The sequence below is a fragment of the Anomaloglossus baeobatrachus genome, chromosome 5 (assembly GCF_048569485.1).
Source record: "Anomaloglossus baeobatrachus isolate aAnoBae1 chromosome 5, aAnoBae1.hap1, whole genome shotgun sequence".
Lineage (NCBI taxonomy): Eukaryota > Metazoa > Chordata > Amphibia > Anura > Aromobatidae > Anomaloglossus > Anomaloglossus baeobatrachus.
This window is the reverse complement of record NC_134357.1, coordinates 368,970,812-369,042,900: the sequence shown is the minus strand read 5'-3', so window position 1 is coordinate 369,042,900 and position 72,089 is coordinate 368,970,812. Positions and strand designations below refer to the sequence as shown.

The 72,089-nt window shown below is 44.9% G+C and overlaps 2 long non-coding RNA genes across 2 annotated transcripts; one reads left to right on the top strand and one right to left on the bottom strand.

Moving 5' to 3' along the window:
- Nucleotides 1-20,894: 20,894 nt before the first annotated feature.
- Nucleotides 20,895-55,219, top strand: LOC142310126 (uncharacterized). Its single transcript, XR_012754088.1, has 3 exons — nt 20,895-20,975; nt 21,094-21,158; nt 54,892-55,219. It is a non-coding gene; the product is annotated as an uncharacterized LOC142310126 (long non-coding RNA).
- On the bottom strand, nt 31,054-31,915 carry LOC142310125 (uncharacterized). Its single transcript, XR_012754087.1, has 3 exons — nt 31,846-31,915; nt 31,356-31,404; nt 31,054-31,142 (listed from the first exon to the last, which is right to left on the bottom strand). It is a non-coding gene; the product is annotated as an uncharacterized LOC142310125 (long non-coding RNA).
- Nucleotides 55,220-72,089: the final 16,870 nt, after the last annotated feature.

Sequence of the window (72,089 nt, the reverse complement as noted above, 5' to 3'; positions counted from 1 at the left end):
CATGAAATAATTAAAAAACAAATGACGTGGGCTTCGCCCCATTTTTGTGTCCAGCCAGGTACAACTAGGCAGCTGGGGATTGGAATCCACAGCACAGGTTAGCCCGAGGTTTCTGGGCGCCTCTGCTGCGAATTGCAGTCCGCAGCCGCCCCAGAAAATGGCGCTCTCATAGAAGCGCCATCATCTGGCGCTGTATCCAACTCTTCCAACAGCCCTGGAGCCGGGTGGCTTGTTGGGTAATCATGAGTTAATACTGGCTTTGTTTTACTAGCCAGTATTAAGCCAGAGATTCTTAATGTCAGGCACGTTTGACCCGGCCATTAAGAATCTCAAATAAAGGGTGCACGGGTGCACGGGAAGCAGCGTGCAGCCTTCACTCCGTGAGAGATCAGTGCTGCTGGCGGTGACAGACGCGTTACCATAGCAACAGGGCTCCGATCATGTGATTCCCGGAGCCGCGGTTAGCGGTGACGTCACCGCTAACTGCGTTGCTATGGCAACGGTGATCTCCGTTAATGACCGGCTGTGTCAGCCGGTCCCTAACGGAATGGGGAGTCGACCGTGTGCTAGAGCATGACGCCGGTACACGGCGATACACAAATGTGCACCGTGTACCGGAGAGTGCAATGACAGGTCCTACATGACGCGTCATAGTCATGTGACCAGTCTGTGGCCAATGAGATAATAGCCACGTGACTGGTCACATAGCTATTTTGATGTCACGATAGGTCCTGCATCACTGCTGGCACTGCTGGTCACCGGGAGGATTCAGCGATCATCGGATGGAATAGCGGCAGGAGACAGAGTGCAAGAGGGATCGCGGGGACCGGTAAGTGTTATGGCAATGTTTATTAACTGTATGTGTACATTTATAATGCGTTTTTATGTGTTTGTGATTGCCTCCTATTATATCCTATTGGTTCGAGTTCGGTTCGTCGAACGTTCGGCGAACTGAACTCGAACGAGACCTCCATTCGACAAACCGAACTCGAGCCGAACCACGGCCAGTTCGCTCATCTCTAGTCACGACTCCCATGAAAGTGAACCTGACATACCTGTTGCCAGAAGGGTCCCTACAGAGAAGTGCCCGCAGTGTCCTGCTGCAGTGCTGTGGTGGGCGACTCAGTAACATTTAAGAGAAGTGCCCGTAATGACCCTATACTGTCAAAGTTACGTGAAGTTACCAGTAAAAGACCATTTTTCAAGAACTTGGACTCTGTGACAGACGTATGTGTGAGAAGATGTGGTGATTCACACTTTATCCTTTTCACTGTGAAGGTGGGTCTAAAGCCTCTGTTCATTTACATAGGGTACACATAAGTAATAAAACATATTTTTATATGTGGACATTACACAATATTACAACTTAGGGATGGGTAGGAAGGGGTTACTAGGACACACATCACACTGCTACTGGGTTAGAACTCATAAATTACCTGACAGGTTCCCTTTCAAGGAAATATATCAGCAGGTTTGTGCTACCTCATCTGACAGCAGCATGATGTAGGCATAGAGATTCTGAGTATAACAATGTATCACTTATATTACTGGATCCCTCTGGCAAACAAGACTTGTTGGCAAGCACCGCAGTCAGACGTTTTTTGTAGTTGATGATGAGGTTTGCACACATGTCAGGAGGAATTTTGGTCCACTCCTCTTTGCAGATCATCTCTAAATTTTTGAGGCTGTTGCTTAGCAACTCGGAGCTTCAGCTCCCTCCATAAGTTTTCTATGGGATTAAGGTCTGGAGACTGGCTAGGCCACTCCGTGACTTTAATGTGCTTCTTTTTGAGCCAATCCTTTGTTGCTTTGGCTGTATATTTTGGGTCATTGTTGAGCTGGAAGACCCAGCCAGGACTCATTTTTAATGTCCTGGTGGAGGGAAGGAGGTTGTCACTCAGGATTTTACGGTACATGGCACCATCCATTGTCCCATTGATGCAGTGAAGTAGTCCTGTGCCCTTAGCAGAGAAACACCCCAAAACATAATGTTTCCTTCTCCATTCTTGACAGTGAGGATGGTGTTCTTTGGGTGATAGGCAGCATTACTTTTCCTCCAAACACAACGAGTAGAGTTTAGGCTAAAGAGCTCAATTTTTGTCTAATTGTGGCGCCCTGGACTAGCCAGGTCGTCACAGGTACTACAACATACACCCCCACCCTGAGACAGGCACATCAGCCAGACACAAAATCCTTGTTGCCTCCCTCCAGGGGCTGATGTTCACACCAGGTGGGGTGGAGCCAGGCGGTTGGCCCCACCCACTGAGGAGTACACAGTCCTGGAGGTGGAAAAGGAAGTCAGATCAGTGAGTGCGGTGTAGAGTTCAGTTAGGGAAGTGGTAGGAGAGGAGCAAACTGACCATGTCCGGGTGTGTGGCCCGGGCACCAAGAGCAAGGTTGGCAGACGGTGGTGGCCGTCTGCAGGAGAGGCAGGTCAACGCGGAACCATAGGACCGGGGATGGGCGGTGGCCCGCCGGTACCTAACCGGGTTGCGAAGTGAAGCCAGCACACACAGGCAGGGCCTACAGACCCCGACCAGGTTTGGGGTCGCCATTAGAGGTCAAATCTGTTAGTGACCGGAACCCCAGGGGTTTCCTAACAGCCAAGACCCGATTGAAGGCAACCGTCCGACCAGCAAAAGGAAAATACAGCTACCGCCACAGCTAGAGTTCCAAGGGCCAGAGCCTGTGGGCAAAAGGGCTCCTCCGGCACATACACACGCTGGGGAGCGGGTTACCGGTGGGAATCCATCGGGACCGAACATACACAAGGTGCAGGGAAAGGCAGCCACCACTAACCGTCCCAGAGAAGCCACAGCAGCCGGCTGCGGGACCCGTCCATCCAGCCGTTTGGTTTACCAGAGACTTTGCGTACCTTTGTGGCTGAGTGAGTACTACCGTGCCGTCTGGCACTGCGCTGTGCAGTCCAAGCACCCATCCAACCCTGCCTCCCTGTCATCTTACCGGTCCCCGGGACCACCAACCCCTACCCACGGAGGGGGAAAACAACATCCCAGCTGCTCCCTGCCATCGCTCCCGGGATCCCCGTCACCAGCAGCGTTGGTGCCCAACCTCACCACAACCCGTGGGTGGCGTCACGGACCAAATCCCCAAACCAAACTACCCCCTCTCACTCACGGGCGAGGAGCGCCACTCGAGTCCCCAGATCTGGCCTGCTCGCTTGCCACTGGGGCTAGAGGTTCCGTTGCTGGTGTTGGGGATAGTAGCTCGGCATCCGTCGAGGGCGAGGGTGAGGGTGGCTGGGTGATCGTGGTGGCCGGGGGCAGACCGGATTCCGTGGCCGGGTAAGCCGGGTGAACCGGGACTGGGTAGTTGCTAACCCGCTCCACACGTGGGGCCTCCATCTCACGGGCCCGCACTGCCACAGTGAGGCTCCTCATTTCCTCCCTCCAGTGGTTCAGTATGTAGCAGAACTGCGTCCGCATCCTCCTTCAGAGCTGCTCAGTTTCTTCCTCGATCCAGGTCGCAGTCCCGGGAGCAGCACGCTCCGGTGACCAGTCCCTTGCTGCCGCCATTTGCCTCTGCGGGTTCCAGGAACTTTATGGGCAGAGTCCTGGCGTCCCTGCACCACATCCGTTGTTATATTCCGTTATGCCCCCTTGGTTTTCGGCAGCCAGCTCTCTAGCTTCCGGCTATGCTCTCTGGACGAGGGGCGGAGCTCCAGTTTCGCGATCTTTTGGTCGGGAAGATGCCATGGTTCGCGGTAAGGGGAGCACCGCCGCTGCCAATGGGAGTACCCGGGGGAGATAGAGTGGGGCAGCCAGATGACGTTCCCTCCACGGGTAGGGAAGGCCCCGGGACTCTGGATAGTGGAGGTGTAGGGAGTATGGTGCAGACTATGCGGCAGGCAGGGCGCAGGGGGGAGCAGCGTTCTCACTCAGGCCATGTGGATGTTGGTGCGACCATTAAGTAGACTCTGGCACAGGAGTAAACCAAGTCTCTGGGTGCCACTGCCACTCTGGGGAACTCGTACGGTAATCTGTTCCCTTTGGTATTGCTGATGGTCCTGGGCCCTACCTCCATGCACTTGTGTTTAGACGTTTCTGAGTGACCCCTCGGTCTGAAGCTGTCGGGATCCCGCTCTATGTAATTAAATAGAGGAGCTGTGCTCTCGATGGCTGACACTTGGGATTTCCGCATGAACTGGAAAGCCCTATCCTCCTCGTTTTGTTGGTGACTTCGATCTCTGAGCTCTTGGGGAAAGTTCATAAAGAGACTATCCTCCACAGGTTAATTATCAGGTTGAGGGAAGCTACTCCCTGATCTAGTGTCTAGTACCCCGCCATGCTTGATACCAGTCCGGTTACTAGATTTTCCAGTGCCGACCGTTCTCCAAAACTAAGTCTGACACTTTTTTCCAATACCCTGCGACCAGGTTTCCGACTCCTCTGGTCCCAGACCACCGTCTGCAACTTAGCCTAAGTCTCCCAGGGAGCTACAACTCCCCCAGCTCCTCACTCTCTGAGGGCTACTACTCAACTGACTATGTCCCACCCACCTGCCTGCCTGACCCCTGGCCAGGTGGCCCTTTTCCATCTAGACCACCTACTGGTGTGCCTGACAGGGTGTGGTGTGAGGTGTGACTAGGATTTGAATGCTGATGGAAGGAATACCAATAGTTAGGATTCCAAAACCATGGAGGGTGAGTTCTGCACCATAAGGAAAAAGGAGTGCAGTTCCCTGTGACACCATGATAAGGTCAGGGGCGTCACATAAACACAAACAAATCACATAAACTCCCTGAATACCCTTAATTGCTGAAGCCTCGCAGAGAAGGCAGATGGTAAAAGTGGGAAGGCAAACCACGCAGCTCAGCAACACAGTCTTAGAAATCTTATAGAGCAACAGTCATCGCAAATGTGTGACGCTGTTCCTTTAAGATTTTTAAGTGTAACTGCAAACTGACACAGCAGAGCCAGCAAGTCTTACTGTGTGTGTCTATAGCAGTCCTAACCAGAACAGTTAGGTGTTTTGGTACCAAAACATAAAGTGTAACGTGCATACGGTTCTGGGCCCAGCCTACTGTACCCGGGTACTGTGATGTATGATGTCCAGCTGCCATAAAAAGAGACTTGGAGATTCTCTCATGGTGAACCAATATAGCCAGCAACTTCATAATGGTAAATGTCAGGCACAGGATTCTGCTCACACGTGTCGCAGCCCTCCTTGCTAACATGAATCTCCCAATTAATTTGTGTTTCTGCGGCTGCTCCTTTCCGTTACACACAACTCTCGCTTTTCCTGAATTCACACACACCTCCTAAGGGTACTTTCACACCTCCGGTTTTTCTTCTGCGGCACAATCCGGCACTTTGCAGGAAAATCGCAACCGGTTTTTTTTGCTGCCGGTTGCGATTTTCCTGCATAGACTTTAATTAGTGCCGCATTGTGCCGCATGGCCTTGCGTTCCATCCGGTTTTTGCCGCATGCGGCAGATTTAGCCGATGCGGCGGCCGGATGGAACGTTGCCTGGCACGTTTTTTCGTGCGGCAAAAAAAAACCGCATCGCGCCGCATTCGGCCGATGCGGCGCATCTCTCAATGCATGCCTATGGCGGCCGGATGCGGCGCGATGCGGCAAATACCGCATCCGGCCGCCGCATGCGGTTTTTGCCACTGCGCATGCTCAGTAGCATGCCGCAAGCGGCAAAAACCGGGCGGGCCGCATGGGAAAAACTTATGCAAAGGATGCGGTGTTTTCACCGCATCCGTTGCATAGCTTGCACAGCCGGATTGAGCCGCAGGGCTCAAGCCGGATGTGTGAAAGTAGCCTTAGCCCTCAAAGTCCAGTGGAGAAGTCTGTTGAGATGGCGTTATGGTAACCAAACAGTTGAATGCAGATGCAAAACTGCAGCCTCTTGTGGCTGGTCAGTAAAAATGCATACAATGAACAGTAAATAAGCATTTTGCAGCAGTTTACAGTGGATAAAGGTTACTAATATACTCTCACCCTCTCACTGATGGTTCTTGTGATATATTCCTCTACTCATGACTCGAGTTTTGATGCTGGGATTCTGCACTGATGGGAGATATATGAATGTATTTCTTTACTGATGGTGGTTCTTATGATGAATTTCTGTACTGTTCGTGGTTCTGATGATGAATTTCTGTTCTGCTGGTGGCTCTAGTGATTTATTTATGTACTGATGAGGGTTGTGACGCTGTGTTACTGTACTGCTGGTGGTTCTAGTGATGTATTCTTGTGCTGTTATTGGTTCTGATCCTGTACAGCTGTAGCAATCAATAACTTGTAACTTTACATGATATATGGCTATGTTATTAGAGTGTTGTGCCATTTGACAAGTTAAGTGTTATTATATTATTATATTTTTATTAATTTTAGGTGCAATAAAAGTGTTTATAAAAGCTTATCATGAGTCTGCAGTCACTCTGTGCTACTCTATGTGACTGCAGACTTCTGAATTCTCACCGCGTGTGCACTGCATGCTGTCAGGATTCTCTGATGAGTGTGGGAGGTCGCAAAACCGTAAATATGCTATTTATATACATGTGGTCATGTGCCAACTAGACATGCGTGACCTCACTCAATGAAAATGAATTGAGCAAGGACAGACCCGTTAGTTGGAATTTGGCCAGATGTACCGTATATAAATTGCATACTTGTGCTCACATGACCGTCCACTTTTGCAACAAACTTCCTTGCCAAAGATTTATTAAGGGAAGTTTTATCAGGAGGGCTAGATTGAGGATAATAGAGGCCCCATCCAACGTCTGAGACAAATACCCTATTGTTTCGGCTCACCTGGTGAGGTGGATCCTCCAAATCCAATATCCGGATGGGCACACATGTTATTGCAGCACACAGGTGAGGCATGTGTGAAATGGATAGTGGAAATACTAGAGCATGCAGGTAGACAGAAGACTGGGAGGCAGGCAGTAAAAGAAATGGAGGTTGCAACGAACAGGACACATGAACACTAAAAGTCTTAATACCAAGACACCGATGTGTATCTTGGGGAGCCTTATATAGGACCAGACAGACAATCACATGGGAGCACGGCGGGCCATCTGCAATGCCCGACAGAGCACACAGAGTTCAGCAGACAGGGGTGAGGGGAGCAAATCTGGGACAGGTGTATAACACTCATCTCATACACTATATTTTAGATACAGCCAAACCAGAAGCTCCCTTTGATTTCATTGAAGTTCCACACATGCATGGTCATCTTGCCAGCTCAGTCCAGTTGCATAGGATTGTCAACTGCTATTTGCTGATCTTTAGTTTCCTAAAATGTATTGGTTTTAAATTCAAGCAGAGGCAATCTATATAAATAAAAAGGGCCACACATACAGTATGTAGCACCCAGGGATATGGGGTACTCGGTTCTGGGCAGAGTCTCTATTGGGAATGTCACAGTGGTGGCCATTACCCAGTTCCGTGCCCTGGGCACTTTTTTTAATGGGGATATTTACATGGGAGATTATGATAATGTTCACTTGTGACGCCACTTGCGGTGCTGCGGCTATATGTAGGGAGCCGCCGCTGCAAAGTGTCTCTACTGAGGCTGATGGTATTAGCAGCTAGTATGGTAGTCCCTCCGGTATTGCCCCAGCAGGTGTATGGTGCGGTGGGCATCGGAAGAAGGAGTCCAGACAGGTATTCAGTGCAACTGGTTTACTCACTTGGATGTTTACTGGTTGCCCGAGGCTGGCTGGTTTTGCATCTAGGTCCCATTGTCCCAGTGCCAGTCTGGTTTCTCTGGTACCTTCTTCCCCTGCATCTCTCTCTGGTAAGTGGGTTCCCGTGGCATGGAACACTGGGGGTCCTCAGTCTGTGGTGTGTCCACTTCTGTCCGCCTGACGGTAACGTGAACCCTGTGGGGTTGGAGTCTCTGGTCCTGTCCCCGGTTCTCTCTTTGGTTCCCTTTGCTGTGCAGGTGTTAACAGGTCGGCTTGAAGCTCTTGTACCCCGTCGGTGCGTAGTTCCGGGAGTACTCCACCGTAATCCACCGGCAACTACCTCTCCTGGGTACTAGGTTACCGTCAACCCGAGTCAAGACGTTGCTCAGTTACACCTTCTCCCTTTACCGTCATCTCTCGACTAACTACTCTCCACAGTCTGCCCCTCCCATCTGGTTAACTAGTGGACTGTAGTGGCTCCACCTCTAGGCGGCCATCCATTGTCCCACCCTAGCTAGGTACCATTGTATGGGGCATTGTTGTGGAAAACTGGGATTACCTCGGTTTTTGGTCTTACCGGCACTGGGGTTCTGGGTCCCTAAAGGGGAAGGCCCTGCATCCTGGTGGGGATGTAGAACCTTGTAGCACCCTGATGGCTTCAGGGCCAATACACATGTGAATACCACAATAGAGATGTGAAGTCTCCTTTACATTTGATTGACAAGTAGGCAAGTAGTTCCCTTAATGCCACAACTGGATCTAAAGTACCAATCTGTTAAGGAAAGGTGGGTGGTAAAGGCGCTCCCACTGTGATGGTGACTCAGGGCACAGTCACCATGTGTCTTCCACAAATTCTGTCGTTGTACATCAAGTACCCAACACTCCAGCTAACAGTGCAAACTAATATTTTTTATTCATTCCATTTATTAGTATTTGTTATTTGGTACTTTTGATGAATTAACAGACCACCAGGCTATGGATAATTTACACTACATACTCTTCTAAATCATACTGACGTACACTAATAATCGGATTTGTCTAATACCTTTATATTACAATGATATATTAAGATTGTTTTATTAAAACATATACATTATTATTCAGAATTAAATCATACTATGCAATTTAAATAATTTGCATAGCTGAATACTTGGAACTTGGAGATTTCTGAAGTGTATTGCACTTGCCAATTGAAGGCGGGAGCTTCCATCATAGTAATTAACAACCACTGTGTGAAAGCAGGACTCATTGTGATGGTTATTATATTATTCAGTACCTGTCACAATAATACCTGCATCCCCACTAGGTGCTTTTAATGATTTTAATATTAGTCACTGTCTCCTGTGGTACAAGTAATATATTGCTGAAATCCGAAAGCTGCAAATTCACGAAAAGAAATGCAAATGCAGGGCAAAGAAACATGCTTGCTGTGAAAACGCTTTCCCATAACACCTGCTTTCTGCACATGGGGCATCATAGCCAGAATTTTTCTATTCACGAGCTGCAGACGAAAGATCATGTTTTTTTGAACCACTTGATGTGAGCACAGGGAGGGATGAGTTTGTAAATCACAGTGGTTTTGAAATCAGACTCCTGAAACTGCTAATTAAAGGGAACCACTTATCTGATTCATGCTGCCTGCATCATGGGCAACACAAATTTAGACACTGCCTGTATTATTGCAGAAGTGTATGTGTCGCGGGTGGGGAGGACGCCGCCGGCGCGCTCGCTAACGCTCGGGTCCGGCGCTGCTGCGGCTGCTGCTCGGTGGCTCGAGCGGTGGGCCGGATCTGGGGACTCGGCGAGCGACGAGACATGGCGGCACTGATGAGACATGGCGACACTGACGAAACATGGCGTAACTGACGAGAGAGAGAGGGAAAAATACATACACATTATGTTTATTTACAATAAAAATACACACAGCCTTTAACACATCCAATTAGCCCCAAAAAATATCTGTGGATATTCCAGGTCTGCTACAACCTCTTGAAGAGAGGGAGTACCACTAGAGTTCCCAAGTCAGCCTGCTGCCATGACTAAGGTTAACTAAGGTCACTCCAGGGGCCTCCCCGTCCGCTGTCACACGGCCGGGAGAAAGTGATCATAGAAGCCCGACCTCAGATACCCTCACTGCTGGCACCGCTCTCACTTATGAAGTCTCACTGTAGATCGCGAGTACCGCGAGAGTTCCTGAGTTAGCCCGCAAACATCACTAAGGTTGCCTAAGGTCACTCAGGAATCTAACAGTGCCACTTACTGAAGTGCTGGTTTTACACACAAGAAAGCTTCCTCACTTCTCCTAACAGGCCAACATACCCGCCTGCACATTTCAGTGCATATCACTGCTCCTGGACTCCCGCAGCAGTGCCAACATGACTCCTCCAAAAAAATGCAAAAAACAACATGAAAACAATAAGGCTCGGGCACTAAGTCAACAACAACGCCGTGCTAATGAGACTCCTGAGCAAAAACGCCATCGTTTGGACAACAGCAATGCATATAAACATAGACGTCTCGCTCAGGAGTCACTTGGGAACGGACAATCACACGCACATCAAACTGTACAAAACAATGTACCACCTCCAATTATATTGAAAAGAATTATTTTTTTTGGGATGGGTATTCAATATTCAACGTTATGACAGCATATACCTAGTTATTCAACTCAAAACAAAACACACATAAAAAATTGTTCCACAAGGTGAGGCTTGCCACAATATCATTAAATTTCGTAGAAATTCTATGGGGTCACCAACAAAGCGAGGAAGAGGAGGGTTTATCCGTCAAGTATTTTAGACAATTCAACATAGTGAAGAGGGGGGGAGGTTTTTTTTTCAATCTTTTTTACCCTGATGAAATCTGTTCCTACCTATCAATGGAGTACATCCTTATTTTATCAATGCTCCCATTTTTCGGCGGCTTTCCCTTTTCCTCACCTTTGCATTCCTTCCTGAATTTTCTTGTCTAATAGAACTCTTAGGAAAATAATTTATAAACAACCCATCACTAATTGTCTCAATGCACACTAATGCCTAATTTTTATATATATATATATATATATATATAGCTATCTATAGACATACAGATATAGGATGTACACACAAGATTAATCCACACCTTAATTAATAGGAGCTACGTATATGTCTTCAAATAAGGTATCAGTTTGCACATATTTTTATTCACTAAAACTGTCCCTTAATTCGCTTGCCCCTACTTAGCAATGGAGTACATCCTTATTTTAACGATCCCCCCATTCCTCAGGGGCTCACCCATGTATACCCTAGGTTCCCTATCACCATTCACAGGGATCTCCTTTTCAATATGGGGGAATATATAAGGGTTAAATTAAATTATCACTTATCTGTCGCTTCTGAATGAAAGGTGCTTTGAGACATTCTACTTATTCATATCAAAGATCTCGATGCGTTTCTCTCCATCCCAGTAATAGATGGCGTTCATCAGGAGATTACTAATATGGCATAATAGCCTCCTTCAGTGTTGTAACCTTCAGGGATCAAAATGGTATGACCGAGGAATGGGGCATCGATAAAATAAGGATGTACTCCATTGATAGGTAGGAACAGATTTCATCAGGGTAAAAAAGATTGAAAAAAAAAACCCCTCCCCCTCTTTACTATGTTTAATTGTCTAAAATACTTGACGGATAAACCCTCCTCTCCCTCGCTTTGTTGGTAACCCCATAGAATTTAGACGAAAGTTGATGATATTGTGGCAACCCTCACCTTGTGGAACAATTTTTTATGTGTGCTTTGTTTTGAGTTGGGTTTTTAATATACTGTATATTATTAAAATGTAAATTTTATCAAATAACTAGGTATATGCTGTCATAACACCTCCAATTATAATCACAACAGCTTACAAGAGACCATATAGTGTAAACACACACACAGCACACAGGGGAGACACCACATAGTGAACACAGCTCAAGAAACACAACACCAGATACCAAAATACAGCACACAACAAGGAAGACAACAACACATACAATACACAAATGCAAAGGGATGACATACAACAGATATATTGGAAAGCGCAAACAGTGTGACACATGTACACTGCTCCTGTCAGTACCACTAAGCAAAGACAGATGTTCATTTCACCGCACTCCCAATATGACAGCATCGGGCCTATTTCTAGTACATTATAATATTCTACGACAATGGTAATCTACTTAGAATAAAACTCATTCTTTGGAGTGGGACAGCATAATTCTATGGGGGTGGGAGTAAACGTGACCACTAGACATGAGCGAGCCTCTAGAGGCTCGAGTTCGGTTCGGTTCGTCGAACGGTGGCCGCGTTCGAGTTCGGTTCGGCGAACGGCTCGACGAACCTCTCGAGCCCCATTGAAACCAATGGCAGGCAAACACAAACACATAAAAACACATTATAAATGTACACATACAGTTAATAAACATTGCCATAACACTTACCTGTCCCCGTGACGCGTCCTGCAGTCTGTCTCCCGACGCTTTTCCTTCCAATAATCGGTGCGTCCTCCTAGTAACCAGCACTGATGATAGGACCTTCCGTGACGTCAAAAAAGCATGTGACCAGTCATGTGTCTATTATCTCATTGGCTACAGACTGGTCACATGGCTAGACGTTATTGATAGGTCCTGTCAGTGCATCTCTCCGGTACGCTGTGCTCGTTTGTGCATCCCTGTTTACCGGCGAGATGCTCTGGCACATGGTCGGCTCCCCGCTCTGCTTCCCTGTTCCCTTATTCACCGGCTACCACAGCCGGTCAATAACGGAGATCACCGTTGCTATAGCAACGCACCTGTCACCGGTGACGTCACCGCTTACAGCACGCAGCTGCTGCTCACTCACTGAGTGATATAGACTGCACGGGAAGCAGCAGCGTCTTCCCCCATGCAGTGCTGTCTGATGTAGCAGAGCTGCATGGGTTGAAGGAGAAAGAAGACAGAAGACCAGGATCGTGGAGGGATGAAAGGGAGTAATAAACATGGAGTCTCTAATGTGTCTGTGTATTTCTATTAAAGTATTTTTTCTCTGTGTGGTGTGTTTTTTTAACCCTTTATTTAAGATTCTCAATTGCCGGGTCAAACTTGCCTGACATTAAAAATCTCTGACTTAATACTAGCTAGTAAAACAAAGCTAGTAATAACTCATAATTACCCAGCAAGCCATCCGGCATCAGGGCAGCTGGAAGAGTTGGATACAGCGCCAGATGATGGCGCTTCTATGAAAGCACCATTTTCTGGGGCGGCTGCTGACTGCAATTTGTAGCAGAGATGCCCAGAAAGCTTGGCTAACCTGTACGTCTTTTCTTTGGTGGGCAAAAAACTCCTGCATACAGTTCTGGATGGAGTATGCTGAGCCTTGTAGTTCTGCAGCTGCTGTCTGCTCTCCTTCATACAGACAGACAGCAGCTGCAGAACTACAAAGCTCAGCATACTCCATCCAGGACTGTATGCAGGCGTTTTTTGCCCCCCCCAAAAAATTACGTAGGCTTCGCCATGTTTTCGTATGCTAGCCAGGTACAGCAGGCAGCTACGGCCTGCCCCCAACCCCCAGCTGCCTATTTGTACCCGGCTGGGAACCAAAAATATAGGGAAGCCCTTTCTTTTTTTTTTAATTATTTCATGAATTTCATGAAATAATTAAAAAAAAAATGACGTGGGCTTCGCCCAATTTTTGTGTCCAGCCAGGTACAACTAGGCAGCTAGGGATTGGAATCCGCAGCTCAGGGTGCCCAAGCTTTCTGGGCACCCCTGCTGCGAATTGCAGTCCGCAGCCGTCCCAGAAAATGGCGCTTTCATAGAAGCGCCATCTTCTGGCGCTGTATCCAACTCTCCTCCAGCTGCTCTAGTGACGGGTGGCTCACTGGGTAATAATGGGGTTAGGGCTAGCTGTATATTATCAACTGGCCCTAAGCCTGAAATTCATGGTGTCACACCAATATTAGACATGGCCACCATGAATTTCTAGTACAGATAAAAAAAACACAACACACAGAAAAATATTTTTATTAGAAATAAAACACAACACAATTAGTGACTCCATCTTTATTGAAATAAAGAACCCCCCTCCTCAGTAATCCTGGGTCAAGGGTCCCACGCCATCCAATCCAGATCCAATATCATCTGATCGGTTTGCTGGAAGGCAAAGCGATCAGATGATGTGTCAGGTTCAAGGGCCTGAATCACATGACACAGCAGCTGAGTATATAAACAGCTTTTATACAATCAGCTGATACAAAAAAAAACCTACACACTTCAGTGCTGACTCCTCTCCGACAGCATCAGCTGATAGTTTAGCCGGCCGGGAGGTAAAAAGCCGGCCTCACTGCTCGACTTATAGTGTCAGCTGATTCCGTCAGGTGACCGCATCAGCTGATCATCGCCAGTTCTGAGAGAGAGAGAAGAAAGAGAGGAGAGAGAGAAAGAAGAGAGAGAAGAGAGAGAGAGAACAGAGAGAGAAAGAAGAGAGAGGAGAGAGAGGAGAGAGAGAGAAGAGAAAGAGAGAGAGAGAAGAGAGAGGAGAGAGAGAAAGAGAGCGAGAGAAGAGAGAGAAGGGAGAGAGGAGAGAGCAATGCAGCCTCATTCTGTGAACTGCTCCGATTTTAGAGGTTTGTCCCGCAGCTCACAGCTGATGTCCGGCTCCTCCCCTCAGTGCATAATTAAATTAAATTATAATTATAAATAAATAATAATTATATTATAATATAGTATGTTTTCTCTGCCCTCCCTGAAACACTTTCTTACCTCTCCTTGTGTATAGTATATTTTCTCTGCCCTCCCTGAAACACTCTCTTCCCTCTCCTTGTCCATAGTATGTTTTCTTTGCCCTCCCTGAAACACATTCTTCCCTCTCCGTGTCCATAGTATGTTTTCTCTGCCCTCCCTGAAACACTTTCTTACCTCTCCTTGTGTATAGTATATTTTCTCTGCCCTCCCTGAAACACTTTTTTACCTCTCCCTGTGTATAGTATATTTTCTCTGCTCTCCCTGAAACACTTTCTTCCCTCTCCTTGTCTGTAGTATGCTTTTTCAGCCCTCCGTGAAACACTTTCTTCCCTCTCCTTGTCCATAGTATGTTTTCTCTGCTCTCCCTGAAACACTTTCTTCCCTCTCCTTGTCTGTAGTATGCTTTCTCAGTCCTCCCTGAAACACTTTCTTCCCTCTCCTTGGGAGATAGAGAAAGAGAGAGAGAGAGAAAGAGGGAGAGAGAAAGAGAGAAGAGAGAGAGGAGAGAGAGGAGAGAGCAATGCAGCCTCATTCCGTGAACTGCTCCAATTTGAGAGGTGTGTCCCGCGGCTCACAGCTGATGTCTGGCTCCTCCCCTCAGTGCATAATTAAATTAAATTATAATTATAAATATATAATTAGAATTTAAAATTAAAAATAAAAAATAAAAAAAAATAATTAAAATCTTTACCGGGACCGGAACACCTGAAGTTATGGTGAGCGCTCTATCCACTAGTCTACTGCCTCTAACAATAAAGATAGGCAGATTTGGTAATCTTGACTTCTGCTTGCTGAAGTCTCTGCTGACAGCGCGATTCACTTCATTGCTACGTGGAGCTGATACAGCGCGATCGTGTTCTACGGTGCTGCTGCAGCTTCATGTAGCCGAGCTGACAGTGTCGTGTGGATTATGTCGGACCTGGAGGGGTATTTGGGGATTAATAAAGAGGTAAATGAGAGTGTTTTTCGTCTTTTATTCCAAATAAAGGATTTTTCGCTGTGTGTGTGTTTCTTTACTTTCACTCTCAGTTTAATCATAGAAGGTGTCTCGGGGAGACGCCTGGCATGATTAAACTCATTATTACCCCGATTGCCACCGCACCAGGGCAATTCGGGATGAGCTGGGTGGAGTCCCAGGACTGTCGAATCTAATGGATGCGGCGATTCCGGGCGGCTGCATGCTGATATTGTTAGGGTAGTGGGCTCCCGATAACGTGGTGCTCTCCATCCTGACAATACCAGCCTCCAGCCATGTGGCTTTATCCTGGCTGGTATCAAATATTGGGGAACCGCATTTTTTTTTTTTTATTATTATAGTGAGACAGCTGTCACTCAGCTTGGGGACATGTCTGACTGCAACCAATTATGGGCGCCGATGGGTGGGGAAAGCACGGAATACCTGATTGACTAATGAAGCAGCAGCCATTTTCTAAAGAGGAAAAGACACTGCAGATCTGTGACAGACGTGCAGTGAAGCGCCCGTGATCTGTGAGTAGGAAAGAGAGAGGGATTGTGCTGGGGATGCAGGACGCATGCAGATAGCAACGTGTGCACATAGCCTTACTGTGAAAAGCCACGTTTTTGGTGCTCGAACTGTTCTCGAACCTAACTCGAACTGTCGAGCTTTTAGCAAAAAGCTTGAGTTCGAGCACCCCCAAAATCACTTGAACATGAAATTGGCGAACCTCGAACATCGCTCAACTCTAGTGACCACCTCCTACATATGAGTTTCAGAAGAGACTTACTTTGATGATATAGCCTGTAATTATGAGCCTCAGATGACTAATCTAAAGCTGGTTCCCTGCGGCTTCTAACGGCCCCTACCGTATAATTGACAGGTCTCTACCTATGTGTGCCCATGAGATGAGAATTATAATTCATGGAGAGCTGGGCGGAAAGAAGCCACCAAGGACCTAGTGTCAAGCAAGACATACAGTCCCCTGCTGGTTTTATAAAAGTATAACCATTCTGAAATGCTTTTTATAATAAAATTTATTGTACATGAAAGTGATAATGTAGCCAGTCATTAGGTTAGCTCAGTTTATTACCTGTGGCAATGAACTCTGCTGAACTAGTGATGTCAGCGCTTGTCACTGAGTTCAATGACTGGTCTCGCTTCAAGTATCGCGGGCGGCCCGTGGCTGTGACGAACTGTGACATTGCGGGCTCTTGCGATACTTGGCGTTTCAACGCCGCGGTAATATGGAACTCAGTGACAAGTGGTGATGTCACAAGATCAGCGGAGTTTATTGCCTCAGGTAATGAACTGAGCTAACCTCATGACAACGCCCACGACTGCTCACACACTGCTGTGTGAGCCCCTACTGTGACCTGGGCTGACCTCATGAGGTTATCTCAGGTCATCACACTGCTTCTCACAGCAGGGTGTGCATGCAGGCACTACTCTCCCAGCCAATGGGGAACATTCTGTTCTTTATTGACTGGGACAGTGAGTATGGATCGTCGTGGGACCCCTTTATTGGAGTACGCCAACCCGGATTGGGGATTGGGAATAAATTGGTGAATGAGGGTGTCTCTTGTTTTTATTTCTTTAATAATTTTTTGCTTTGATGTCTTTCAGGTGCAATTTTAGTAATCATCGTGGGACCTTGCTAGTCGCTGCGGATTACATTGGACATTTTTGTAAAAAATTTGTATAAAATTAGTGAACGAGGGCTGTAGTCGGGGGGGGGTGTTTATCCAAATAAAATTTATTTTTCTTTGTTCAACGACTGAATTAGTAATGGGGGTATCTGATAGATGTACACCCATTACTAATACCAGGGCTTGATGTCAGTTAGCAATTCACAGCTAACATCAATGCCATTTATTACCCCTTTACGACCTCACCAGGGCATCTAATGGATGCGCCACTTCTAGTGCAGCTGTGACCTGTTATTTTTAGGCTGGGGAAGGTCCAATAACCATGGTACTCCCCAGTCTGAGAATACCAGACCACAGCTGTCTGCTTTACCTTGGCTGGTAATACAATTTGGTGAAGACACCACTTTTTTTTATTATTTATTTAACTTTAAATAAATAATTTAAAATAACAGCGTGGGGTGCCCTTTGTTTTGGATTACCAGCCAAGATAAAGCTGCCAGCTGTGGTCTGCAGGCTGCAGCTGTCTGCTTCACCTTAGCTGGCTAACAAAAATAAGGGGGACCCCATATAATTGACAGCGTATAAAACTCCATGTTAAAAACATGTCACATGGACGTCACACAGAAAGCACATGGATGACACACGGAGACTAGGTGTCAGGAAAAAATCCACTTGTATAGCACTCACATGACATACGGAATGACACTTGCATCCCACTCCAAGACACTTCAGGAGAAACAACGGACATATATTTTATATGCAGATGTGACTCCACCCTTAAACAGGAGCTGAGAGTTTTTGCCCTGTGATTTGAGTAATTGGTGGAAGTCATTCATCATTTGCAGTTTTTTGTAAGTTACTTTTCTTTTTATGTCCTGTGATGTTCAGTGCACAAAGTAAAAAATGGTCTGCACTTTTTTCTTGGTTTGCTTTGCAACATTTTAATCCACATTTTGCAAAATGGCACAAAAATGGGAGAACATTTGCAGCAAAATTTGTGACTTTTTGAAAACCTGCAAATGATGAATCAGGCTAAAATATCTGGAAACCCAAAAATCTGGCCACACTGAAACAAAAATAAAAACCCAGACGAAATACAGTACATAGAAAATAGGCTTCAAAGATGGCACAAACAAAAAAAGGCTCAAAACTCGACAAAATACATGAGCAAATGCAATAATGAATTGGGCCCTAGGAGTCCACTCTGCCCACATTTATACGGGAGCTGAGCATTTCTGCTCTGTGGTTTGAGTAATCAGTGGGGGGTCTCTGGACCTTAACCCCTATGGATTTACAGGTAGCAATATATTAAAAAAATAAATAAATCTGTAAGCGTATTTACACTTTACAACTTCTAAAGGGAGTTTAGGCGCTTCAATCCACCTTTACAGGGACTAAATAGCAAAGCTTCCTCAGCTGGTGTCTTCAGGCAGAGAGCAAATATGAATGGAAGATTATTACAGCACAATATGAGTATCATCATCCTGCTGGAAGGATGCAAGAAATACAAAAGGGTTTTCCACTTGAACCAGTTTGTCATGCGCGTCGACCAGAAAAGAACATTCATTTTCCAGCACCTGTCCTACACAACACATCTGCCAGGAGATATAGAGGATTGCACCCACGCTCTTTTTCACCGTCAAACCACGGTGAAAAAGAGCTTTATATAATAACTGAGAAGGGTATTGTGCTGGCTTTACAAGGACTGCCCGCTGGGCACCTGTTCACATATTAATACTAAGAGATGTAATTGTGCCTGAGCATGTCAGGTATGTGAGGACAACATATGAAATGCCTAGCTAGGGTGCAGTCCGGAAACAGCGTGACATCATGAGCTATTCAGAGTTATCACATTACAATGTTTACACTATGCCAACATTTCTGTCTCATTTCTTTTGCCAGTTATACAGGAAATAGTCTATTAGGACACATACTTTTTGTAAATATAAGCCCTAAGGTTTTCCTCCAGCCATAATCTCAGACTGCATATTATTTCATGTCTAGTGATCCAATGGGACATTCCTCTTAAAGGGAACCTGTCAGTTCCAAAAATGTGTTACTATTGTGTTACTGGAAGAGATGCTGCTGGGAGAATAAAATGTCATTTTCTCCCTATAGCCATGCCTCCAGTTACACAGCCAACAAAACATGATTAAACTGTTATTTACCTTCAGATTACCAATATATTGGCAGATGAATAGAGTTTGGAGGTGATTTGTTGCCTTTTTATAGTCAGATACATATATAAGCTAGTTCTAAGCTGGAGGACAATGCAATACATAGGTACCTAATAATTTGATTGTACAATACTACAATCTACCTGCAATGGATGTGGAAAAATAACAGTTGTCCGACCCAAGACAGATACTGTAAATGATGGCACAACTTCTTAAAGTGTCTTGGCATCGGTGGACATATCATTGGTGCAACTTGTGTAGCCGTACAGGGGCTCAAAAGGGGAGTGGGCCCATTTTTACCCCCCAAAAAAATGTGAATTGAGCATTATGATCAGTTCTTTGACTACAAAGGGCTCTTATATTGTTCTTGCACAGGGGCCCTTATCTGTCTGTGTCCACCAGTGGGTCTTGGTGTCCTAAAATGTACGTGAGACCTGTGTTATAAATATATCATGATACCGTGTTTTTCCAAAAATAAGACACTGTCTTATACTTTTTTTGCGCCAAAATATGCACTAGGGCTTATTTTCGGGTAGGTCTTATTTCTGGTGAAACACATTTGGGAGTAAGTTTACCCTCCCAAGAAAACTGACCCCCATTTTCCAGGAAAATCATGCTTACCAGACTCTGGACATCTGCATCGCTTCCAGGTCCTCCTGCGATCTTCGGCAGGCACTCCTAGCAGCTATGCTCCATGCAGTCCTCCCTGGCTTCTGGCCGACACACTCACACATCAGATCGCAGACACATACTCATACTCATACACACACATATTATATCACACACACAATCACACATCAGATCATGCACAAGCACACACACACAAATATCAGATTGCACACACATCAGATCACACACACAATCAGACATCGGATCACACATACACACTCACCACATTTGACTATTCCGATTGATTGCCAGCAGGGGAAGATGGGACGCAGTGCAGTGGAATGCGTGGAGGATCGATGTGTTCTACCCCAGGTCCTCTATACATTTCACTGCACTGCATCCCAGGATTCTCTGCCGTCCAGAAGCAATCAGTATCGCCTGATGTGGTGAATTTGTGTGTGCGATCTGATGTCTGAATGTGTCTATGATCTGATGTGTGTCTAAATATGAGTGTGTGTCTGTGTGCGATCTATGTGATTGTGCGTGTGAACTGATGTTTGTGTGTATATAATCTGATGTGTTATTGTGTGTGCGATCTGAGTGTGATCTGATATGTGTGGGTGTGTGATCTGATGTGTGAGTTGTTATTCGTGTTTCTCATAGACTTACATGGCGCATCGAATATTCGCGAATAGCGGCGACCTATTTAGAAAATATTCGCAAAGCCGAATATTTGCGGTATTCGATCATCCCTTAGGGTATTCGATCATCCCTAACGCGACTTAAGCTTATTTTTGGGGTAGGGCATATATTTAAGTCTTACACCAAAAATGGTGAAAATTCCTGCTAGGGCTTATTTTTGTGGGAGGTCTTATTTTTGGAAAAACACGGTAGTTGCATATAACAGATTTTGTATTGAGAACCTGGAGCTTCACATTGTGACCCTGGTAAAGAGTCACTTGTAATGTAAAGCCATTTGTTTAGTTTCCATTGCATGCATCATATTTTATAGTTTAGGATTACGATGAGAGCTGAAAGACTGATTCTTAATCCCTAGCGTGATAGATTTCTATTCTTCCCTTGCAACTTCAGATATCTACAGGCTGTATTGTCTGCGGAGCAGGAGGTTTATTCGTAGGTTTGATAGAATTTCTTCTTTGTCCAGACAGGTCTTTACCACTGTGATGAGTAAGTATTGTTTTTATCGAGCGCTGTTGATTTGAGCCAAAATGTGAAGAGAAGGATTAGATTTATATAATACTGAAGAGTATTGATCTATTATGTGGGTTTGTTGTTTTGTTGGCAGATGGGTCATTTTACCACTGACAGCCACATTTTACTGATACCCATATCTGCTGCTGAGGAGGATCGGTAAGCTAACAATTTCACAGTTATCCCTTTGTTATCGCTTGTATGTTTTTAATTTCCATGAAATTGTTCTTATGTCCCTGGATAATTACATTTTCTGCTTGCCGCATCTTACTAAATTATATTTCTATCATGCTTTTTTTCATCAGTTTTTATGTTTTATTTTCTGCTATTTTTATTTTTTATTTAATCACTTCTACAGCGCCATTAATTCCACAGCGCTTTACAGATATCATAATACTACAAAAACATTTTTGAAGTAGGTTTCCTAACGTAAATATATATGACATATAGACTGGCTATTCCATGAACACCTATAGAAGCCTGAGTACTATACCCCACAATAATTCAGACAACTGGGGGTTACTTACACTGTGGGGCTAAGGCAACATTTTAGGCTCGATTCATTAAGGCTAGTTTTAAGAATACAATGTGCCAAATTCATTAACAGGCGCACGACACTTCATGAGTTTAGTGCATCTTATTAGTCTAGACCTGGAGAAACATTTTAATAAATTTGACGCGTAAGCATAGCTACACCCTTTCCTGCCCCGGCTCCTCCCCAGTTCCTCCCATTTTGGCGAAGCTGCTTCAAGCTGGAGATAGAAATGCAAAAATTCACAACAGTTTGGGAGTTGTGCAAAAATTTGGGGACTTTCAAAGTGTTTTGTGCATGTTTTCTGGTGGAAACACTTTGATAAATTGTCCCCTTAGACTTTTACATTTAGCCAAGTACCCAGTTATTTGTTCTATAGTACACATTTGTATGTTTAAGACTCATACCTTTAAAAAAATACAATGTTTATGGAAACAGAAAGGTGAGGATTTTTCAGGGTCTGTGGCCATCATGTTGCTGCACCCACTGTATTGAAGGTGTGTCAATTGTAAAACAATCAAATATGAAACTGGTTATAGGGAAAAGAGTTAAGGCTACTTTACACACTGCGATATCGGTCCCGATATCGCTAGTGTGGGTACCCGCCCCCATCTGTGGCGCGACACGGGCAAATCGCTGCCCGTGCCGCACAACATCGCCCAGACCCGTCACACATACTTACCTGCCCGGTGACGTCGCTGTGACCGGCGAACCGCCTCCTTTCTAAGGGGGCGGTCCGTGCGGCGTCACAGCGACGTCACGGAGCGGCCGCCCAATAGCAGCGGAGGGGCGGAGATGAGCGGGACATAACATCCCGCCCACCTCCTTCCTTCCGCATAGCGGCCGGGAGGCAGGTAAGGAGAGCTTCCTCGTTCCTGTGGCATCACAAATACCGATGTGTGCTGCCGCAGGAGCGACGAACTACATCGTTACTGCTGCAGTAACGATAATCGAGAATGGACCCCCATGTCACCGATGAGCGATTTTGCACGTTTTTGCAATGATGCAAAATCGCTCATCGGTGTCACACGCAGCAACATCGCTAATGCGGCCGGATGTGCGTCACAAATTCCGTGACCCCAACGACTCCGCATTAGCGATGTCGCAGCGTGTAAAGCCCCCTTTAGAAAAGAAATTTCCCATTCAACCAATTTCTGTCAGATTGGTTACCAATGCAAAGGTGCATTTATACTGCACTATCATTGGGAACAAGTTGATCACTTGTCGGGTGAAACAATGTTTTGATTTGCCCAAAAGATCATCATTCTTGACCTCACATCATCCTGTGCAAACAAGACCTGTGCTGCTGAGATTAATGCCAGCCTATACATACTGAACTATGTATTATTGATCACTCTGTGCCCATATTATTATCTGGTCTGCCTGTCTAAAGAGGCTATTAAATGACATCTGATGATCAAATATGTACCAATCTGCAGTTGTTTAACCCCTTCAGCCCCCAGCCTGTTTTCACCTTAAAGACCCGGCCATTTTTTGCAATTCTGACCAGTGTCACTTTGACAGGTTATAACTCTGGAACGCTTCAACGGATCCTGGCGATTCTGAGATTGTTTTTTCGTGACATATTGTACTTCATGTCAATGGTAAATTTAGGCCGATATTTTTTGCGTTTATGTGTGAAAAGTTTGGAAATTTGGCGAACATTTTGAAAATTTCGCAATTTTCAAAATTTGAAATTTTATGCCCATAAATCTGTGAGATATGTCACACAAAATAGTTACTACGTAACATTTCCCACTTGTCTACTTTACACCAGCGCAATTTTCGAAACAAAATTTTTTTCCGTTAGGAAGTTAGAAGGGGTCAAAGTTCATCAGCAATTTTTCATTTTTCCAACAAAATTTACAAAAAAAATATTTTAGGTACCACATCACATTTGGAGTGACTTTGAGAGGCCGAGGTGACAGAAAATACCCAAAAGTGACCCCATTCTAAAATCTGCACTCCTCACACTGCTCAAAACCACATCTAAGAAGTTTATTAACCCTTTAGGAGCTTTACAGCAACCAAAGCAATGTGGAAGGAAAAAATGAAAATTTTACTTTTTTACACAAAAATGTTACTTTAGCCATAAAATTTAGCATTTTCACAAGGGTATCAGGAAAAATGCACCATAAAATTAATTGTGCAATTTCTCCTGAGTACACCGATATCTCATATGTGGGGGAAATCAATTGTTTTGGCGCACGGCAAGGCTCGGAAGAGAAGGAGCATCATTTGAATTTTTGAAAGCAAAATTGTCTGGAATAATTAGCAGATGTGATGTTGCGTTTGGAGACCCCCTGAGGTTCCTAAACAATGGAGCTCCCCCACAAGTGACCCCATTTTGGAAACTAGACCCCTCATGGAATTTATCTAGATGTTTATTGAGCACTTTGAACCTCTGGGGGCTTCACAAAAGTTAATAACTTTGAGCAATGAAAATAAAAAAAAAAAAAAATTACCACGAAATTGTTACTTCAACCAGGTAGCTTTTTTTTTCACAAGGGTATCAGGAAAAATTGCAACATAAAATGTATTGTGCATTTTCTCCTGAGTACACAGATACCTCATATGTGATGGAAATCAAATGTTTGGGCGCACAGCAGGGCTCGGAAGGCAAGGTGCGACAATTGACTTTTCAAACGCAAAATTGTCTGGAATCGTTAGTGGATGCCATGTTGTGTTTGGAGACCCCCTGAGGTGCCTAAACAATGGAGCTCCCCCACAAGTGACCCCATTTTGGAAACTAGACCCCTCATTGAATTTATCTAGATGTTTACTGAACACTTTGAACCCCTGGAGGCTTCACAAAAGTTAAGAACGTTCAGCCGTGAAAATATATATATTTTTTTTTTACCATGAAATTGTTATTTCAACCAGGTAGCTTTTTTTTCCACAAGGGTATCAGGAAAAAATGCACCATACAATGTATTGTGCAATTTCTCCTGAGTACACAGGTACCTCATATGTGGTGGAAAGTAATTGTCTGGGCACACAGCGGGGCTCAGAAGAGAAGGAGCGCCATTTCACAGCAAAATTGGTTGGAATTATTAGCGTACGCCATGTTGCGTTTGGAGACCCCCTGAGGTGCCTAAACAATGGAGCTCCCCCACAAGTGACCTCATTTTGGAAACTAAACCCCCATGGCATAAATCTACATGGGTAATGAGCACTTTGAACCCTCACGTGCTTCATACATTGAGGCATAAAAACAAAAAAGTACTTTTTTTTTTCCACAAAATGTTATTTTAGGCTCCATTTTTTAATTTGTACAGGGGTAACAGGATAAAGTGGACTGCAAAATTTGTTGGGCAATTTGTTCTGAGTACGCTGATACCTCATATGTGGCAGAAAAACACTGTTTGGGCGCACGGCAGAACTCCAGAGGGAAGGAGCGTCATTTGACTTTTTAAATGGAAAATTAGCTGGAATCGTTAGCCGCACCATGTCGCGTTTGGAGATCCCCCTGATATGCCCAAACAGTGGAGCTCCCCCACATGTGACCCCATGTTGGAAACTAGACCCCCCCCCCCCCAATACAAAGAAATATTAGTTTGGCATAATAAAAAATAGAGACGGCAGTAAAAAAAAAAATATATATGCACCTGCAACTGACACTAAGGCAAGTGCCACACGTGAGAGCAATGCACGAATCTCGTAACACATCACGCGGCACAGCCGCACACTCCTGTCTGGAAGAGAGCGACCGTGCCGGATGATGCGGTGTGAGACTCGAGCATCGCTCTCATGTGTGGCACTGGGCTGACCCTTACAATATTCAGTAAAAAATACTGTAGTTGATGATTACTACAGTATAATTTTACTGGCCCTAAACTAAGTTTATTTGTATTTCTTTCTTAGTTTACAGAAAAAAAAATTAGGACGAACGCACGGATGTACTGCAAAAAGGGGGGGGGACTAGGTGGGATGGAAAAAAGATGGATGGAGGATAGAAGAGGGCGCAACGGATGCAGGAGCGGCGGAGGATGGGTGAGGGGCCACGGCGGAGGATTGGTGAGGGGGCACGTCGGAGGATGGGAGGGCGTGGCGGATGGAGGAGCGGTTGAGGATGGGTGCGGGCACAACGGATGCAGGAGTGGCGGAGGAAGGGGGGGCGAGGGGAAGGGTGGAAGGGGAGTGGGAGGTGAGATTGGGGATAGCTACCTTACAGAATGGATCTAAGCAGCAGGATTGCAGCAGATCCGGGAGGGGGGAAGAGGGGGCAGAGGATTAAGGGGATGAGAGAGAGCAGGCAGCAGATAAGGGAGGGGGCAGAGGCTGATGGGGGAGTGAGGTGGCAGATGCAAGGGCGCAGAGGCTGATTGGGGAATGAGGTGGCAGATGCAGGGGCGCAGAGGCTGATGGGGGAGTGAGGTGGCTGATGCAGGGGCGGTGGAGCGGCAGATGCTGGGGCGGTGGAGCGGCAGATGGGGAGAGAGCAGTGACTGATGGGGAGAGGGGAGCGGCAGATGCTGGGGCGGTGGAGCGGCAGATGGGGAGAGAGCAGTGACTGATGGGGAGAGGGGAGCGGCAGATGCTGGGCGGTGGAGCGGCAGATGGGGCGAGAGCAGTGACTGATGGGGAGAGGCGAGTGGCAGATGCTGGGGCGGTGGAGCAGCAGATGGGGCGAGAGCAGTGACTGATGGGGAGAGGGGAGCGGCAGATGCTGGGGCGGTGGAGCAGCAGATGGGGCGACAGCAGTGACTGATGGGGAGAGGGGACGGCAGATGTTGGGCGGTGAGCAGCAGATGGGGCGACAGCAGTGACTGATGAGGAGAGGGGACGGCAGATGCTGGGCGGTGGAGCAGCAGATGGGGCGACAGCAGTGACTGATGGGGAGAGGGGACGGCAGATGCTGGGGCGGTGGAGCAGCAGATGGGGCGACAGCAGTGACTGATGGGGAGAGGGGACGGCAGATGCTGGGCGGTGAGCAGCAGATGGGGCGACAGCAGTGACTGATGGGGAGAGGGGACGGCAGATGCTGGGCGGTGGAGCAGCAGATGGGGCGACAGCAGTGACTGATGGGGAGAGGGGACGGCAGATGCTGGGCGGTGGAGCAGCAGATGGGGCGACAGCAGTGACTGATGGGGAGAGGGGACGGCAGATGCTGGGGCGGTGGAGCAGCAGATGGGGCGACAGCAGTGACTGATGGGGAGAGGGGACGGCAGATGCTGGGCGGTGGAGCAGCAGATGGGGCGAGAGCAGTGACTGATGGGGAGAGGGGAGCGGCAGATGCTGGGCGGTGGAGCAGCAGATGGGGCGACAGCAGTGACTGATGGGGAGAGGGGATGGCAGATGCTGGGGCGGTGGAGCAGCAGATGGGGCGACAGCAGTGACTGATGGGGAGAGGGGACGGCAGATGCTGGGCGGTGGAGCAGCAGATGGGGCGACAGCAGTGACTGATGGGGAGAGGGGACGGCAGATGCTGGGGCGGTGGAGCAGCAGATGGGGCGACAGCAGTGACTGATGGGGAGAGGGGACGGCAGATGCTGGGGCGGTGGAGCGGCTGATGGGGAGAGTGCAGCGGCCGCCGTGACGCTCTCCTCCTGCTGCGCCACCCCCTGCATCTGACGCCGCTTGCTCTTACTGCTGAGTAGCGGCGTCACATGCAGGGGCGCAGTGGGAGAGCAGGGGGCGAAGCACATGGAGCAGGGCAGCGGTGGATCGGGGGCTGTGACTCACAGATGGGCGCCTGCAGGGATCGCTCTCCTCAGATTCCACGGAGGGAGAAGCTAAGGAGAGCGATCTCCTACAGCAAGCTCACCCGGTTCCAGAGACACGGTGCTGCTTGGAGAAATCGGTCACAAGGCCGATCTCTCCAATCAGAGCTGGGGGCGGGTGCAGTAAAGCTCACTGAGCTCCAGCCAATGGCCAGTGCTGCAGCTGCACTGACATAGCTGGATTTCAATGCTTCAGCCATTTTCAATGGCTGAAACATAACACTGGCTGTGATTGGCTGACGAACGCCGTTCAGCCAATCACAGCCTCCGTAGGTCCGGGAAGGAGACACCACCCCTCCTGAGGTCAGGTACAAGTCCTCTCCTTCCCGAATCTACAGTTTTTTAAAACCGATCGCGGTGCCCGGTGCTCTGGTGCCGCGATTCCGCCATGACGGATCTAGCCGTCATGGGTCTTTAAGTACCAGGGCACCATGACGGCTAGATCCGTCAAAGGTCGTGAAGGGGTTAATATTTAATGCTGCAGATAGCATAATGTAAACTGATCCATGATATTGACGGGTTCAGACCACATTCTAATTTCTATGGGGACTCTGGTCAACTGATTGTTAGTGCAGGTAACGATCGGGCGTATCCAATTTTGGGCTGCCAATCACTTTGCTTTCCCTTATCTCTCATAGAGAACACAGGAGGGTTTGGACAAGAGAGATCCTGTGCATGGGAAAGACGGCAGATTTTGCTGTTGGCAAACAATACTGGAGGCGATCAGCCGGTGGCACTACTGAGGTGTTACGGAAGCCCAGGTTGCTTTGATAGCAGCCTTCAGCTCATCTGCAGTGTTGGGTCTGGTGTCTCTCATCTTCCTCTTGACAATACCCCATAGATTCTCTATTTAAAACAGTTATTGGTACTTTTGCCAGTGTGGACAGGCGCCAACAATAGTATATAAGAACAAAGCACTTCTGTGGGAATGGGTGCGCTAGTAGAATCCAACTCCGTAACAAGGTGCCAAGTCCTGCTGGAAAATGAAATTTCCATCTCCAAAAAGCTTGTTGGCAGAGGGAAGCATGAAGTGCTCTAAAACCTCCTGGTAGATGGCTGGTCTTGACAAAACACAATGGACCTACGCCAGCACATCACATGGCTCCCCAAACCATCAGTGATTGTGGAAACTTCACACTAGACCTCAAGACCCTTGAATTGTGTGCCTCTCCACTCTTCCTCCAGACTCTGGGACCTTGATTTCCAAATAAAATGTGAACGTTACTTTAATCTGAAAACAACACCGTGGACCACTGAGCAACAGTCCAGTTTTTTTTCTCCTTGGCCCACGTAAGACTCTTTTGGCGTTGTCTATTGGTCATAAGTGGCTTGACACAAGGAATGCGACAGTTGTAGCCCATGTCCTGGGTACATCTATGCATGGTGGCTTTCTGACATACTGACTCCAGCAGCAGTCCACTCCTTGTGAATCTCACCCAAATTTTTGAATGGTCTTTTCTTAACAATCCTATTAAGGCTGTGGTTATCTCAGTTGCTTGTGCACCTTTTTGTATCACATTTTTTCCTTCAACTCAACTTTCTCTTAATATGCTTGGATAAAGCAGTCTGTGAACATCCAGCTTCATTAGCAATGACCTTTTGTGGCTTACCCTCCTTGTGGAGTGTGTCATTGACTATCTTCATCTGACATCTGTCAAGTCAGCAGTCTACCCCATGATTTTGTACCCTAATGAACCAGACTAAGGGATCATTTTAAACACTTAGGAAGCCTTTGCAGGTGTTTTATGGTAATTATTCTAATTTTCCGAGATAATGACTTTTGGGCTTTCATTGGCAGTAAGCTATAATCATCAACATTAACAGAAATAAACACTTGAAATAGATCACCCTGTAATAACATATAATATATGCTTTTCCCTTTTTATATTGAATTACTGAAATAAATTAACTTTTTGAGGATATTCTAATTTATTGAGATGCACTTGTATACTGAGGCGGGCTTTGCACACTACGACATCGCAGGTGCGATGTCGGTGGGGTCAAATTTAAAATGACGTACTTCCGGCATCGCATGCGACATCGTAGTGTGTAAAGGCTCGATGATACGATTAACAAGCGCAAAAGCGTCGTAATCGTATCATCGGTGCAGCGTCGGCGTAATCCATAATTACGCTGACGCGACGGTCCGATGTTGTTCCTCGCTCCTGCGGCAGCACACATTGCTGTGTGTGAAGTCGCAGGAGCGAGGAACATCTCCTACCGGCATCACCGCGGCTTCCGTAGGATATGCGGAAGGAAGGAGGTGGGCGGGAAGTTTACATCCCGCTCATCTCCGCCCCTCTGCTCCTATTGGCCGCCTGCCGTGTGACGTCGCAGTGACGCCGCACGACCCGCCCCCTTAATAAGGAGGCGGGTCGCCGGCCAGAGCGATGGTCGCAGGACAGGTGAGTCCATGTGAAGCTGGCATAGCGATAATGTTCGCTACGGCAGCTATCACAAGGATATCGCTGCTGTGACGGGGGCGGGGACTATCGTGTGCGACATCGCAGTATCGGCTTGCGATGTCGCAACGTGCAAAGGCCGCCTGAGGCCTTTAGACCAATAGTCTTGTGTTAATGAGGACAGTTCAGTTGGACCAACTGAGTTTTAATAAACCAAATTGCTTTCTTTCAGGGAGATCTAACCAGAATTGTTCCTTGGGAAAAATAAACATACAAAATATACTGTATTACTTCGGGAAGAAGAAACTTTTCAAATTCTTTCAGACAGGATACTAAGACTTAACTATGATGAGGTATCTAGAGAAATCTATGAACTGGCCTATTTAATTATTTCTGGACCATATCAGTACTCAGTAGGGTTCTGGCTAACCAAGTGAGATTTTGTGTGAACAGTCTCATTGCTTTACTGATTCTCTGTAGGGAAAACCTGAGAAACTTCTGAAATCTCTTCATCTTTACAATAGTGTCCCTAAAGATGGTCAATATTCCAGTAAGACCATGAGCACAGTCATATTGTGAGAAGATAGAACTAGTCCTTCATCCAGATCTCCTGAGGGCCAAAGCATTAGAGGCACATTTCTTTCCAGTAAAAGCCACCTGTTCCTTATGTCACATAAAGCTGCTTTCTTTCGACCTTCCTTCTTAGAATAAGAGAAAGAAAATAATTCTGTGAATTGTGTAGGTCATGATCCTTCACTACTGATTGTTTTTCACCTCTGTTCAGACTCAGCTGAGACGATTACTGCAGTTCTCTCTCACAAGTTCATAAATAATATATCTGTGCTCTTCTCAGGTAATGTGAAAAATATGCTAATGACATCTGCACAGGATCCTGTGAAAAAATACGCAAGTTGGTCATTTTTAAACATTAATGCCCTCCCATGTGATCCATCCGGTCATGTACTTTGTGTAAAGTGTTATTGGCAGACAAGGTGCAGCCCAAAAAAATGTTATTTTGTTACTTCTTAAAGTTCAACCTTGGAAAAAAAACACTTTTTATTTGTGTAAGCAAAATAGGTTTACAATTCTGTGCTATAATAACGATAGGCTCAACTGCTAATAAGGGGGTGCTAAGGAGAAAAGGACCATATAAATAGGAAAAAAATCTCCAGCACTCAAAGGGACAAGAAACCATAAGTAATGCAAACAGTGTTTTATTGACTATCTGCAAAGGGACAGAACACCACGACCATAGCAAAGCCAACATTTCGACCTATCACAGCCTTTATCAAGTTTTTGCCTGAATAAGAGAACAAAGAAAAATATTTACACACCGATATGTGAAATATATACAACAATGTACAAATATGCAAGTAAAGATCGTAAGAAAGATACACATACGTATCAAAAGGTTGGCGGAGAATAGACGAGTTGGATCTCTCAAGACCAAATCTTAGGCGAAGTGTCTGTGGTCGCAGTAACTTTGCTAAAAATGGCAAGAGGAAAAATACATAAGCACATTTTGGCGAGAGATGCCACATTATGGCAGGACACAATTCACTAGAAAAGGCTGCAAAGAGGTCAAACACATAGGAGGAGGAGCCATATGCAGTATGTATGAATGCAAACAGTACCGAGAGGCAAGATACAACAGTTACATGGAGAAAATTATGACCATTCATGTATAACAGTAACATACCATATCGATGCAGGGTCAGAGGAAAAGGTAGATAGAGTGGAAAAAGCGCCTGTGGAAAGAGATGAGCAGAGGTCTTAATATAGTAGCTGACCAGTGGTGGTAAACATAGCAGTGAGCAGACATGTGTCTGAAGGAATACCTCAGTAGTCAAGTAGGATGGGGACAGGGTCCCAAGTCATTGGTGGCAGTAGCGGGTAGCGGTGGGAAAGAGCAGTATCACCGCCTTTTATGATGAGCAGCGCTACTTCCAGGTTCACAGTATGGAGTGGACTGCGCATGCGCGAGTGATTTTAATGGTGACGCACATGGCATAGTGCGTAATGCGCATACATGTGATGTCACCGGCCTGAGCTAGAGCTGCGCATATCTGAGAGGTAAACAAAGGCTGTAATGTCTCTCTCGGGGGAATGAGAGGAGGGGGCGTGAATCAAAGGAAAGGAGGCTTACACTGTAAGGACAATGGAGGGTATAGGAGAGGGGAGGACGCTACCTGGTGCTGGGAGGTACAGAAACGCAAGGAGAGGGCACGCAGGCAGGCTCTGAGCAAAGGTGGGGCGTTCAGGAAATCTGTAGAGGAAGGAAAAAGGATAATTAGTTCAGTAATGGGGCACATATAGAAAACTGTAGAGGAAGGAAAAAGATAATTAGTGTGGTAATGGAGCATAATGATATATGGAGGAGGAAAAAAATATACATATTCACAGTTCGATGGAATTGTATGCAAATCACTCTCACAACCAAATGGATTAAAATCCATTGTGACATTCATGTTACAGGAGGCATTCTGTATGGTTCACAAAATTCACAAAACCTTTCATGTTAGCCTTAGGCAGCTTTCACATCAGCGGTTTTTTGCCTGTAGGCAAAAAAACGCATACCACATATGACCGGGTCCTGTGGATTGAATGTGCAACGCATGCAACCGCAATTGCTATTTTACCAGCTCCTTCTACTTCTACTTGTGATGGATGCAGCGGGACACAGAATTTATCATCCGGCACTGGAGTTAGCTGATTGGGAGTCAGCTGAACTCCTGATCTCACAGCCCGCACATGCTGCGAAAGATGCAGGTTAACAGCAGTCATTGCCTGCTGCCGATCACATGTGAACGTGTGCGGGCTGTGTGATCAGGAGGTCAGCTGAGTTCAGATCAGCTGACTCCAGTGCCGGCCAATTACTTGTTCTGTGTCCCCCTGCATCCATCACAGAATGTGCGGGCTGGAGTTCAACTGAGTTCAGATCAGCTGACTAGTGCCAGCGAAACTCAGCTGACCTCACAGCCCGCACACACTGCGATGGATGCAGGGAGACACAGAACAAGTAATCGGCCGACACTGGAGTCAGCTGATCTGATTACTTGTTCTGCTGGCTGTGTGGTCAGGAGTAGGGATGAGTGAGCAGTAAAATGCTCAGATGCTCGATGAGCGAAGCCCATGTCTATTTTTTATTTTTTTTTAAATTCATTAAAAATTAAAAAAGCAAAAACAAAAACCCCAAACACATAGGGTTAGGGGTAAAAAAAAAATGCGTGGGCTCCCGCTGCATTTTCTATTGCTAAGGGTAACCCATAAACTGAAAAATAAGGAGCGCTGATAGTGTAATACCAACAGATCAGTGAGGTAGATCAGGAAAAATACACTCACCTAAAAAGGTTGTGAGATAGTCACAACCACTGATAGAGCATAGGATGAAGGCGTCTGCTGCAGCCCCACAAGGATGTGCATACAAATCAGAGTGAAGAGGGGGTTAATGCCGCGCATCAGCCAAAATGAAGATGTAGCACGTTGATGTTATAAACGTATTCTTTTATTCCATCGGTCTACGCGTTTCGAGGATACACCTCTTCTTCAGGACCAGTGCATCAACATAGTACTATGTTGATGCACTGGTCCTGAAGAAGAGGTGTATCCTCGAAACGCGTAGACCGATGGAATAAAAGAATACGTTTATAACATCAACGTGCTACATCTTCATTTTAGCTGATGCGCGGCATTAACCCCCTCTTCACTCTGATTTGTAAGGGTAACCCAAGCAGTTATTGGCTGTTAACCCCTACTGCTTGGTGTTACCTTCACTGGCAATGGAAAATCCAGGGAAGCCCTTTTTTTTTAAGTTTTTTGCCCAAAAACTAAAAAAAAAATGAGCCAGGTACAGCAGGCAGGTATGGGCTGCCCCAAAACCCCAGCTGCCTATTTGTACCCGGCTGAACCAAAAATATAGGGAACCCCTTTTTTTAATTATTTCATGAATTTCATGATGTGGGATTCGCTCAATTTTTGTGTCCAGCCAGGTAGAACTAGGCAGCTGAGGATTGGAATCCACAGTGCAGGGTGGCCCAAGCTTTCTGACCCCCCTGCCCCCGCTGTGAATTGCAGTCCGCAGCCCCCAAAGAAAATGGCGCTTTGATAGAAGCGCCATCTTCTGGCGCTGTATCCAATTCTCCAGCAGCCCTGGTGCTGAGTGGCACACTGGGTAATAAGGGGTTAATACCAGCAGTACCGTGCCCCTTGCCACTACCCCCTGCGACTGGGGTTCCAGCTCTTCCAGGCCAGGCCAACGTCTTGCACCTGGGAAGGGTACAGGAGCCCAGCTCCACTGTGTGACCTTTCACTGTCACTGCTGCGCTCGAACTCTTTTACTCAACTGACACTTCCGGCCCTCCTTCTACCATCCCTCCATCTGGGCGGCCCTATTCCCTTCAGGCTGCCCAATGGGTGTCTGGTGGGTGTGGCGCAGAGTGTTCCTCAGGATTTGTGTATATCTGTTCTTAGCAACACCAAAGGGACAGGATCCGTAACCAAGGAGGAGCAGGTACCATGCAGAAGGGCAGATTGTACAGCACCCTTGTGACGACCTGATAGGCCAGGGCGTCACATCTTATTCAGGCAAAACCTTGATAAAGGCTGTCATAGGCCGAAACGTTGGCTTTGCTATGGTTGTGGTGTTCTGTCCCTTTGCAGATAATCAATACAACAGTTTGCATTACTTATGGTTTCTTGTCCCTTTGAGTGCTGGAGATTTTTTTCATATTTACAATTCTGTGCTGGTTATTTTATTTTTCCTGGTCTCCTAATGCTTTTTAATGGCGGGATGTGTGGGTCCTAGATCTGCAGCAACATCTTTAGACATCGCTGCTCTAACTTTTCTGCAATACAGGAGAAGCAAGTCTAGAATTCTGGCAATGCTGATGCTTTTCTTGGGTGCAGCGATCATATGTCTCCCAGGCAATACAGAGCTGCTGGGTCTTAGTACCAGATCGGCTCTGGCAGTGATATGTTTTACTGCAGGGGGCCTTTTTTTGTATAAATGTGCATCTATAAATGCCCAAGTTCATGTGAAAAACTGTGCAATAAAAAGAAAATGCAATGTCCCTCAGAGATTTTTTATGACTTTATGGAGGAACAAATTAAAGAGGTAGTCCGATACCTATAAAACCCGTTATAGATATCTATCTTTAATTTGTAACAAAAAGAATATAGCTGCATTCTGAAACGCTATAATATCATGTACAATTAAATATATGAAATTGGAATTGCCTTACTGCTATAGAAGCTATGTTAAAAAATGAGGTACTTGGTGCACAAATCGGCCAATTCATGAGAGCCTAAAAGCTTTTGTTGGGACCCTAACCTTATACGCCTCACCCGGGCTGTAAGCCTACTGTCATGCGCCATCCGTATTCGTACACGCGGATTACGTCTACTGCGTCGGCCTCTTTTCACAGTGCAGTGTCCGACAGGCAACCTGGTCTCTCTTAGTGCTCAGTTCGGCTGGGAGTCGGCTCAGTTGTTTCACTGCTCCCAGCCGTGCAGGGGTTAATCCTTGATGGAGCAGCTTACTGAGAGCCAGGTTGCTAATTTCCTACCACAGCTACTCTCCTTCTATTTAAGGCTGGGGTGTGTAGTAGGAGACTGCTGAAGATAGTTTCTGCTAACAGTTACGATATCCCGCTGTCCGTGGTGATCCTCCTTTTGGTGATCAGCGATTTGTTGTCTGCGCTGCGTGATAGCTCCCTTATGTGACTTACTCCTTTCCTTTTGGTTTATTCCATCCAGTGTCTTTTTGTCTCTCCTCTGTGGATATTTCTGGTGTGAATGAGTTTTAGTTTATCGTCTTCGTCTTGTGGGTGGTGTTATACTTGTTGTCCTGCCCAGCCCTGGGTTGGGGGGTGGTGGGGAATTAGGTCAGGGCCTGACAGGGGACAGGGACACGCTGGTGGCTCGACCCTGACCACCTTCAGGTTTACCGTCTGGATAAGTGACAGCACAGGGTCCCCAGCCTTATTGTCAGCTCAGAAACCCCTGTGCCATCTGTACTCGCCGTGAAACCTACAATTTTAAGGGTAGGAAACATCCAGCTATAATGAAAATCTCTCCATGCTGATGAAGAAAGTGTACTACAAATATCAAAAAACTGACCAGCACCTCCAAAAATGAGACAAGTGTGAACAGGTGCAAACTAAAACAACCATTCAATCTAACAAAAGAAATATATAGTGACAAGCAAAAGGGTAACGATGTTTTGAATTTCATTCTCCATATCTCGCCTCCCACTAAAGCTTTGAGTTTGAGACTCTTTTCATTTTATAGACAATTATCTTAGCTATCTCATACATAAATTTGATTTGCAACTATTTCGCACATGATTAGTTATTCAAATTCTTGTCATGTCACTGTATTGTTACTGTTTTGCTCCTTATTCACATTTTAATTTTCGTTATTTTGTTAGTATTTTGTAAATCCACTTTTGGCTTTCAATACTGTATGAATCCTTCTGGGCATCCTCTTAATCAGAATCAAGCATGTTTCTACCAAAACCTGATCCCAGGTCTCTTCTACATGTGCTAACTGTTGGTACATACTGGTCAACTCACATGGCTATCTATACAACTGTTTCTTCAACTTTTCGGTTGGATTGAGGTCTGGGGGGTGTTGGGGGCTAATCCTGCACCTCTACTTATGTGTCACTGAACCATTTCTTCTCCAATCTCACTTATGCTTCAGATCATTGTCCTGCTTGAACACTATGCCATCCTTTTCATACCCATAGTACTCAAGTATACGACATAACTCATCCAACACCTTTGGCTGTGAAACAACCCCAAATCATAAGGCTTCTTACACCGAACTTGACAGTTCCTTCAATTTCTCGATCCTTTAGTCTCTTTTTTCCTTGTTTCTTCCAGATCTATTTTCACCAATGACAGTCTAGTCTACCACTGCACATCACCCATTTCCAATCTTCTACTGTCAACTTTTCGTAACTATTTGCAAACTCGAGTTGACGCTTCTTGATGATAGTGAAGTTGAGGCTTGTTCACCTTTTTTCGGGCCACCATTCCAAACCTGTGTAATATGTGTAGCACGGTACTTGCATGGAGGTCTGTGTTCTCACTATTATGAAGCATACGAGTCACCTCCACTGCTGTGTTTATTGTACCAGAACTGATTGAGCTTGTGATGAGCAGACTTGTTGACTTTGATATTTTATCTGTACGTCCACTTCTTGGCCTTTGAATGGATGGGCAGACTTTATTTCTTATTCTTCCAATCATCATAGCATCCACATGATGCAGTTTGGCAATTGTCTTGACCGAGAGGCTACTATTTATGAGCTAGATGATGTCGTTCCTCTTTTCTTGCGAAATCTTCCTCATGGCTGCTCCTCAATTCAAACCAGTGACTTTTGCTTTATTATTATTATTATTATTTATTATTATAGTGCTATCTATTCCATGGCGCTTTACATGTGAAAGGGGTATACATACTAGAGACAAGTATAATCAAAAACAGGTAGGTTACAGTAGGTTAGGGTAGAGCTGGTTGTGCGGCGCTATATTAGACTGAGGGTTACGGCAGGTTGTAGGCTTGTCGGAAGAGGTGGGTCTTCACGTTCCTTTTGAAGCTTGTCAAGGTAGGCGAGAGTCTGATATGGTGTGGCAGAGCATTCCAGAGAAGGGGGAGGCACGGGAGAAATCTTGGATGCGATGGTCGGAAGAGGAGATGAGAGGGAAGTAGAGAAGGAGATCTTGTAAGGATCGAAGGTTACGTGCAGGTAAGTACCGGGAGACAGGTCACAGATGTACGGAGGAGACAGGTTGTGGGTGGCTTTGTATGTCATGGTTAGTGTTTTGAACTGGAGTCACTGGGCAATGGGAAGCCAGTGAAGGGATTTGCAGAGAGGAGAGGTCGGGGAGTAGCGGGGGGACAGGTGGATTAGCAGCGTAGTTTAGAATAGACTGTAGGGGTGCAAGACTGGTAGACTTGCTTGGGCATCAACCTAGTAACACACTGAGCTATTAGGGAATATGGGAACAGGTTGTAATTTATAGTACACGGGAAGAAAAAGATTTTTCAAACACCAGGCGCAAAACAGTAACAATGCAGTGACATGACAAGAATCTGCATAACTAATCATATGCTAAATAGTTTCAAGTCAATTTTTTGTATGAGATAGCCAAGATTATTATTTGCAATATGAATGTAGTCTCATGCTCAAAGGTGTAGTAGATGGTGAGATGTGGAGCCTGAAACTCAAAAGTTCAAACCATTGCTACCTTTTCCTTGTCACTGCAGCTGCATTCTGAAAGACTATAATATGTAACCACTGAATATATGACATTGGAATTGCATTACTGCTGTAGAAACTATGCACCTGTTCACACTTCTCTCATTCTTGGAGGAGCTGGTCAGTTTTTTCATACTTGTAGTGTACTATCTTCGAAGTAAGCACTGTGCCTATCAGGCTGGGATGTTTTTCATTATAGCTGGATCCTTCCTGCTCTTACAATTATAGGCTTACAGCCCAGGGAGAGGCATATAAGGTTAGGGTCCCACAAAGGGGTTAGTTCTCCCTGTTGATGACTATTAGGCTCTCATGAATTAGCCAATTTGTGAGCAAATACCTCATTATTTAACATAGTTTCTATAGCAATAATGTAATTCCATATTTCATATATTCAATGGTTACATATTATAGTATTTCAAACTGCAACTATATTCTTTTTATTAGCTTGCATGTGTTCACACTTGTCTCATTCTTGATAGTACTGGTCAGTTTTTTTATATTTGTAGTATCTTTAAACCCTAGCTTTATTAATTAATTCCCTAAACTTCTCCTTACCCTTCTATTTCCTATATTTATATTTTTACTTTACTTCCAGTGATGGAATGGATTATTTAAGAGCAGTCTAAAATGGATAATCACAGGACACTGGTACTGTACTCACTTCGTTACAGCTTCTATAACCCCTCCTGAAACAGGACATCACCAGTGTGCGGCACTGCGGTCACTTACCACAGGTACTGTCATTGCCATTCCCTGATGAAATTCTCTTTTTAGTAAAGTGAATTGAGAGGTGACCACATCTTCATTTGCTGCCGCCACTGTAAAGCACAATAACTCTAAGGCTGTGTGCACACATTGCAGATTTGTCTCGCTTTTGATGCATTCTTCAGTGCTGTGAATTCTGAAGTCTCATGCACACACTGAGTATTTAAATCTGCAGCATGTTAAGTCTTTCAGCCTTTTTACTGCAGATTTCACCCATAATAATGAATGGGAAAAATCTGTACCAAGATGCACCGCTAAAACGCATCAAAAACAAGGAAAAAATGTGTTTTTTTCCTCTGCGTTTTTCCTGCCAAGAGATGCAGAAGTGGGGCAAAAAATTCTGCACTATATACTTTCACCTAACACTGCTGTCTCTTTCCCTGAAACGAAATGCCGCTTGGCCTCTGTAACTGGGTGTACACTTGTTGGCTTCACAAGAGCACTGCACATGATTCGAAGTCTCCTGCACTTCCCACCATGCATACTGTGCCTCTGAAGCCGGGAAGCAAATACCCAGATACAGAGGCCAAGCATGCGCGAGATTTCCATGAGATGGCAGTGACGTCTGCTCATGGAAATCATGTTATCACACCCACAGGGGCGTAATACCACGGAAAGAGGGCAGACTACTTGGGGACAAAACAACAAGACTAGTCACAGCCCTAATTATCATAGGGATAATGTAACTTATAAATCCTTTTTTTCAGCATTGCTTTTACACAATATTATTAGACAGGGATGGTTAGGCAGGGATTTTTGGCCCACACATGTACCTGCTGCTTGGTTAGATGGCATATGGCACCTGACAGGTTCCCTTTTAAGAGCTCTCCACAGAAGATCAATGGGATTTATATTTGTACTCATTACTGTTCATTTCAGAATTCTCCAGCACTTTGTTTTCATCCATTTCTGGGTACTTCTTGAAATATGTTGAGGTTCATTGTCCTGCTGGAAGACCCATGACAAAGGAAGCAAACTTAGCTTTCTGACACTTGGCACTACATTGCAACTCAAAATCCTTTGGTAATCTTCAGATTTCATGGTGTTTTGCACACAGTCAAAGCACCCAGTGCCAGAGGCAGCAAAAAAAACCCCCACAAAACATCTTTGGATCTCCTTCTCCACCATATTTGACCGTTGGTACTGTGTTCTTCTCTTTGTTTGCCTCATTCAGTTTTCGGTAAACAGTAGAATGATGTACTATACCAAAAAATCTCTAGCTTGGACTCACCTGTCCACATGATACTTTACAGAGGAATTTTGGCAAACTGCAGTCTAGCTTTTTAATATCTCTCTGTCAGCAGTGGGGTCCTTCTGGGTCTCCTGCCATAGCATTTAATTTCATTCAAATGTCACACTGATGCATCCTGAGCCTGCAGGACAGCTTCATTTTTTTGGAACTTGATTGGGGCTGCTTATCCACCATCTGGATGACTCTGCGTTGCAACCTTTCATCATTTTTTCTCTGTCGTCCAAGTCCAGGGACATTAGCTACACTGCCATGAGTTGTAAACCTCTTAATTATGTTGTGCACTGTGGACAAAGGAACATCAAAATCTCTGAAGATGGATTTGTAATCTTGAGATTGTGGATATTTTTGAACAATTTTGGTTCTCAAGTCCTCATAATTCTCTGGTCCTCTTTCTGGTCTCTATGCTTAGTGTGGCACTTACAGACACACAATGCACAGATTGAGTCAACTTGTCCCCTTTCTATCTGGTTTCATATGTGATTTTCATATTGCCCACACCTGTCACTTGCCACAGGTAAGTTTGCACAAGTATGATATTCGTGAAACAAAGTTGTTTAGCCATAATTTTGGAAAAGTACCAACAATTTTGTTTCGCCCATTTTTGTGGTTTTTGTTTGAAATTCTGTCTAATTTGCCTTATTTAATTTTTTTGTATTGTTCCAATACACACAAAAGGAAATAAACATGTATAACAAAATACGTGGAATTGAATTGATTTTGTGGGAAAAATACTTCATTTTCTGGAATAACTTCAAGAGTGCCAACACTTTCGTCCATTGATGTACATAATCTAAATTTGTCCCACATAATGGCGTTTTCTATATTCACCTCTAAACGACGTTTACATCCATATAATTAGATGATAGGTGTTGATCCTGCTATTAGGTTCCCTTTAAGGAATTGAGAATAGCACACTCTTAAGTGTCATTAGACTTAGGTCCTAGTCACTGCTTGTATCTTCTGCCTCATCTATGTAAACCTAACTACATCCTAGCAAAGACAATAAGAGCCTCATCTCAACACAATACAAGCAGCAGATTACAGTTTACTCCCAAATAATCCGTTGTACAATTTTCAGCATTGAAGTTGTTAAAATAAATTTAAGCCGAGGGGTCCAATGTCAGATGCAAGAGCATTGGAAAAGTTAATGGAAACAGAAGAAATGCTGAAAGACTTGGCTTCTGTACAGATGGGACTCTGCCAAGACAGACGGAGAACAATGGATGACTGTTTGATGGAACACATCATCTGGGCAGATATAATGACATCAGCCCTAGGCAAAGGCCAGAGATGTGATACTGGCTCTGCAGCAATGCTGTGGTTTACATTCCTGAAAGAAATTTGCCACCAAACCGCAAGAAGTCAACCTCTGCATTTGCATCCGAAGTTGTAGAACAAGCCGGCCATTTACAATGGTTTCAGTAGACAATGACAATCAGTTGCCCTTGTTGTACAGAGCATTACAACTGGCTCCAGAATCCACAGCACAAAACAGAACCCATTAGTATGTCCTAATGTCTTTACCATTAAACCAACACATTTCCCTCAACCCTCATTTTTGCTTGGTCAACTTGCATTAAGTGGCTTTATCTTTCCAACTTAACTCACTGGTTACCAGCTTACAATTATGGTAAAGGTAAGTTAAAAGGGGTTGTCCAATGATATGTATTATTGTGCTCTGTTAGATCACAGAAAATGTTTTTTTTTGTTCAAACCATTTGTAAAAAATGCTTCAGTCAAGATATTGCTGTTATATGCTTGTTATAGCAACCCCTCCTGTTCTTTTCATTAACTCTCAGAATGCCCACATGTCCACTGTTTTTGAGAAACATCTACTTCTAGTGATTGTGTGCCCTATTATGGAAATCATTCAGGTAGATCTTGCTTGTTCCGGTCCAAAGTTCATGCACCTATTCATGCAATGGGTTTCCTTATTCTTTTTAGAATGTGCAAATTGTAGATTCAGACTGAAGGCAGAAAACCACAAAATAAACATATGGAAACAAGGAATAAAGGAACACATGTGAAACAAATTAGAATATGCTAAACTTTAGAAACCACAAAGTACTCTTATGATGGAATTACATCCCTTTGACATTCTCTCAAACAGATTAATCAGATAGTCACCTGTAATTGCTTACAATGAAGAGGTATGCAATACTTTAAGACATGAAGGTCCATCAATCCACTAAATTGCTAGAACTTGTAGGTATCCTCTCATGCAGTCAGTCATGAAAACAATCACGATCAATCACTATGATGCATCTGGTCTGCTCTGCGAAAGTAAGACCAGGAATTACTTCTGCTAAAGAGAATAAGTCCATCAACTACCCTCAGAAATCACAAACTAACCACCTTTCAGCCAAAAGTCCTCATAAATTATACACAAATACCAAGCAACAGGTGTCACATGGTGTTTGGCTCTAAACTCGCTGCGTGTTATGGTGGCATCTGACACTCCCACACTGTGCCTCCTTTGGTGCTTCTGCGTTTCACAGACCGGCTCGGGTGTCGACCAGCTGTATTTGATTAGTGATCAGGTTTGCAGGAGTTAATTTTTGCTAGCTTTCTGGTTACCTCTTGGATCACATGTTGTGGGAGAGCTTTCAAAGTCACTTCCCGCCTTTTTAAGATGGTGGTTCCTGTCTTCCCATGCTAACTATAGCTTTTGTTGTATCCCAGTCCTGCTGATGATTCTATTACTTTGTGCTTGGAGTTGTTGTGGAGTTCTCCTGTTGTCTTGTTGTTTCCTCCCTGTTCTTATTTTCCTTTTAAACTCTTTTTGTCTTATACCTGTGTGTGCCTATTTCATTTCCCCTGTTTGTCAATTTCTGTTGGCATTATCACTCCTGCCGTGGCCCTTCTCAGGGTTGGGGGGAGGGTTATAAGATCAGGACAAGGAAGGCGACCCAGATTTCCTCACCATCAGACGTAACTCTGGTATTTGGGATAGCTAGGGTCCCCTAGCTTGAGACCCAGTCTAGGAGCCACTGTCCCCTGCTCTCCATAAACACCATTACAAACAGGCATATCTAGGCATCAATCGCCTACAGGAGACTTCAAGAAGGCCTTTGTGGTTGAGTTGCTGCAAAAAAAGTCACTAATAAGGACCACAAATAAGGAAAAGACACTTGTTTGGGCCAAGCAACACAAGGACTGGATATTAGATCTGAAAATCTGTACTGTGGTATGATGAGTCAAATCTAGAGATTTTTGGTACCAACCACCATGACTTTGTGATATGCAGAAATGATGAGCAGACGGTTTCTACATGTGTAGTGTCCACTGTGAAGCATGGAGTTGGAGATGTGTGGGGGTGCTTTGCTAGTGACACCGCTAGTGATTTATTAAAATCGAAGGCACACTTAGCCAGCATAGTTGCCCCAGCATTCTGCAATGAAATACGATCACATCTGATTTGTACTTAGTGGGGCCATGCTTTGCATTACAGCAGTACAATTATTTAAAAAGCACCTTCAGGTTATTTAAGGTCTATATCAGAGTTCCCCAACTCCAGTCCTCAAGGCCCAACAACAGAGCATGTTTTCAGGATTTCCTTAGTATTCCACAGGTGATAATTTAATCATCTGCCCAGGCAATGAATCCAACACATGTGCATTGCTAAGAAAATTATGAAAACATGCACTGTTGGTGGGCCTTGCAGGCTGGAGTTGGGGAATTCTGGTCAATAATATGACCAAGAAGGAGAGGAACAAAGTGTTGTATCCAATGACAAGACCACCACAATCACCCAACCCGCACCTCAACCAACAAGTCCTTAGCACCTCTGGGAACACCTTCAAGATTGTTGTAATGACATTCCAGGTGACTACCCCAAAAAATACTTGAGAGAATGCCAAGCTTGTGATCTAAACTTTAATACACATTCTCATCCGTTTCACACATCTCTCTTTACTCCATGATTCCATGTGTCCCCTTGTGATTTTGCTTCCTTCAGTCTGAATCTGCAGTGTGCACATTCCAATAAGAAAAATGAAAACCATTTCATGCACAAGTGTGTCCAAACTATTGAGTTGCACTGTATATTATAATACAGTCATTCCTCAATTGGTTTTTAGTTTTATTAATCAATCTGCACTGTTTGAAAGCCAAGATCTCAATAGGCAAATGCACCACTTCCGTCGCCATTTTCCTGCAGTCCGTCACCAGGAGATTATGGCTGCCTGCCTCACTCTGCCAGTACACCCCTTCCTCCCCGGGCCCAGGGCCCTCAACATTGACCCACTCGTGCTGCCAACGGCTTCCTATGACCTTGTTTTACCATCCCCAGTACTTGATCACCTACCAACCAGCAAGAATTCTGTCTCTCAGAGACCTGTTATTTTTTTTTTAAGAATTCCTCCTACTCTGCACTCATTACATGTATTAATTGCACCTATTTGAACTGTTACCTGTATAAAAGACACCTGTCCATGCACTCAATCAACCATACTCCAACCTCTCCACCATGACAAAGACCAAAGAGCTGTCTAAGAACACCAGGGACAAAATTGTAGAATTGCACAAGACTGGGATGGCTTAACAGCCACGAGTGGATGTACGATCTGGCTGTTACAGGCACATGACGGCTGATTAAATCAGCCGTCATGTGCAGGGAATGATGCAGACTCGGCGTGCGAGGCCTCATCAAAGACAGAAATACGACTTTTAATGTACATATACATCAAAAGTTGTAAAGGGGTTAACCAATCTGTCATATCCATTTATTTGATTAATTTAGTTACTTTGCTTAGTAGGTTTGTCCCATTTACAATCTGCTCAATTATTGAATAGTATTTATTTATGAAAAAAACTTGACATATTGAATGTCAATAAATGTTTTATCACGGTCATTTGTTCAAATATATTTCTGTCTTTGTCAGAAATTTGTATATGCTTCGTAATTCTAACATTTCAGTGTTTGAAAACCTTTCTTTTTATCTCTCTGAAACTTTCATATTTTTGGAAGTGGATAAAAGGTATAGAAAACCTTTTAGAAAAAAAGAGAATAGCAGTAGTGAAGCATAAATGAAATCCCTAATGAACGATTGCAACCAACATAGCTCTATGCAGATATATTGATAGAACTGATATCAAAGAGGACCTTCAGCAAAAACTGGAGATCCCCACTGAAATTATTCATTAGGACGTCTCCCTGATAAATAATTTCTTAGCTGATATGTCTGTACAGTATTTCAAGCCAAAGCAGTTATGGATAAGAAAATGGCATCTACTGTATTAGCCATCATTTTTCTTATTCATTTTACTATTGTCAGAATTTGAGCATGTATGAGACTTTGTGCTGTCTCTTTAAATGTAAGGGTATAGGTAAAATGGGCTGATGGAGCACGCTTTCCATATGCAGTGAGTGTACGTTGCATAGGTGTATAAAAATCTTATCTTACCTGTCACAAACTGGGCCAGGGGGGTCACTTGGACATCCCTCCGCTCGGTCATGAAGCTATCAATCTGTGACAAAACGGCACCTCACAGCCCCACCCTGACATCTCTAATATCTTGGAGCCACGCAAGACGACCTTGTCACTTCCGCCAACACGTGACGTTCTGTGCCCACAAAGGGTGCGTAAGGTCCACTTGGCACAATGTGGCACTGACTTCTCCTGTTCCCACGGGCACAGGGTGGCACAGGGAGGGGGAACAGAGCAGGCTGCGCAACCTCTGGTGCAGCACTGTTTTCCCAGAACCCCGAATGGCCAACAGTAACTGTCCACTAGCCCCAGTTGAACAGAATTCTGCCAGTCTGGGACAGTGCCGTAAACTGCCACCAGTTCCATGTTAGATATAAGCCTGGTCCGTTAACAGGACTATATTGGGCCAGAAACTAGCCCTGGTAGAGTGTTATTAAAGGCACACTAGATAATACATTATATACAAGATGGAATTTACAGATATTATGTCAGAAGTAGTTACAGATAAGATATGGTTGCAAACAAATACACAGATGGAGCAGTTACCCTATTGCTTTGTAAATAGGCCTGGTGTTGGCTTGCAGAGGGGAGGCGCTGTGGAGCCATGAGCACCTGGGACTCCTCACATGTAACTCACATGTGACCTCTCAGAGAAGAACACCCACAAGATATCTGCACTGATGTTTTGAATCTATGCACATTCGATGTCCGCTTCCACCTGATGACCTTAGACTGGGCTGGACATGGGTGTGCCTTTTAGCTTCCAGATAGATATGGATTTTCAGTTTTCCTCATATCTCCGCCCCTTAGTGTCTCACACGGAAGATATGACCATTATGTTTCCCATCAGGATCTTATCTATCCATAGATAGGAAAGATCTGTCTGTAGGCTTCCTACAACTAGTTATTAATTATTGACGGCTATGCACATCTCACAATTTAGCGAAAATATTTGAACATAGGCAGTGACACCTTGAAGTCTGGAGACTGTCTTTGAAGATCGGTCGTAAAACGTGTAAATGCCTGCCTACATCCGGAGCTGACACTCAACTCGGCAGGGGGGACTTGCTGGCTTCCTTGGACTTAATGGAATTTTGTCACCTTGGCCAGTTGGTGAGTGATCTTGGGGGATTCTTTGCTGCAGGGCAGGGGGGGTAGGTGAATGAACAGTGATAGCTGACTGACTTTTGACTGTCATAATCCTCATAATATTTCTCAGGATATTCCTCATCTGTTACGAACCGGCGCCGCCATAGCCACAAGCAGCCTGCTGCAGTTCCTATTGCGCCCAGGCGCCGGCTGCCGTTCTTGGCCATGCCTCGGGTCGTCCAGTTGGCTGCTCCTTCCACCACGTCTAAGTGTGGAGAGGCGGCTAGTGCGCATGCGTGTGCCGATTTACCCCAGCCAGAGTCTAAGCCCGGTGTTTTGCCTAGTGAGCATGCTCAGCCTGATTGTGTTATGTCTGAGACTAAGTCCTCAGTTCAGGTTACTGAGCATGCTCCAACAATTAACCCTAACAGCCTCTTTGCACAGGTACTTGGACTTCGTGCTGTGTCTAAGTTCTGGGATGTGCCTACTGAGCGTGCTCAAACTAATAGTCTGCTTTCTGAGCCTGTTGCTCAGGCTACTGAGCATGCTCAGGCACTTAGTGCATCAGAGGCTAGGTCCGGTAAGGACCTCACTGAGCATGTCCGTGAGGTGGCAGGCCCTGATAGGGCAGAGGGTGTCAGGTGTCCTGATGACGTGGCAACTCCGGACTGGCTCGCAGAGGCCCGCCCCTATGATCTGGCACCTCACCATTGGTCGTCAGACGATGACTGGTGAAGTGTCTGGGGCGTGGCTGCCATGAGGTCATCAATGACATGGCGGTTCCGGATAGGTCGCATGTGACGTCACTGATGACATGGCACTCTGCTATTGGACCTTGGTGGTTCCACCCTGGGTTTGGGGCGGACCCAGGTTATAAAAGGGGCTGGAGACAACATGGAGGTGCGCAGTCTTCATTTAGAGTTCTTGGTGGCATAAGCCTTGTTGGAAGCGGTAGATAGGGCTAGGCGAACGGTGCCTGTCATGCCAAGATTCGTGGCTCAGCACATGAGGGTCAGGCGCCGTGCTTCCTTGCTACCGTTCCTGTTGTGCTAGAGCAGTCCAGTGGCGTTAACTGGGCTGCGGCTGCTGCGTCACCTGTTCAGTTGTGCCTCCGACGCACACGGACAGAATACCTGTTGCGTCACCTGTCCGAGAGTGCCCTCTACGCACACGGACAGTGTACCTGCTGCGCCACCTGTCCGGTTGTGCCCTCTACGCGCACGGACAGCGCACCCCAGAACCCCTGTGAAGTTAACAGGGTGTTCCTGGATTGGGTGTGTGAACCCTATTATCCTCCTCGGCTTCCCAGTCAAATGCTACTGGTGTGACTACCTGGTCTGACGTGTCCTTTACACACGTGGCCAGTCAAGTGGTGGCCAGAAACGCTAATCGGAGGACCGCTCAGCCTGACGTGTCTTACACACGTGGCCGACAGGGCGCTGTCGCAGCGGTCTTCTCGGTCAACGCTAACTGGTTACCATCCGGCCTGATGTGTTGTTACACATGTGGTCGGAGTAGCGTCCGCTCCACCGAAACTCTAACTGGGTTGTCGTCCGGTCTGACGTGTCCCTACACATGTGACCGGTTCCTTGAGTTATCTCAGAGCCATCCAGCTCTGAGATAACTCAACCCTAACCCACAGGGTGCCAGCAGCTCCATTACCATCTGGAGCACGGTGGGCCCCGACTGGCGATTGGGATATATACCCCCTGGTCCTAATCTGCCGGTCCCCCCGTAACATCATCATAATCCTCACATTACCTTTAAGGACTTATGCATACTGTCATATCACTAGCTTGTAGGGAGCCGGCAGTACTAGGGCCTCTTACCTCCATACCTCCATATGCCTCTGGTCTCAGGCAGGTGAATGCAAACTTTTTTATACAAATTCTGTGTCAAACCTTATCTAATTTCATATGTAGAGAGAGATGTAAATTTTATGATTTTTTTTTTATGAATCAGTAAAATCAAACTATAATATAATACCTATAGTAATCAAAGTATATCTAAGGTTATATTAAAATCTGCAGCAGAGACTTTAAAGCCTCCATCAAAGAATCCTTGATATTTGACATGAAAAATATCATTGTATGCAGCATTATTTTTCTTGTCAAAACAGACACCTTCTACTTCCAGACTTCCCATCAAAACAGACATCTCAACCTGATGTAAGCCATTATAAGTAAATAGGGTTCATCTTGTGTCATCGCTGTCTGTTGTGCAGCAGATCTGACAGAGTAATGTAGGTTCTCTTATGAACAGTAGATGTGTACGTTGGCTTCACGATTCTTCTTTGGACAGATGATTAGTGATGGGCGAACCCGAATTGTAAAGTTCAGGGTCAGTACCGAACACATAGTGTTCGTGCACACAGTCCCAAACACGCGTTTTCCTGGGAAACACGTTACAGAGCGAGAAGCAGGCTGACAGTGACAGTCAAAGTTCAAATCAAGGCTAAGCCATGGACTCGGGTGAGCCCTGACATCACTGCGAAAACAGCCGAAGACTGCCGAGTGATGAGCAGCGCAGTGAATACCCCCAGAAGTTAATGATCGGACCCGGAAGCAGAAGAGGCCAGGAGATAGCAGATGAGCGGGTCTGCAGGACGCATCGTGGAAGCAGTTAGTATAATGACAATGTTTATTATTAACTATATTCTTTATTTTACAGACCCCCCCACCCCATCACATAGCTGTAAAGTCCAAGTTAGGGGTTCGGACGCAAGTTCGCATTATCTCAGAACACGAACTCAAACTTTACAAAACATTCGGGCGAGTCTCCCCTACATGAACATCGGGGGGTTTGCCCATCACTACAGATGATCTCAGAATCTTAAGAAGGGTTGGAGGTGATGATGGTGGAGGATTTGTTTCGTGATGTCACCTGCGGTATGCGGCCAGGGAATAGCCGCCGCTGCTGTTGCTGTCCTCCGGGGCAGATGATAGTAGCAGCTAGGATGTTTCTGCTCCCCACAGGTGGAGCAGGCCCCAGGGAGGATGATGATTGGAGTAGTAATGGCGGGCGCCTAAGCGCGGGGCACCTGCGCCGGCACTGACAGGTGGACACACTCTCTGCGGGTTCAAAGGTCTCTTTACTCACAGTCCTAGTTTTACCCGGGAAATGTCGGTTACCGCCATGATGGGCCTCAGTCGATCTCGAGCAATTCGAGGTCACCGCCAGTGTTCCCAAAGTGAGTCCTTTCTGGTCGGAGTCCCTCCAATCCCGGTGTAGGTGGAATATGGAACGGGCTGCGGGTGTTTCCTGCACTCTCAGCAGACCCTGGAATCCAGTGTAGCTATAGAGAACCCGGACCGAGCTATCTGCTCCAAGCCGCAGGTCTTATGGCACTCCCAGAAGTGTGAGGTAAAAGAAGATTGGACCGAGGTCCCAGGTGTGTGTCTTACCCCAAGCTGTGCCCGGGACTAACTGGCTATGTGTGAAAATGCTCCTTCCCTTTTCCCCAAGTGGTGCCCGCCCCCCAGGTGGTTGTCCCAATGACCGGGAAAGTCCCATGCTTCGTGATAGCCACCCCATGTCTACCCCAGGCCACCCCCAAAAGCACCTAACTGGTTGTGGTTTGTGAATGTGAGAAACACCAGCGATTAAACTCTCTCTCCTTACCCGGGATGAGTACTACATCTTAAAGGAGATGCAATACCCTGTGGCGACTGAAGCCTCAGGGGCGCCACATGTGTGTGGCAGAGAGGCGGCTATTTTCAGGAGGATTGACTGTTACAAATAGCATGGAGCAGGCCATGCCCCCTGATGTGCGATATAACATCGCAGAAGGGAAGGGAGCACAATTGGCAGCTCCAGTGTCACACTGAAATACAGGTATTATGAGGATATATGCACTGCATTGAGAATCTCATCTTTATAATTCTGAAGGCAGGAACTCTAGAAAAATGTTTTATCTCTCCAAAGTATTCCTTTAAACACCCATGAATCTCCTTTCACTGTAGAGGATGTTAAGTTAACCCTTTAAGGGCTCTAAAAGTTTCAAAACTGAAGTTATATTCATCTTTTTACTAATATTAGCCCTTAGGACTAAGGGCCGCTTTACACACTGCGATATCGTTACCGTGCGTACCCGCCCCCATCGGTTGTGCAACACGGGCAAATCGCTACCCGTGGCGCACAACATCGCTAGGAAAAGTCACACTGACTTACCTGCCTAGCGACGTCGCTGTGACCGGCAAACCGCCTCCTTTCTAAGGGGGCGGTTCGTTCGGCGTCACAGCGACGTCACTAAGCGGGCGCCCAATCAAATTGGAGGGGCAGAGATGAGCGGGATGAGCATCCAGCCCACCTCCTTCCTTCCTCATTGCTGGCAGGACGCAGGTAAGGAGAGGTTCCTCGTTCCTGCGGTGTCACACGTAGCGATGTGTGCTGCCGCAGGAACGACGAACTACATCGTTACTGCAGCAGCAACGAAAATTAAGATTGCGAGGAATTTCACCGATTAGCGATTTTGAACGTTTTTGCAACGATTCTAAATCGCTAATAGGTGTCACACGCAACGACATCGCTAACGCGGACGGATGTGCGTCACAAAATCCGTGACCCCAACGAGATCGCTTTAGCGATTTCGTAGCATGTAAAGCCACCTTAAGGTTCAGCATGCTATATCCAAGACATAGCATTCAAAAAAGAATATTTTTTTTTTCATTTAGCAGTAAAATATTACTTTTAGTAAGGAACTATTGTGTATTATAATGTGTTGCACCATTTGGCAAAATTTCATATTTAGCAATTCAATAATAAGAGCATAAACCTGTCCTATCTGTTAGCAGACATCAGACTGTATCTTGCAGAACAACAGAATCTAATTTGATTTTCCCAGTTTTTTATTAGAAAAAAATGCTCGTAATGAAAGTAATTTTTATAGTGGATTGATATGGGGGAATTGCTTTAATTACAAGCCAATCAAACAAAATAAACACATATATTCAGAATAAACGCATACAGTCTCATAGCCAAAAGTTTTAACCCCTTCAGCCCCGGGGCACTTTCCGTTTTTGCGTTTTTGTTTTTTGCTCCCCTTCTTCCGAGAGCCGTAACTTTTTTATTTTTCCGTCAATCTTGCCATATGAGGGCTTGTTTTTTGCGGGACAAGTTGTACTTTTAAATGAAACCATAAGTTTTACCATATGGTGTACTGGAAAGCAGCAAAAAAATTCCAAGTGTGGAAAAATTGCAAAAAAAGTGTGATGGCACAATAGTTTTTGGGATGTTTTATTCACGGTGTTCACTATATGGTAAAACTGATGTGTGGGTATGATACCTGAGGTCGGTGCGAGTTTGTAGACACCAAACATGTATAGGTTTACTTGTAACTAAGGGGTTAAAAAAAATTCACAAGTTTGTCCAATAAAAGTGGCGCACGTTTTGCGCCATTTTCCGAAACACGTAGCGTTCTTATTTTTTGGGATCTATGGCTCAGTGACGGCTTATTTTTTGCGTCTCGAGCTGATGTTTCTAATGGTAGCATTTTTGCGCAGTTGCTACGTTTTGATCGCCTGTTATTACATTTTGCGTAAAACTTGCGGCGACCAAAAAACGTAATTTTGGCGTTTGGAATTTTTTTGCCACTACGCCGTTTACCAATCAGATTAATTGATTTTATATTTTGATAGATCGGGCATTTCTGAACGCGGCGATACCAAATATGTGTATATTTATTTATTTTTTAACCCTTTAATTTTCAATGGGGGGAAAGGGGGGTGATTTGAACTTTTAGGTTTTTTGTTTTTTTTTAATTTTTTAAAACTTTTTTTTTACTTTTTTTATTTTATTTTACTAGTCCCCCTAGGGGGCTATAGCAATCAGCAATCCGATTGCTGATCGCTATCTGCTGATTACAGCTATACCGCTGTAAACAGCAGAAATAGTCACTTTCTTTCTTCCTCTGCTCCGTGCCGAGGAAGAATGAAAGTGAAACTTCGTAGCACCAGGCGTCATCACATGACCCTGTGCTACGATGGCAACCACCGAACGTCACGTGATCACTCACGTGACGTCCGGAGGGGGCGGCGGTAAGAAAAAAAGATGGCCGCGCGCATATAGATCTCGCTGCCAGACTTTGGCAGCGAGATCTAAGGGGTTAATGTTCCGGGTGGAATGCGATTCCACTCGGAACATGTAGGCACACATGTCAGCTGTTGAAAACAGCTGATATGTGTGCCGATCCACGCCGCCTGCCCGCGGCAGGGGGCGGGGCTTACCGGGACACGATCCATGACGGATATATCCGTCCATGGTCGTGAAGGGGTTAACAGTGACGGAAGTTTTGGTTTTAACAAAGTTTACTACTTTAGTGTTTTTAGGTCTTTTAGTCAGATGTTTCTATGGTTACTAAAGTACAATTAGAATCTATTCAGAAGTTTTTAAACTCTTATTGATGAATACATAAAGTTTATGTAAAAACTCGTATACAGTGTTTACCCTAATTTACAAGATTTCTGCAATTCAACCTGGCATGCTGGACATCAGTTTCTGGGCCAAATCCTGGCTGATGACAACCAATTGTTGGGTAATCAGTGCTTGAAGTTTGTCACAGTTTCTGTGTTTTTTGTTTGTCCATCTGCTTTCTGGAAAAGCATTGTTCATCACCAAATTGCTCTTTAATCATTGGTAGAAGTTGCTCTTGGATGATATTTATATACCATTCCTTATTCATGGCAGTGTTAACCACAATTGTGAGTGAGCCCACTCCCTTTGACGAAAAGCAACCTCACACATGAATGGTCTCATGATGGTTTGAAACAGGACCCATGGTAAATATCACTTTTTCTTCTCCTGACAATATTAATTCCAGCTTCACAAAACAGTCTGAAGGGGCCTTCATCAGCTAAAATATCATTACCCCAGTCCTTTGCAGTTCAATATCTGTATTTCCTGCATAATGTCAGTCTGTCACTGTTGTTTTCTTGGAGAGAAATATCTTTGTTGTAGCCCTTCTTAAATCCAGGACAACCTCCAAATGTCTTCACTTCACTGTGTGTACAGATGCACTTGCACATGCTCGCTGCCATTCCTGAGCAAGCTCTGCAATGGTGTTGAGCTGATCCCAAAGACATTTCAGGGCATTCTTCCAAGCTGCAATGTCCTTGCCACATGTTTTCTTGGAGGTAACCATAGTTAGCAGAAGAAGACAATGATTTCAAGTACTAGCGCCTTATAAAGCTACCAAGTTGCTCTTTATAAAAACGGAAGCAGCAAATTTTGCAAAAAACAACATTCATGTCAGTTTGTAAATTGCTGGCCATGACTGTATTTTTCTCGCCATTCATAAAAAAACCCCAACCCATTTATTAATTCAGCCATGTTGTCTTAATAAAATGATGTGTGTGTTGCAGTTGTAATACAGCCCCTAAAATACTATTATGTTATTAAGGTGTGAGACTAAACTAGGTATGTTTGTACTAGAGAAATTAGGTGGAAGCAGGCAGGGAGAGGGGCTCTGTACTGCGGCAGAATATTTAGGCTTTACATAAATAATGGGTCGTGAATAATAGCAGAGATCTTATAAGTTTAGCTCTTGGTTTTATTACTGTACAATTTATAGGGAGTATTATAAAGAAAACAGAAATGCGTTACTGCAGACTTTTGGTTAGGGGCTGCCAAGTAGTTTGCATCTCATCTGTATTGCTAAGAAGATAAAGAGTTGTAATACCCGGCTGAGCAACACGTTTCCAGCACCCTTCAGCATTCATGAGGCCGTAGGATGAAAAATACAACTGCTAGGGACTTCCCATCTGGCTGATCTGCAGAAGTTGTTTTGCAGCCCCCAGGCATAAACCTTTAGCATGTGATTATTAAGGCAGTTTGTCAAGAGCTGAAAGGCAACAAATGATTTGAGAGATAATATGGGAGGCAATGAATCATGTAGAAAAATAGTATATAGAATCCTGTGTGTTTAATAAGGAGCTTTAGGCTGCGGGACACATAGTGACAAGCTGCAAGGTATCTTCCACCTTGTAATGGATTTTATAGCCCTGATTATTTCACTCAGTCTTTAATCTTCTTTAAAACAATAATCCACTTTAACATTTTTACCTCCCAGCATCAAGATAGGATGGCCCAAAAGAAATGGCAGGTTATAAATCGAAAATAATTGAAAAGCACAAACGCATATATTAGGAAGGCTCTATAGTTAGGGTAAAATGTGTATACTAAATACATATATCATTATAATAGTATTACCATGGTTGTCAGTTAGACAACCTCTGTTCAAACTGATAAGCTAATGGCACGGTTCTCACAATTACCCTGATATCTGAGGTGGCGTGGAAATATAAAGTCTCATTTTCACTGCCATGATCGAGGTAGTAAAGCATGAAATGTTTGGATAATTGTACATATGGCATCAGCGGCTTATATCTAATTTTCATCATAATATATCTTCATCCATTCTCTGTATTCTGTTTTACAGCATTAGGCCTCAAGCACATGGAGAATGCTTCTGGAGATACTCCTCTACAAGAAATGCTTCTCGGAAGTAATATCATTATTATATAGTATTTGAAGGAATATCCAATAATATTTTGGTTGGATTCTTCATTAGGACTCCTCAACATGAAATCAGAAGAATATAGAAGCATAAAGAGATACAATGGAATCCCACAGACATTCATAAGTGGTGTGATAAGCCTCTACATTATGTGGTGTTCACAAGACCTTAAAGTGCACCAATAACCAGGATTTTCGTATATGAGCTAAAGCTAGTGCTATACTGGCACTATCAGGCTGATTCTATACATACCTTTAGTGGCCAGCTCAGATGTTTAGGGTTTGAAATCCAGAAAGGTAAAGTTTATAAAACTAGCTGATTGTTGAGTGACAGCAGCTGAGGATCAGATAATATCTGGGGGGGAATTCATAGTTATCCCCTCCCTCTGTTAGAATTAGCATAAGTATTATACATATGATTCACTTCTTTTGCAGGACCTGTGTGGGGTCATACCCATGTGACCAGAAGGGGCGGGGCCTCAGCCAAGGAAGCTGCATACCAGGTCACATGGGTATGGCCTCACACAGGTCCTGCAACAAAGTGAATCATTTGTATAATGCTTATGCTAATTCTAACAGGAGGATGGGATAACTATGAATATATTATTTGCTCCATTGCAACTGTCACTCAAGAAGCTGACGATTTTTTTAAACTTTACTTTCTTGGATTTTAAACTCTAAACATCCGAGCTGACCACTACAGGTATGTATAGAATCAGCCTGATAGTGCCAGTATAGAATATGGAATAACAACGGCTGTTGCTTTTGTCTTCAGTGGAGACACTGCTGCCTGAGAAGAGTGGTAATTGTTTTCTGCCCTTATCTTGCTGATTAATCAAGAATGCTTTATCAACCTAAGCATTCATGTGTTTGGTGGGATTTTGGAGAGATAACTCTAGGCTGACAGTTGACTCTTGTATGGATGAATTCAACATGGCTTAGATTCTCCACTTCTCTACTTCTTTACAAGGGATCCAAAAATGTATTCAAATCAGTTGTTCATCTACCAGCTACAAACCTACAATAATAAGAACTATTTACTTTATAATTAATAAATTAATATTATTTATTATTATCATGGCGCCATTTATTCAATGGCGCTTTACATGTGAAAAGGGGTATATATAATAAAAGCAAGTACCATAATCATAAACAATACAAGACACAGACTGGTATAGGAGGAGAGAGGACTCTGCTCATGAGGGCTCACAGTCTACAGGCTTATGAATACTGTTTTAAAAAAAATTCTGATAATAATAATAACGTGGACATCCATTTTAGCAATTTGTCTTCTGTATCATGGTTAGACAGACTTAGTACTAAACATTGTATTCCCCAAGGACAAATTGGAGAAGATGGGGACAGCACGATTAGTTGTACTATAGAAGGATGGTTTTGTGGTCTGGTATACGCCAAGAAAAAGGACCTATGAAGGCTGATTCTTTCACAAACCTTTTAGCACATCAAAAACATTTTCTTGAACATTGTACAGCAATACTGTGCCTGACATTGTGTTTTGAGTCTTCATTTTGTCAGGTATCGCAATCTAGCAAAAATCTAAAAATGCATTTGCTGTTATTTTCTTTTAGATTGTGACAGTAAAGCAGTGACTTCCCACAACATCCTTGATTAACAGTGAATGCGGATGATAATGCCATGTAGTTATTATTATTCAAGCATAATGTGTTTGGAAAGGGCAATCTGCAGTACTAAAAGCCTGAGAGGTGATGTTGCTGGTCTTGTGAAAACAAATTTTAACATATTTTCCTAGCTACAAAAAAATAAGGCTTCAAAAATGCAGTTGTTTGGTTTGGACAATTCGACTTTTTAAACAGGCACCCTAAACAGGACCTCCTGCCCTTCACTGTTTCCTGTGGCATTATTCCTTGATGAATTCACTCAGTTCTGTCTGTAATTAATGACAAATCTGAGCCATATCCAATGCCAGGTTCTTCAGAGTCAAAGCCACTCTTTGTTGCCATGCTCTACTCTAGTTAATAAACAGGCATTTCTGTTTTCGGACCCTCATCCCCTATCTAAGCAATCCCTCATGTGATATTGGAAATTGGTTTTATAAACCAACCATTTATGTGAGGCAATTTTTTCTCTTACATAGAGCTTAGCTTTTAATAGTGGAGAATATTGCTCCTTGGAAGAAACCATGGTGAAACACACGTCGGGCACTAAGTTATTACATCATGTGATGTTACTTATTTATCATTTACAATGGGTCGTGGTACTTTTTACATTAACCAGAGATTAATTATTTCATATATGATATATTGTACATTACCTGAAGGTTTTCACTCATTCTCACCTCATTTCACTTTCGTTTTTACACATTAAATTAATTATTGTGATCTTTTAAGCTTTTTATTACATCTTTTTCTACCTAAATATGGCTGAAACATGAGGTTTTTCTCAAGGCAATCTTTGGTGATATTGTCTTTACTTGCATGTTTGCATATTGAGTGATTAAGGTGTTAATTGAACATCACTGTGATCTGTACCACATCATTTTCTTTAATTCAGAAACTCCTATATCCATTCTTTTATATAAATATAACATCAATTATTGATCCTAGATATATTACTCCCATCTTCTTTTTTATCCTCTTTGTCACGTGTGTAGACGTTCACTTGTTTAATACTTTTATCATGTACAGTATAGCTAAATGTCATTAATAAAGTCTATTAATATTATATACTATGCAGTCATTTTTCTAGTTCTTGTTTAATTGTTGCATATGACTCCAACAGAAGTAATTGCCTGATACAAAGGACCACTGGCTTAGAGCCAAAATAGTAGGTTTATATTTGAGGATAGTTTTTGAGCCTGAGCCTTGGTGCAGAATCTACAGTAAGCCCTGGCTAATAACATCTGCAGGGGCAAGACATCATCCTTGTTAAATCATCTTTGAAATCTACCAGACAATACCTATTTCACTCATTTTTCATTTTGGTGAGTTGGACAATCCGGCCATGTTCTATTTTCATCATCAAAAGATCTTTGAGTCAGCTGCAAGATAAGCTTCAGGGCTAAAATATCTTGATTTCATATAAATCAATCAAATCAGGAGCTCATGTATCACTCTGACCTGTCTAGTTGTAAGAGATAATGTTGAGCGAGCAAGCTCACCACTATTCGGTACTCGATAGATCATAGGGGAGCTTGGGTACTTGCAGTACTCAGGCAAGTGTCAAGGGGGTGCTCAAAAGTTTCATCCATGAAACAACGATCACAACACACAGGCATGCTTTACGTCATGATGTGTGCTGGCACCGCAGTGAGAGCCATTCGCAGTCTGAATTGCTCTCATTTGGGTTAAAAACATTTTTGGATGTAGTATGTCAAAAGAAATAAAAACCCTCCCTTCTTCGGGCAGAGTCTCAACTGCCCAATCATTGAGTTCCATTATACTCATTACTTGAGTTGATCCCTTTCAGTGTCTGACCTGCTCGACTTGAGGACCAAGCACCTGAGCATTTTAGTGGTTGCCCATCTGCCAGTCCTGTCTTGGTAATTATGATATCTTTGCCCATTCTAAAGCCCCTCATACAAATTAGATAGCAGTCATTCAGCTGGCAGTGATCTAACTCTCTTATGCACAGAGGTAAGTACTCCTGTGATCTCTACAAGAGATGGGACGCTCCTGACAAAGACTTATCTCTTGCAGAGCAAAAATATTAGCAGTCTGAAATCAAACATCCAAAATTGATTCCCTGGCGATTGGGGTTCAGTTCATGACAGCTGCAGACATGCCGAGCTGATCTTCGGTGCTCTCACCTGAACTCCGGAGATCAGCCTGGACTGTCCGCAGCTGTCATGAACTGAACCGCAAGCGTCGGGGAATCAATCACTCGGTGCTCGCGGTTCAGTCCTGCAAACTCTGAGATCCGTCCAGGTTGCAGATGAGAGCTCCAGAGTGCAATGCAGGTAACTGAATCCAGGCCTGGCATAACTGGAGATTCCTCCGGTAGCCAGTCCAATGCTGGATGCATGGAAGGCCCTAATACACATTATATAGTGGAGCTTGGCCAACTTTTATCTTATTTGGTAGGGGCTTTAACTCACATCTAAGCATTTCCCAAACTGATAACATTAATAAATTTGTAAGAGGTAAAGATAACTCCATTTTACTCCTAAAATCCTTTTTCTGTATTTTCTACATTAGCAACTAAGGCAAATAGCAAGATTTCATTTCCAGCATATCTGGGCCACCATTTAAATAATGGATGGCTCACTTAGTTTTCGTTTGGCATATTAATATTGGTTAGATTTTTTTTTACAATGTGGTGGCATTAAGGTCACCCTGCAGCTAATCAGGTTCATCTGTTTCCCATTGCTAAATGCAATTCAGCACTGCTGTGTAAAATTTATTATCCACTAGTAATGCTGATGGGCTCTCAATGGCTGCTCTGGTGCTAAAAATTTAATAAATCCACAACTTGGGAAAACTTTTGTCATTAACAGTGTATTAAAGAAATGCATTTCCTTCAATGCTTTGCTGTGCTCTAAATGGAAAGTTTTCACTAGCGGCATATACTTTATACACTTTTAGTCTATTCTTTCCTATCCTCTTTTCCGCAGGTTGTGTTCGTCAGGAAAGGTTAGAAATTAAGTGATGTGTAAACTTCGGGGCCGATGCTTTTCTCAAAAGTTAAGTAACTCCATAGACATTCTGCTCATATCTATTATTTAAGTCACTATTAAGACTGTCACTAACAGGGCTGGTAGAGAATTAATAGCGTAAAGTCAATTACATATCTGCCTCTATTAAAAAACAGCCTTCATTATCACTCATTAATTAATTTAATGAATTTCTGTGTAATCCTTTTAACAATGGCCTCAGGAGTTAGGAACGGCATTGTATTCTATATTAACCCAGTAGGCTATGTTCATCTGTAGTGGATTTTGTTGCACAAATTTCTATGACTTTGCCGTATGTTTAACTAGGGCTGGTAAAAATCCATGCACGTCATTCCGATGGATTTTCAGTTGCAGAGATTTCTGCGCAGAGTGAACAAAGCCTTATGGTTATATATGAGCTTCATAGATCCAGAAATCCAAATGACAACTGGGGTTACACTGCAAATTGTAGCTGTGCTACGTAAGAATGCAATGTCATGCTAATAAATCCCAACTAATAATAGTGTGGATAGTGGATAAATGTAACACCTGCCTGGATAAACAGACTCGGGTAGGATGTAATGGACAGACTAAAGGGTAGCCCCTCACCATGCAGGACCCCAGAACCCTGAAACCCTTTAACCCCTATACGGGGATTTGGAATTACACAAGGCCCTGGAGATCTCTACCCGTGGAAGGCTGCAGTCCGATGAGAGTAGTCGTCAGGCAGGGTCAAACCAGGAACAGCAGAACAGGGACAGAATCGGCAGGCAAAGGCGTAAACAGAAAACGTAGCAGTGGTCAGATCCGGGTCGGGTAGCGAGGTACAAAACAGCAGGCAGAAGGGTAGTCAACAACAAGCAAGTCAGCGCACAGGAATCACAAAACAAACAGCACATGAGCCAGAATCAGAACTATCTCTGGCAGAGGCCAGCAGACAGGAGGGGGGAATAAGAAGGGTGTGGTGTCTTCCCATTAGCTGTAGGCTGAATGATGGTACTTCAGCTGGGAGACACCCGCCACCCACAGTCAGCCAGCGGTACTGCAGATCCCAAGATAACTCAGCGCAGTGGATGATCGGAGCCTGCGCCCACCGGTGCTGCTGGCATCGACTCCTCTCTCATCACCAGCACCATCCACGGCAGGAACACGGCGTCACCTGGCGATCGGAGCAGAAGTCGCTGGAGCAGACTCTGGCGGCGACGTAACAATAAGGTTATGATAATCGTAATCCAACAGTCGCCAGGAATCCAACCCTGCCAAATTTTTGCATGACGACATTTACAACTTACTATAGCTAGTTAGAATTCTAAACTAGGTCCTCAGGTCCTCTATGCCCTCCAATCCAGCACCATTCACATCTGTATGATAAAATTGCCTTCCTAACCAGCCCTGTGTAATGGTATTCTCTAGAATCAATGTTTATAAACTCTGCTGTTCCTATTCTAATTAGACCTGTGACTAGTTGACAGGACATTAGTTCCCCCAGTCTAGTCAACCCTCTTTCTATGTTATCATACTCCTGTGAATGTGATAATAGGATTTCTACGAGTCGGCATCACCGCCAGCTCCAGGAAATCTCGCTCATGGTCATGGCTTTGTTTGCTCACATTGAACCTCTGAAGCCGGGTGTACGCATTGCGGCTTCAGAGAGGCGCACTGCGTATAATCAGAAGTGCAGAAGCTGTTCTTCCAATCATGCGCAGTGCGGCTCGCTAAAGCCAGGATGCGCACACCCGGCTTCAGAGGTTCAATGTGAGTGAACAAAGCCATGCACAAGCTTTCCAGTAGCTGGCAATGATGCTGGATAGTGGAAATCATGTTATCCAGCCCAATGTCCTGTAGACTAGTCACAAACCTAAATAGCATAGGCACAGTGGATTTCATAAATCCATTTTTTTTTTGCACATTTATTTAAGTCAATAACATTAGACAGAGCTGGTTAGGCAGAAAATTTTATCATACAGATGTGAATGATGCTGGATTGGAGGCAGAGGCGTAGCTAAAATATGTGCAGAGGTTGCAATCGCACCTGGGCCCTGTTAAGGGGCTCTAAAAGTCAGTTTGACGTATAGAAAAAGATTAATGCAAATAAAGATTTAAAAAATTGGGGATCCCATTGGAGCTTTTGCATTGGGGCCCATGAGCTTCAAGTTACACCACTGGTTGGAGGGCATAGAGGACCTGACAGGTTCCCTTTAACGTTGGATAATATGGCCAGAAACATAGAAAAGGGTTAGAACTGTGGTACTATCCAAGAAGTTGTAATACAGATCTAAAAACTGTATAGACAGTATGTTCTTGAATTGAGGCAATCAATCAAACAAGTAGCTTCTTCTGCCATAAAATTCCACTGATTTGCAGAAATCTTGGTAGGACTCTCCTCTCTATATGAACTCTATCACAAGCAAACAAGAGAGGGGGGAATTGGCCAAAGGTCATAGTGAGGGTTTGGAAGCAGAAAAAAAAACTACTATGCCCATCTGTCCTAAGGGGTAATGCCTGGCACTATAATAAAGGTCCATTTAATCTTTGTTATGGGACTGGTTTTAAGTTTAGGCAAACTGGGTAATTGACTAGTGCCCTAATTTGCAGACCCTTACTCCAAGATCGAACTCCTTGGAGCAATCATTGACCCCTTCACTGACCTAGATCATCATATTAAATATTTTACTAATAGAAACATCTTGTTCTACAGATCTTCTCCTCCTTTTTTACTTTGAAGATGGGCATTTCAACTAAGACCTGCCATTTCAACCCAATAGACAATTAACTTTGTCTATATCCATCTGAATAAAACTTACCATAATGATTGCCTTCCTCTCTTATCAATCCATGACTTTATCTTTTGTATGTTAAGCTGGTGTCACACATAACGACGACGACAACGACGTCGCTGCTACGTCACCATTTTCTGTGACGTTGCAGCGACGTCCCGTCGCTGTCGCTGTGTGTGACATCCAGCAACGACCTGGCCCCTGCTGTGAGGTCGCCGGTCGTTGCTGAATGTCCAGCTTCATTTTTTGGTCGTCACTCTCCCGCTGTGACACACACATCGCTGTGTGTGACAGCGAGAGAGCGACGAAATGAAGCGATCAGGAGCCGGCACTGGCAGCTGCGGTAAGCTGTAACCAGCGTAAACATCAGGTAACCAAGGGAAGACCTTTCCCTAGTTACCCGATGTTTACGCTGGTTACCAGCCTCCGCTCTTGCTGCCAGCGCCGGCTCCTGCACTGTGACATGTGGCTGCAGTATGCATCGGGTAATTAACCCGATGTATACTGTAGCAAGGAAAGCAAGGAGCCAGCGCTAAGCAGTGCGCGCGGCTCCTTGCTCTCTGCACTGTGACATGTAGCTGCAGCACACATCGGGTTAATTAACCCGATGTGTACTGTAGGAGGGCAAGGAGCCAGCGCTAAGCGCGGCTCCCTGCTCTCTGCACATGTAGCACAGCGACGTTATGATCGCTGCTTCTGCTGTGTTTGACAGCTAAGCAGCGATCATAACAGCGACTTACAAGGTCGCTGTTACGTCACCGAAAATGGTGACGTAACAGCGACGTCGTTGTCGCTGTCGCTTAGTGTGACACCAGCTTTACTCTTTTAACCAAGTGGTTGTGCATTTTATGCCTACTTGTGTTAACAAACTGTCTTTATACTGACAATCTACTCTAAGAACTTGATGAGACTGGCTGATCATCAGGTTTAAATGTCCACTGATTGGTTACATGGTAGCCGAACAGTAGTCATTTAAAAGCCTGCTTTGATAGGCTGACTGTGCTTCCGTTAGACATAGAATGATGGTCAATAGATTTTTCAGTGCACATAGACTGTCACTGTAGCGCCCCTGAGACACTTAGGGCACTAAAGGGAACTGCATCCTCTAGGGGATGCAGGACCTACCCCCTGGGACCTGGCATATTAGTGTCGTTACCACCAAAGCACAACAAAAATCCTAAGTTCTCCACTCCACACCGGGCATAGAGGGTTAACCATGTAAGGGGATGGTCGCCATGGAAAGGAACGAGTCCCTGGGATTAGCCAGCCTGGTGGGAGGGGTCAGCATTCAGTCAGTCAGTGGAGAGTGGAGTGTGTAGCACACAGGAGAGGTGTGCGGACATGCCCATGCCTGAGCTGGGTCCGTGCAGCGGTGACCCGGGGGCATAGGAGAGAGGTCGCCAGGTCGGGTACCGGAGATAACCGCTGGGACCGGAGCATGCACGGGGCACAGGGCCCTAGATCAAGCACCAGCTCTACACGGCTTGATAAATACCTGCCCGGTGAGGACACCTTCATGGACTTCACCGAACCAAATAATTCGGGGACATCAGCAGTAAACTAGGATCGGGGTTCGGACACTTACCTCCCCACAGGGTCTGCACTGCCCACCGTACGGAGAAGGAGAGTGTACCTCAAAAAGGACAGTCGGGGCCCCCAAACGCTCCACACTACGGTGACCCAACCAACAGAGAGTGCCGGGACAGAGCAACCTGGGTCATTACATTGGCACTGATACTCCAAAGGACCTGAACCAGTAATACAAGGGCCTGAGTGAGTAGAGACTGTTAAAAACAACCTGTTGTGGTCTCCGTTATTGCCCCTGATAATCTCCCAGGCACGGCCCTACCTGCGGAGGGCCTAACACCATTGCTGCAATCACCACCAGCTCTGAAAGTACCCACATTTAGCAGCGGCGGTTCTCCACCCTTAACCGCAACCCGCAGGTGGCGTCACATGACTAACGCTATTCTCCCCTGTAAATAATTCCCCCCTTACAAAAAGGGGCCCAGGGCACGGAACTGGGCAACGGCCACCAAAGTGACATCCCTAACGGTATATTCTGCTCGGGACCGAGTACCCCATTCCCTGGGCACTACATCACTGTTCTCGGCAGGTCTCTTTCTCTTTACACACAACAATGGGCTGCAGAGATCGATGTTTTATAGGCAGACTTATACATCGTTTCACCTGAAAAAAATATATATATATTTTGCTCATTTTTTGAGTGATTGACACTAACAGCTTGTTCCAACTGTCTGATTATTGGGAAACAAACCTTTCTAGGAACACTCGTCCCTGATAATCATTCATGACCCGAAGTCTCATAAATGTTAAAAAGTTAAAATATGAAGAATATTCACTGATAACATAATGTCAAGAAAAAAAATAACCTATTACTCTTCTGAAACATCTTTATATGATGTCAGTTAATTTCTATCATAAAATCTCTCAAGTTTTCTCTAGATAAGGAGTCAGTGGAAAGTAATCTACACTATAATGGGCTTCCACCCACTCACACACTGACTGCCAATTGTAAAATGACGTTTTTGTGTCACCGTGTCTCTTGACCCTTTGCTCGTTGCTTGACACAAAAGCTTTTACTTGTTGAGACAAACAAGAGGCTAATAGTTATAATCTGATGCTGTCATCTATGTGTGTCAAAGTAACGTTTAGTTGTGTGCAAAAAGTACTAAAGCCTAAATCAACTAATGGCGGGTTAAAACAGTGGTTATTAGCAAATTGTCTCTCCAGTAAAGGAGACAAACTCTAGCACAGCGCCACCTATTGGAAGTAGCGATCCTAAAAGTCACAAGTGGATTTTCAACAATCCTTTGCAATATGACTCAGGATCCTGAGTCATATTGCAAAGGATTGTTGAAAATCCACTTGTGACTTTTAGGATCGCTACTTCCAATAGGTGGCTCTGTGCTAGAGTTTGTCTCCTTTACTGGAGAGACAATTTGAATATTTCTTAGAGGGGCGTGGCAGCTATAAGTCCCCTTACCTGGCAGCCAGACTGGCTTGCAAAGTCTCCTTAAGGAGAATAGTGTTCCCCTGTGGTTATCAGCAGTGAGGATTTGGGGTAATAAATCTATAAAGGGTCACGGTGCAGTTTTACGTCTTTATGTATACCAGTAGAATTTTTTTGATATTGCATTTTATGATGTGCTTGGAAGCTGTCTCTTAACTGAATATTTATTAATTTCCTATACATTGGATAAAATAGGTTACTGAGTGGAAGCCTAATGTGTCGCCCTGGCGCCGCCAGGTGGACACAGAGGTAAACTGCACCCCACATAACACCTTCCCACACAAGGGTTCCATCAGCCACAAAATTCTAGCCACCCCCCAGGATAAGAAGAACACATCAGTGGGCAGGACCAGTCGGATTGGGAGTGCCCACCTAGGGGTCTTGAGGATTCGGGGGCGGGAACAAGTCAGATCAGGTTTGAGTTTGAAGTGGAAAGGTGTGGCAGTGACAGACTGTCAGGGGGAAAGCTGAGCCTAGTGAGGGTAGACAGGGTATTGGCCCTGGTCTACTGGCTAGGTGGCAAGCAGTGGACCGTGTTCAAAGGCGACGGGATTACGGTCGCGGGAGATCCAGAGTGGACCGGGACAGGGTTGGAGCCCGCCGGTACAAACAGCGGAGATCCGGTCCATGCACAGGTGGGGTACCTGGACCCTAGTTAGAAGAAGGTTGCAAGCCCCTTCTCTAATTCACCAGGCCGGGAGCAGGTTTCAGGCCTAGCTCCAGAAGTTCAGCCCAGATAGAGCGACCGGCAGCCCACCGCGGGGGATAGGGTATCCGAATTCACCCACTGAAATCCCAAGGGTCAGTGTTCGTGGGCAACGGCTCCTCAGGTACACAAAACACTGGGAGCGGATTTCTCCCGTTCCACACGGGTCAAATCAACACAAGAAAATGACAGAGTGCCGGAGGAAGGGACATCGGTACACCAGCCTGGGTGTGGGACCCGAGTACACCCGGACGCGGCAGCCGGACACTAACACCTTGGTTTACTAACGGACTTGTGTGCAATTATACCACAGTGAGTACAACAACACTTCTCGGTGCGGCCCGGCTCGCCACCTCCGGGTTACATCATTCCCCGTGTTTTGGACACTGAGCGCCGATGCGACCATCCCTACCCACGGAGGGGTTAACATCAATCTGCCATCCCATTGCCCCCGGGTGCTCCCCAACTGCAGCGGTGGTGCTACATCTCAACACACACCGTGGGTGGCGTCACGAAGTACTTGCAGCAATCCCATACATATACGTCACCTTTTTATTTGAGTGTCCGAACGACCCCTGGGTCCGGAAATCCCTCGAGCCACTGCGGATCCGGATCCGAGCAGCCCGGCTGCTACTGACGTGGGGGCGGCACACTTATACTCCACCTTCAGGGTATGTTAAACTGGTATCATTTATAGAAAGCCTTTACACTGCAACAGCTGGCTTTTCCTGACACACATTTTGTACGTCATAAGACAGTGAAGACTCAATCACAAGACATCTCTCCATTTAACAATATCCACCAATATTCATGTGAATAGGCAATTTTTGATACTGTCAAGAATGAATTGACCCAAGTGAATAGAGCAGGGGAGCCTAACCTTGATCCAAAATCTAACAAAAAAATGTTTCCTTACAAAAATCAGGGCCTCAAAGATTTTTTTAGGTACAAAATCACAAACATGACCATTCATGAATTAGTTGACACGTGCACATTGATACCAATAAAAGTTTTATATATAATATATATATATATATATATATATATATATATATATATAAATGTCTGTTTTGTATAAGTACTATAATTTTTTATAGTAAACCATGTTTACCCGAAAATAAGACATCTTTTGCCCCGAGAAATGCGCTTGGACTTATTGTCGGGGAAACATGGTTGAGGGAAAAGTTTATCTCCCAAAAAGCAGACCCCCGTCCCCCCCCCGGAGAATCATACCTACCAGACCTTGGATGTCTGCATCACCCCCAGGTCCTCTTTAAATCTTCTGTGGTTGCTCCCAGCAGGAATGCACTGCAGAGGTCCTCAACTGCTTCTGGCCGACACTCACACACATCAGATCGCACACCCAAACACTCATACAGACGCATCAGATCTCACACACAATTACACATCAGATCGCATACACACACACAACATCAGGGTATACAGTACCTATTGCTTCCGACTCGTAGGAGAACCTGGGATGCAGTGCAGTGGAGTGTGAGGACCTGCAGTGAAACACATAGAGGACTTGAGGTGGAGCACATCGATGCGTTCAACCGCAGGCCCTCCATGCTTTCCACTGCAGGTCCTCATGCTCCACTGCACTGCATCCCAGGTTCCCATGCCAGTCGGAAGCAATAGGTATCCCCTGATGTTGTGATTGTGTAGAAGAAGAAATCAGTATTACTGGATGTAGTGAGTGTGTGTGTGTTCTGATGTGTGTGTGTGTTTGCGATATGATATGTGTAGGTGTGTGATCTGATGTGTGTGGTTGTGTATTCCATCACAGGTTCTTGATTAGAGTTGAGCGCGGTTCGAGGTTCTCCAGTTCTAGGCTCGAGTGATTTTGGGGGCTGTTCGAGATCGAACTAGAACTCGAGCTTTTTGCAAAAGCTCGATAGTTCTAGATACGTTCGAGAACGGTTCTAGCAGCAAAAAGCAGGGCTTTTTACAGCTACAGTGTGCAGGAGCCATCGCTGGCAGCCTGCCACAAGCTGGTAACCAAGATAAACATCGGGTATCCAAGCAAAGCGCTTTGGTTAGTAACCCGATGTTTATCTTAGTTACGTGCAGGAAGCCCACACTTCCCCGCTCAGCTCGCTCCGCCCCATCCTGCCCGCGGCATGTACACACACACACACACACACACACCCCCAACCCCCCCCCCCCCTCGGCTTACCTGCGGTGATGAAGTCCCGCCATCCCGACCTCAGCGCTGTCACTGTCCTCCATGGCCGCCGCTTGTCACATCACCTCTCGCTTCCGACCCGAGACTGACTAGCAGTGACGTCACGGGCCTCTCGTGATACTTGGTGTGAAGGCGCCGGTCATTGAACTCAGTGACAGGGGCTGTCAGTGTGCTGGAGATCAGCGCAGGTAATGTACCTCGCTGACAGAAGCACTTGTCATGCCCTGCAGTGACCTGGGCTGACCCATTGATGTTAGCTCAGGTCACTGCACTGCTCTCCCAGCCAATGGGGAACATCCTGCTCTTCATTGACTGGGACAGTGTGGATCGTCATGGCAACCCCTTGGATTACACCAGACCTGGATTTGTTTTTCATTCTAATAAATTGGTTAAAGAGGGAATGTATTGGGGAGTGTTTTTTCAAATAAAAATGTGTTTGTTGTCTATTTTTTTTTATTACTGACTGGGTTGGTGATGTCGGGTATCTGATAGAAGCCTGACCTCACCAACCCCAGGGCTTGATGCCAGGTGACATTACACATCTGGTATTAACCCCATATATTACCCCGTTTGCCACCGCACCAGGGCGCGGGATGAGCTGGGGCGAAGCACCAGGATTGGCGCATCTAATGGATGCGCCACTTCTGGGGCGGCTGCGGCCTGCTATTTTTAGGCTGGGGAGAGTCCAATAACCATGGACCTCCCTAGTTTGAGAATATCAGGTCCCAGCTGTCTGCTTTACCTTGGCTGGTGATCCAATTTTGGGGGACCCCTACGTGTTTTTTTTTAAATTATTTATTTAATTTAAAATAACAGCGTGGGGTGCCCTCAGTTTTGGATTACCAGCCAAGGTGAGGTTGCCAGCTGTGGTCTGCAGGCTGCAGCCATCTGCTTTACCCTAGCTGGCTACAAAAATAGGGGGAACCCTACGTCATTTTTTTTTTCATTTTTTTGGCTAAATACAAAGCTAAGCACCCCTTAGTGCCACATGAAAGGCACCAAAGGGTGCTCCACTTTTTCTCCATTTTTTCTCCACTTTTTCTACATTTTTTCTCCACTTCTACATTTTTTTCTCTATTTTTTCTCCACTTTTTCTCCACTTTTTCTCCACTTTTTCTCCACTTTTTCTCCATTTTTTTCTCCACTTTTTCTCCACTTTTTCTCCACTTTTTCTCCACTTTTTCTCCACTTTTTCTCCACTTTTTCTCCACTTTTTCTCCACTTTTTCTCCACTTTTTCTCCACTTATTCTCCACTTTTTCTCCACTGTTTCTCCACTTTTTCTCCATTTTTTTCTCCACTTTTTCTCCACTTTTTCTCCACTTTTTCTCCACTTTTTTCTCCACTTTTTCTCCATTCTTTTTCTATGGTCGGTCTACCCATTAGCTCTGCCATGCATACTGTAGCTCTACACCTACTGCACATGTTACTTTATGATTGACATCTCTTTCGTACCAGAGCTGTCTAAGTCTACTCTGACCCCATATTTGTCATTACTATATTGTCCTTGTACTGTATTATAACATTTGTATCATGTGTTTCATTTCTTGCTGTGTTGCAATTTTTTTGCTGCATCCCAATTGTACCTCTACATTGTTCGAGTTTATGTTATTGTTCTCTCACTCTTATGTGATACTGATTATTGTCATTTTTCATAATTACATGCAGATAAGTCCAATCTGACGAAGGCTCAGGCCGAAACGGCATTTGTAACTTGTTTTGGACAAAAACATATATGCTTATGAAAAAAAATTTTTTCTTAATACGGACCAATAAAGAGTGATTTTGCATTACTATCCGTTGTGACTTACTGACTTAGTCTGGGAGATTTAGAGTGCCGAGGTTACTCACTAATTTTATCTATTATTACCTCTGAGCATCTATATACCAGTGAGCAGAGCTTCCTCTACAGTAGTTCTCCTGATTAGGCATGCCCTTACCTCATGAGCAGGGCATTGCAGCTTTGGTAGCAACCATTACGACATGGACTCTGCTGCTGTGGACCCGAGAAGAGTGAGTGCAGATTCATTGCACCCACACTCCTCACATGAAGGGTCCGCACTCCTAGAAAATGGGGGATACGTTCGCTGAGTGTCTCCCCCCCATATTCTAGACGGTCCAGAGTCGTCGTGGGACCCCTTTATTTTTTTTCTTACAATAAATTGGTGAAAGAGGAAATGTTTTGGGGACTGTTTTTTCAAATAAATTTCTTTTGTCGATTTTTTTTTTTTTTTTGTTAGTACTGACAGTTTATGATGTTGAGTATCTAATAGACGCCATGACATCACAAACTGCTGGGCTTGATCTCAGGTTACTTTACAGCTAGTATCAACCCGATTTATTACCCCGTTTGCCACTTCACCAGGGCACGGGATGAGCTGGGGTGAAGCGCCAGGATTGGCGCATCTAGTGGATGCGCCACGTCTGGGGTGCCTGCGGCCTGCTATTTTTAGGCTGTGAAGGCCCAATAACTATGGACCTTCCCACCCTGAGAATACCAGACCACAGCTGTCCGCTTTACCTTGGCTGGTGATCCAATTTGGGGGGGACCCTACTTTTATTGTGTAATTATTAATATTTATAAAATAATTATAAAAAAGAGCCTGAGGGGACCTCCACATTGGATCCCCAACCACGGTAAAGCTGCCAGCTGTGGTTTTCAGGCTACAGCCGTCTGCTTTACCCTAGCTGGCTATCAAAAATGGGTGGACCCAACGTCATTTTTTTTTTAACTATTTTTTAAATAGAAAAAATTAATGGGCTTCCCTGTATTTTGATTGCCAACCAAGGTAACGGCAGGCAGATGGGGGTGGCAACCCATAGCTGTCTGCTTTATCTGCGCTGAGAATCAAAAATACCGCGGAGCGCTACGTCATTTTTTTAAAGATTTATTTTTACAGCACTGTGATGTCCAGCAATCAAAATACAGGGAAGCCCATTTTATTTTTAGTTATTTAAATAAATAATTAAAAAAAATATATATGGGCTCCCGCTGCATTTTTTGTATTGCTAGCTAAGGGTAATCCAAGCAGCTACTGGCTGCTAACCCCCACTGCTTGGTGTTACCTTCACTGGCAATGGAAAATCCAGGGAAGCATTTTTTATTTTTTTTGCCAAAAAACTACAAAAAAAAGGACGTGAGCTTCGCCATATTTTTGTATGCTAGCCAGGTATAGCAGGCAGGTGCTGGAAGAGTTGGATACAGCGCCAGAAGATGGCGCTTCTATGAAAATGCCATTTTCTGAGGCGGCTGCAGACTGCAATTCGCAGCAGTGGGGCCCAGAAAGCTCAGGCCAACCTGTGCTGCGGATTCCAATCCCCAGATGCCTAGTTGTACCTGGCTGGACACAAAAATGGGGCGAAGCCTACGTCATTTGTTTTCTAATTATTTCATGAAATTCATGAAATAATAAAAAAAGGGCTTCCCTTTGATTTTGGTTCCCAGCCGGGTACAAATAGGCAACTGGGGGTTGGGGGCAGCCGTACCTGCCTAGCATACAAAAATATGGCGAAGCCCACATAATTTTTTCAGGGGGCAAAAAACTTCTGCATACAGTCCTGGATGGAGTATGCTGAGCCTTGTAGTTCTGCAGCTGCTGTCTGTCTGTATGGAGAAGAGCAGACAGCAGCTTCAGAACTACAAGGCTCAGCATACTCCATCCAGGACTGTATGCAGAATTTTTTTGCCCACCAAAAAAATGACGTGGGCTTCGCCATATTTTTGTATGCTAGCCAGGTACAGCAGGCAGCCACGGGCTGCCTCCAACCCCCAGTTGCCTATTTGTAC